The sequence below is a fragment of the Podarcis gaigeae genome (assembly GCF_964106915.1).
Source record: "Podarcis gaigeae genome assembly, chromosome: 5".
Taxonomy (NCBI): domain Eukaryota; kingdom Metazoa; phylum Chordata; class Lepidosauria; order Squamata; family Lacertidae; genus Podarcis; species Podarcis gaigeae.
This window is the reverse complement of record NC_139681.1, coordinates 4,942,615-5,004,413: the sequence shown is the minus strand read 5'-3', so window position 1 is coordinate 5,004,413 and position 61,799 is coordinate 4,942,615. Positions and strand designations below refer to the sequence as shown.

At 43.4% G+C, this 61,799-nt stretch overlaps 1 protein-coding gene across 14 annotated transcripts; it reads right to left on the bottom strand.

The window, feature by feature from the left end:
* Positions 1-19,929: 19,929 nt before the first annotated feature.
* Positions 19,930-61,479, bottom strand: ARFGAP3 (ARF GTPase activating protein 3). 14 transcript variants are annotated; one of them, XM_083738797.1, is made up of 17 exons: positions 61,182-61,479; positions 57,619-57,737; positions 55,419-55,491; positions 54,225-54,356; positions 51,803-51,886; positions 50,878-50,965; positions 50,355-50,414; positions 49,746-49,790; positions 48,231-48,277; positions 46,360-46,499; positions 42,723-42,848; positions 40,173-40,301; positions 38,636-38,773; positions 35,863-35,986; positions 35,212-35,302; positions 22,722-22,843; positions 19,930-21,545 (listed from the first exon to the last, which is right to left on the bottom strand). In XM_083738797.1, exons 1-17 carry the CDS (start codon positions 61,248-61,250, stop codon positions 21,528-21,530), a joined length of 1,605 nt encoding a protein of 534 aa, XP_083594923.1. In that variant the 5' UTR covers positions 61,251-61,479; the 3' UTR covers positions 19,930-21,527. The 14 variants fall into 14 exon arrangements, with proteins under 14 accessions (XP_083594923.1, XP_083594930.1, XP_083594929.1 ...); XM_083738804.1 differs by having other exon boundaries at positions 48,243-48,277; positions 61,182-61,392; XM_083738803.1 differs by having other exon boundaries at positions 50,355-50,411; positions 61,182-61,392.
* Between the last annotated feature and the right edge of the window lie 320 nt (positions 61,480-61,799).

The window sequence follows — 61,799 nt, the reverse complement described above, 5'->3', positions numbered from 1 at the left end:
AATCTAGGAAGGGAGGCTCTGGGGCGAACCAATGGGCCAATTTGTTCTCTGTCATAAGCATGGTTCATAAGAATGGCTCCTCCCTTTTCCCCAAGCCCTTCAGGTGCTGCAACGGTGGGTGTTTGCCTGCTATTCTCAATTTCCACCCCTGGGACACTTGTCTCATTCTCAATCAGCAGAGTCCTTTTAAGTTTGTAGGTTCTTGATGGTGGAACCAGCTGCTCTAATTACTCTGGAAAGAGTTGCTTTATTTGTTGGTGGCTCTTTAACTTCTCCACTAATGTATTCTATCATTGCCTGCCCCAACCCCTTGTTTTAAAAATCCAGTGGTATCTCGATGGGCACAGTTTGAAACAGAAATGAAAATCTAGGAAGCTGTATTGCTTTCAGCACTGCATTCCTCCCAAGCCGTGTAAGCTGAAATTTATCCCTCCCCGATAAATCTTGTCTCGTTGTTTGCAATAAAGGACTCAAAGTTTTTCTTACACATTCTTTCTTTTGGGATAATGACACCTAGATATTTAAAACTACCAAATTTTAAACTGCCAATTTCAGACGACATATATTTTGTAGTCTGCTCTGTTCCTTTGGGGGGAACATGAGTTCTGACTTTGTGTAGTTTATCTCTAAGCCAGCAACTTTCTGGAATTTATTCAAAGACAGAGTTTGGAATTGAGAGTGAAGTGATGTGAGCGAGAGAAAAGGAGCAAGCTGCAGAGTGACTGAGAGCAACATTTGAGAACCATGTTTGGATTCTGTTTGAATCCAAAGCTGTGGCTATGAGAGAAACAAGGCCCTTTTAGGGAACTAGCCTAGTCCCTCTAGTCCACTGACCACACACTACTGCTAAGCACAACACCAAGCTTCATATCAGATCTGATGTCAAAAGGCAGTTCTTCTTTAAATATCCAGTTAATGTCTAGCACTTGCATTCATGAAGAGGCAGACTGAACCCTGAGCTCAAGTTTTCAGTGTGGGAGTGGCTTAGCAGGCTCACAGCAGCCTTTTCCTCCCCCCTTTCTCTTCTCTTTGAAGAAGGAGCCATGTGGAATGGCTCCCAGTTCAAGTGACTAAAATATCCCTAAAATGAGATTTCTATAGCCTGCATCTTTGCCAACCAAAAGACTACATTATCCTTTTTGTAAGGAAACCAAGTACTTTTCTTATGAAGTCATTTGGAACTTTAATTCTTCTTCTTCATTCTACTGCCAATGAATGTAAAAAGTTTGCTGAGTCTGAAACTGAGTAAAATCTTCATTTATTTGCAAAGCCAAGCTTTTGTGACCTAAGCAGGAACATTTGTTTAAAGGTGGATGAGGATAGATGCAAAAGCTAACCATGTTTAAATGTGTTTGGAGCAATTGCCATTGTGCTGAACTCTGCTATTGGAGAGTAGGAATCTTGCTTCCAAACTTGTCTCTAACACTTTTAACATCATATCTAGTTTGACCTTTAGTTCTGGTTCTCCCTCCATTATCTTGACTCTGTTCCTTTTCCTGTGTCAGATCATTACATTTTTGGCTTTCACAACTTCATCTCGTCCTTGTTCATTAAGCACAGGAACGCACTGCTCTGAGATAATTGGAGCCATGTGCTTTGTTTCCTTAATTATGATGTTATCATTTATGAAATACAATTTAAAATGTTGACATCGATGCACTACAATTAGCAGCCTAAGGCTGCAATCCTAAACATACAGACTCCCCAGACAATTTCCAAATGGCTGTGCAGAGGAAAAGTAAATCCCACCAAACTCATTGGTGCTTCCTCCTGAGTAGACATGGATAAGATCACCCTGTAAGTCTGGATAGCCACAAAGAAGACCTGCGATTGCCTATCCCCTAAGAGTCAGTGTTGCTGAGAAGTGCAGAGTTCTTTTCTTCTTCTTTTTAGACAAATCTCTCATGGCCACAGCTTGGTTGTCATAAAAGCTGTCTGGCTGCAGATTTCAAAAGGTTTCGCATGGTACTATTTTTATACTTTCACATCATGGCTATTGATCCAGCAGGCTGTTCTTATGTTCTTTTTGACACAGAGCAGTCATCTGTCACCACTCTAAATCTTTCCACAGTTCTTAAGATTCACAGCATTTCCTTTACAAATGCATGTGGAGCCTGCATGCACCACAATGTCTGATCTCCTTTCTGTTGATTTGCCACTGTTTAGCACGGATAAAAGATCACTGCAACATGCTTCATGTGTCAGCCAAATAAGTGGATGGTTACACAATTATCCATCATACTGTCATGGCCCCAGCCAAGTGACAGGAGGATAAGCAGGCTGAGGGACTCAGCCTCTGGAGAACAGCACCAGACTTCTGAGGCTGAGGCTGGTCAGGATCCTGCAGAACCTGAGGATGATGCCCCAGCCAGTTCCCTCACTGATGCCTTCTCATGCCCCTGATTTGCTGGAGGAGACAAGTCCCTCCAGGACTGCTGCAAGGATTGTGCTAGGCAGGAGGTCATGGAAACATGAAGAAGTTCGTCTGCAGGCCAGGGGTTGCATTCTTTGGCAAGGGGGATGAAGTAGGGGAGGATGGGGTGGAAGAAGAGACTTGTAAGGTCCTTAGTTCACCACTAGCGTTTGTCAGAGCATTTTGCTCACTGGGAGTTGTCCATGGTGCTGCAACCCCTGACCCACATTGCTTTGTGGGCAAGAGAAATTCTACAGAAGAATTTAAACACCAGAGCACCAGGCAAGCCAAAAATACTTTCCACGTGAAAGTAATGATAATAATAGTTTTATTATTTGCACCCCACCCATCTGACTGGGTTATCACAGGCACTCTGAGTGGCTTCCAGCTTATACAAAAACATAATAAAGCATAAATTTGCACAAATACAAGATGGGTGACACCTGGCTTGAGAGCAGTACATGTGAAAAGGATCTAGGAGTCTTGGTTGACCACAAACTTGACATGAGCCAACAGTGTGACGCGGCAGCTAAAAAAGCCAATGCAATTCTGGGCTGCATCAATAGGAGTATAGCATCTAGATCAAGGGAAGTAATAGTGCCACTGTATTCTGCTCTGGTCAGACCTCACCTGGAGTACTGTGTCCAGTTCTGGGCACCACAGTTCAAGAAGGACACTGACAAACTGGAACGGGTCTAGAGGAGGGCAACCAAAATGGTCAAAGGCCTGGAAACGATGCCTTATGAGGAACGGCTAAGGGAGCTGGGCATGTTTAGCCTGGAGAAGAGGAGGTTAAGGGGTGATATGATAGCCATGTTCAAATATATAAAAGGATGTCACATAGAGGAGGGAGAAAGGTTGTTTTCTGCTGCTCCAGAGAAGCGGACATGGAGCAATGGTTCCAAACTACAAGAGAGAAGATTCCACCTAAACATTAGGAAGAACGTCCTGACAGTAAGAGCTGTTCGACAGTGGAATTTGCTGCCAAGGAGTGTGGTGGAGTCTCCTTCTTTGGAGGTCTTTAAGCAGAGGCTTGACAACCATATGTCAGGAGTGCTCTGGTGGTGTTTCCTGCTTGGCAGGGGGTTGGACTCGATGGCCCTTGTGGTCTCTTCCAACTCTATGATTCTATGATTCTATGATTCTATGATTTAATATTTTAAATGCTTCCCTATACAAGGCTGCCTTCAGATGTCTTCTAAAGCTTATATAGTTACTCATCTCCTTGAACAATAATCATTTTAAGTGATCTTGATTGTTTCATATGTGGACCAGTGTCTCTTGTCCGCAATAAACTGCTAGGTTCATTTAGCTAAATGGCGCTGTCTTAGGAGTGTACTATCTGATTGCTTAATGCATCTAGGGTTGGAAAGAAAGAGTCATAGCAGGCCAGAGTGACTGACTAATGTTCTTAATGGTCAGCGATGGGCTCTTTGTGGATGCTGCGTGTTAGAAGATGACTTTGAGAAACAGCCAGTCCCTGAAATATATGGAACTGCTATTGGAAGGTGACTCATTCTCTCCACACCCAACAACAACTAAGGGGAATGGACTAAGCTCTGTCTGGCGGCAGAGAACCACAATTTCGAGAACAGAGAGACACAGAATGTAAGAGAGCGGGGGGGGGAGATGAGTTATGGAAGCACCTTTGAGTCTATTTGGTCTAAAGCAGAGCTCTTGAACTGCTCGACTCTGCCTGTAAATCTGCACACAACACAGATGGCGCAAACACACCCTATGTCTCCAGCAGTGTCCCTGGAACTTCTCACCCTGTGGGAGAGTGGGAAGGATGTAACTGTGTTCCAAAGACAAGCTGGAACAACATGTTAAATGGCCATGTTATCCTGACTCAATGCCCAGGAAGGTCAACGCATAAAATAATGGACCCCAAGAATGACCGCATGGATCTACTTGCACTGGCTTTCTCTGGCCACAGTGTACAATCCTGCTATCTGTGAGTAATGGACCACCTCATACTTCAAAAGCAGCTGTTATTTTTCCCACTTGTGGAACAGAACATTTACAAACACTATGCTTTCAGATCTACTTTTCCTTTTTCTGTCCCATTTATTCTGTATATGGACTTACTTCTTAGATTAGTGATTCTTGATTTAGATTTGCATTTTATGCACTCAATTATGTCTGAGCTGATTTTGATAGATCTAAAATGTGTCAGTGCTCATGGCCATATGCTACGCTTTAGGTGTTGCTACGTCGCAATTCATTGTTCCCTCTATTTATAAATAATACACCCCACATTTAGGTGCAATTTTCACAAGGAGGCTCACAGATATAAAATATTGGTATACAGTGAAAGTGGATTGTCATCAGTTAGGTGATTTTAGCCTAAAGCTTGGATGCTACAAAAGGAACAGTGGCTTTTCTGTTGCGAAATTTATGCTAAATAATTGCTGCTTTTCTCACATCTGAAGTGTTTGACACTTCAAATTGTTAAAATCAGAATTGGTGTATTATTTTCTGAATAATAATCTTCCTTAACTCCACTTGTTACTTTGTTTGTTGCATGGACCTCACTGAGCTCTGGTTACGATGACAACTTTGTGCTTTGCTTATTACCGGTATTTCCTCCTCTTTTTATGGTGTGTTTCTGCTCTTGAAAGTTGTTGATTAACCAACATATGCAATGTCGGCCTGCAACCTGTATTTATGGTACTGTTATCACTAGATCAAAATATCCTCTATGGATTTTTAAAAAATTACAGTGTGAGTGTGGACTTCGACAGGTGGGTGAATTTGCTGCTGAGTCTGGGGGGCAAAGTTAACATCCTTAAAATGAATGCCCTGCCCTGTAAAATTTTAGGGCCAGAGGGTGCAGCTTTTGGCCACGATGGTATGGCTCTCCTTCTTCATTCCATTAAAGGGTTCTTTTATATTGCATTTAAAAAATTACATAGCAACAGTGAAATTGTCTCCACAAAGCTGGGAATATGTCAGTGTCTAGAATCCAGCAATAGTAGTTTATTTGACCGAGCAGAAAAACAAAACTACAGTGCAGAATTCATGGATCTTACTGCCACATGAGAGTCCCGAGGTCAGCTGGCTTGAAAGGGGAATTAGGCAAATACATAGATAAGAGGTCTACACATGGCAGTCAGCCATGATAGCTAAGATAGTGATCCTTGTTCAGAGGCAGTAAACCAGTTAACTGGAGGAACTGTGGTCTTTAGGCAAGGCTTGTAAGCTTCCCAGAGACATTTGGCTGGTCCCTGTGGGAAACTGGGTCCTGCCCTGTATACGTAGGTCACTGGTCTGATCCAGCAGGGTTCGTCTTCTGTGTTTAACAGTCTTGGAGAGAATCTAGAAGCATATTTTCTTTCAGCCCAACATGTGGTTTACATAACACCCCTGGAAAACCTCTCAGCACTTCTAAACATACTTTAAACTTTTCTGAAAATTCCTGCCAGTGTTCTGCCTGGGAAGAAACTTCCAGACTTTGCATCATTTTTTTCTTCAGATCAAGGCCACCAGCCATGACTCATGGCTTGACAAACTCATGCATGTGGCACACCTTGTGGCCACTAATCTTATTGCAGCTCATTGAGGACTCGATAAGCTGCTTGTGTCCGTTCCTCACTGTGCCACATGCATGAGCCCGTCAAGCCACGAGCAATGGCTAGTGGGCAACGTTTGGCTTGTTGAGATCCAATTTGCACAAGGATGCTGTTTTGTAGCCCTATATTACAATGCATCTCTACATTCCACCCATGAAGAGGCAGTGTTGTGCCCACTCATGAGGTGGGTTGGGGGGACTAATCTGGACCCTGAGGTATTTGATAACTACCACCCTGTTGGCAGAAGATGCTTGAGAGGGTGGAAATTGGTTTCAAGCACTCTTGCAGGAAACCAGAAATCTGTATCCATTTCCTTCTGGCTTTGGCCTTGGCCATCCTAACGGATTACATTTATTGGGAGATGGAGAGGACGGCATAGAATCATAGTTGGAAGGGACCCTGAGGGTCATCTATTCCAACCCCTGCAATGCAGGAATCTCCCTTAAACCATCCGTGGCAGATGACCACTCAACCTCTGCTTAAACCTCAAATGAAGGAGAGTCCACTACCTCCTGAGGGAGTCTGCTCCACTGTCAAACAGCTCTTACTGCCAGCAAGTTCTTCCTGATGTTTAGTCAGAATCTTATTTCATTGGTTCAAGTCCTATCCTCCAGCGCAGAAGAAAACAAGCTAGTTCCATCTTTCATGTGACAGCCCATCAGATATCTGAAGATGGTTACCATATCTTCTGTCTCCTCTTTTCCAGGCTAAACACACCCAGCTCTTTCAATTGTTTCTTATAAAGCTTAGTTTCCAGACCCTTGATCATCTTGGTTGCCCTCCTCTGCACACCTTCCAGCCTGTCAACATCCTTCATAAAGCGTGGTACCCAGAATTGGACATAATATTCCAGGTGTGGTCTGACCTAGGCAGAATACAGTATGACTATTACTTCCCTTGATCTGGACACTATATATCTGTTGATGCAGCCTAGAATAGCATTCGCTTTTTTTGCTGCTGCATCACACTGTCGACTCATGCATTACCATCTTACTTTTGCTCAATCTGTCCATAGCTTTTGCTATCATAGAGCATGTTATCTTGCTGGTCCAGCCTGGTGAGTTGGGAGTAACAGGGTCTATGTTAACATAGGTCTGCTGCTACTTACAGAGATGGTTTCAGAGAGCGGTGCTGGGCCACTATACCACATCCCGTTGACAGCTGTTGATTTTGTAGGGCTGGAAAGAAAGGATGGGTCTGTCACGTACTCCAAAATCCATGGCTGGAGAAATCAGATGGAAGAATACACTGATAAAACTGTGCGCAGTTTTTTAGCCAAGGTTTAATTCAAAGACAAAAATAATTTTGTTTCCCTAGCCTCTGTGAAAAACCACATAATGGCTTTATTGGCATACATTCACCAATGGAGATTTGAGAGTGTTTATGTGGTGCCAGACACTTTAGACCACGAGGAGAAGATAAAGTTGAGACCCATTAGTTCTCAAACATCAAAAAATCTGCTGTGCTCCCCAGGGGCGAGACTGTCAATAAATGAAGAATAAAGTAGTTGTGCTATACGGGGAAACAATGAGGGCGGAAATTGCCAGGGAGCAGGCTCTGTGGGCCTTGGGAGATCTCAGATGATTCCAGACAAATGGGTGCCCAGCATTTGCAACAACATCCCAAATCTCCTGTCAGAGCTAGGCTGGGCACCAGAACTGGATCTGGGCCTTGTGTTCTCCACTCCTGAAGTCAGCTGTTGGAGCTAGCATACAACACAGCTGGGCGAAGCGTCTGCCCTGTTTACCAGCAAGGTCAGGAAACCAGGACTTAACTGGGGCTAATGGGAGTGGGAGTCCAACAACCCCCCACCCCGGCTTCAAGGCTCTTTCTAAACCAATTCTGAATGTTGCTTTAAGTACAGAATGGGCAAAGCTCTCTCCATCTGCTGATTCTCTCTCTCCTCAGGGCAGAGGAAATGGTTCCTCAAGGAGACACAAAACACCCAGGACCCATCTAGCAGCTGTTTTATTTTGTTAAAAGGTGTGTTTGTTTTTAAAGAACAGTTCCTTCCTAAAAACACACACATAAAACTGCAGGTCCTTTCACCAAGAAACATTCTTTTCACCAGGAAACCAGCTGGTCCTGTAAAAGGTTTCCCTGTGGAACTTCCTTCTGGTGCTTCAGGGCAAATGTTCTGACACAGGTGAGGAATTGGCCTGGGGTGTGGTTGTTTGTTTGTGATTGGCTGTGGTGATCTTTGTTTTCATGTGTGAGTGGGGTGGGTGGGTGCACTGGTGAACCGCAGAGAACCTGCACAAGCAACGCTGACACCAAACCCCACATATATTAAGTAAAACAGAAACATCGCCACCCAACCCCAACCCCACCCATCTTCCCCCCCCCCTCCACCCCTCTCCCCCTTTTCTTCCTAATGTCTCAACAAATGAAACTGATTTCTAAAAATGTTGCATGGAAAAAATACGAGAGAGATTACACATATTTCTGTAAATCAAGAAAATCTTTAATAAAAATACATTTTTTAAAAAAACCCGCTGGTGAGGAATGAAATGCAGGCTTCTGAGTAACAAGGTCTGGAATAAGCAAGCACATCCACTGCAAACACACATTTATTAGAGTACAATTAAGGGATTCTTTGGTAGGGGAACAAACCTCTCCTGGTGGTCACATACCCAGTGGATGGAGATGCATCTGAATCCTCCGCACCTATTATACCAGATGTCTGGCAGGCTTTGTATTCTTACATTTGATCTGAGGAGTGGTCTTAGTATTTTGGCTCTTTTATCATAGTGGAATTTCTGTTTTTGTTTTCCATCAATCCAGCCTGCTTTCAACTGGTGATGATCTGTTGCTCTTGGCTTCCAGAGGGAATCTTTGGCAGGGATCCTGCAGTTGAGCCTTCTGCTCATTAGCCTTTGAGCAGGCGAGTCTTCCAATTCCATCTGTGTGTTGCAGTAGTTCAGCAACCCAGTATATGGATCTTTTCCGTCTTCCTTGGCCTTAGTCCGGATCTGCTTTGCCATTGGGTTGTGGGTAGTATGACCTGCTGGTAGTATGAGTGAAACCCCACTCCTTTGTAAATCTGCAGAATTCTTCAGAGAACAGTTCATCACAAATGCCATGCCATGAAAGTGTTGCCTTTGCCTAGTTTATGAGATTATTTAATTTTTAAGAAATTCAGTCATTTCAAAGTAGTGGCTGTACTACTGTGTGGCTGTACTACTACTACTAATAATAATAATAATAATTATTTATTATTTATTATTTATTATTTATTATTTATTATTTATTATTTATTATTTATTATTTATTATTTATTATTTATTATTTATTATTTATTATTTATTATTTATACCCTGCCTATCTGGCTGGGTTTCCCCAGCCACTCTGGGTGGCTTCCAACAAAATATTAAAATACAGTAGTCCATCAAACATTAAAAGCTTCCCTAAAGAGGGCTGCCTTCAGATGTCTTCTAAAAGTCTGGTAGTTGTTTTTCTCTTTGACATCTGGTGGGAGGGCGTTCCACAGGGTGGGTGCCACTGCCAAGAAGGCCCTCTTCCTGGTTCCCTGTAACTTGGCTTCTCGAAGTGAGGGAACTGCCAGAAGACCCTCGGTGCTGGACCTCAGTGTCCGGGCAGAACGATGGGGTTGGAGACGCTCCTTCAGATATACTGGAACAAGGCCATTTAGGGCTTTAAAGGTCAGCACCAACACTTTGAATGGTGCTTGGAAACGTACTGGGAGCCAATGTAGGTCTTTCAAGACCGGGGTTATGGCATCTCGGCAGCCGTTCCCAGTTAATAATCAGCCATCAGCAAAGTGATACCTTCTTTCCACTTCTGTAGCCAGAAGTGCTGCCAGGCTCTGCTAGGCCACACCGAATTATCATGGGTTCTTGGCAATTCGGTTTTTGGTGCTTTGCACAAGTGCCACAGTTTTTGACCATCTTCTGTGTTTGTGCATTCATGCCAGGGCAGTAGCAGATGCCCTCTCCTCTTTCGAAGGCAGACCATTTTCTACTGTTAGTTCCATCTCATCATTCCAGAAATCGCTTATGGTTGAGGGAACATGATGCCCGTGGACAGGCCATCCTGCACTTGTGGTTTCTTTTAGTACAGACATTGCCTCATCTCTGTCTGGTTTCTTCCGATTGGTTTGCGGGTGCAAGAGATGCTGTAACACCAGGCACAGCTTTTCTTCTAAGTCTTTCTGCTCTTTGGCATTTTGTCATTCTACACAGTTGTGTGAAAGCAGATCGTCTGGAGGGACGGCTTTCCCAGGCTTGTATGTTACTTTTAAATTGTACCATTGAAAAGTTACGCTTGTGCTCTGTAGCGTTGGTGGAGCAGAGGCTAGAGGTTACCCTAGGATTCTTTTCGGGATTTGTGGTCAGTTTCTGCAGTTACAAAACATCCACAGAAGTACTGATGAAACTCCCAGCAAAAATAGCAATTAGTTCATTTTCCATTTGCCCCTGATTCTCCTGAGGATGTTGATGCTTAGGAAGCATATGCCCCCCCGGGGGGGTCTTCCTGGGGTAGGGCTGTCCCAACTGCTTCTTGTGAGGCATCTACCTGCAGTTTTAATTCTTTATTTTAATCATAATATTTCAGTTTTGTTTCTTGGGCAATGGCTTCTTTCATGTTCGAAAGTGTCATCTTGACACTGTTGTCCCAGCACCATTCACTGCCTTTTTCCTTTTGTTCTGTTAAGGGGACTCTGGTTTTTGTGAGCCTCAGAATGAACTTTGATAGGCATGACACCATCCCAAACACAGCTGCTAGTTCTTTTAGGGATTTTGGCACTCATAGCTGTATTATGACTTCCACTTTGTTTGGATCTGGCTCCCTTTTAAGGAATGTGACCAAATTACCTTATTTGCTCTTGATCATGGCCACTGGGCCCATCACCTCCTGGCAAATAGAAGGGGAAGAAATGGAGGCAGTGAGAGATTTTACTTTCTTGGGCTCCATGATCACTGCAAATGGTGACAGCAGTCACGAAATTAAAAGACGCCTGCTTCCTGGGAGAAAAGCAATGACAAACCTAGACAGCATCTTAAAAAGCAGAGACATCACCTGACCAAGAAAGGTCCGTATAGCAAAACTATGGTTTTCCCAGTAGTGATGCATGGAAGTGAGAGCTGGACCATAAAGAAGGCTGATTGCCAAAGAATTGATGCTTTTGAATTATGGTGCTGGAGGAGACTCTTGAGAGTCCCATGGACCGCAAGGAGTTCAAATGCATCCATTCTTAAGGAAATTAGCCCTGAGTGCTCACTGGAAGGACAGATCCTGAAGCTGAGGCTCCAATACTTTGGCCACCTCATGAGAAGACTCCCTGGAAAAGACCCTGATGTTGGGAAAGTTGGAGGGCACAAGGAGAAGGGGACGACAGAGGACGAGATGGTTGGATAGTGTTCTCGAAGCTACAAACATGAGTTTGACCAAACTGCGGGAGGCAGTGGAAGACAGGAGTGCCTGGCGTGCTCTGGTCCATGGGGTCATGAAGAGTCGGACACGAGTAAACAACTAAACAACAACAACACAGTCTCCAGTTTGCAGTGGTTTAACGGCATGAGTAGTTCTATTATGACCAGAGAGTCCTAAATGGCAACTCAACTCCTGACATTTCTTCATCTTTCATGTTTCTGGATATTCTCCTTTCCTCTCAGTTTTTGCATTAAACAGCTTTTGATTTCAGCTGGTGATAAAGCAGGTAGCCTGTGCTTTATTATTAAGAGTTATTACAATTGTCTGTAACTCTGAAAAGTTAAGCAATGAATGGTAGGGATGAAGGCGGCTCTTAATGTGCACAAAGGCACTGATTTCTGTTCTGCCCCATATTCGTCACATGCAGATCCATTTCTGTTCCACTGCAGTTCAGCTTCTGACAAAAACTACTGATTTCCATTCCAGGCAAATATATGAACACCAGCCATTTCTGCTACTGTTTCCTTCAGATTTCTCTTTTAATCCTGGCAGAGAGCCTCTCGCTTCTCCCTCAAAAAACATATTGCCCTGCTGGCAGCATTAAGATAAATTCAACGGTGTAAATAAGTTTTGATGGATGTAATAATGGAAAATTGATTGGTATAGTTTTTCTAAAACATGCAGGGATATAAGATATGTACCAGTAAAATGAACCATGGAAAGAGGAGAAGGGAAGTCACTGATAACTGAAAATTGTAAGATGTTTATTTGAAATTGTAAAACAGGAAATTTAATAAAAATCATATTAAAAAACAACAAACAACAAAACAAATTAAAAATTTAAAAAATTGTCCAGTAGCACCTTAGAGACCAACTAAGTTTGTTCTGGGCATAAGCTTTCGTGTGCATGGTATCTGAAGAAGTGGGCATGCACATGAAAGCTTATACCCAGAACAAATGTAGTTGGTCTCTAAGGTGCTACTGCTACTGCATTAGACCAACACAGCTACTTTCCTGAATCAACAAACAACAGCACCTTGCCCCAAACACTTCATCAGGACTGTGTGGCTGCATTCAGACATAACATCATGGTCTTATGTTGCATTTTGTGTTTGTGCCACTCATGTATTGATGGTTTGGGTTGATTGGATTGATCTTAACCCAGAGGGCACAGATGATCAGGTGGCACAGAATAACTATCAATAGCCAACAATAATTAACACAGTTTACTTGAAGGATCATCTTACCACATCTGTACCCAACTGACCATTTCCATTGGCAGACCTGGCATTTTTACAAGTGCCACATTATGTTCATTCCACACTTGCAAGAAATTGCTCTTTTTCTGCGGCCGCGGCTTCACTCTCGAACCTGATGCCTATTGACACCAGGAAGGGATCTTCATTGTACCCTTTTCAACATCTGCTTTACACACACACAAAACGTTTAGACAAGCCTACCAAGACATGGAAGGACGCGGATGGCGCTGTGGGTTGAACCACAGAGCCTAGGACTTGCCAATCAGAAGGTCAACAGTTCGAATCCCCGCGACGTTGCTTGGTCCCTGCTGCTGCCAACCTAGCAGTTCGAAAGCATGTCAAAGTGCAAGTAGATAAATAGGTACTGCTATGGCGGGAAGGAGGGGACGCAGGTGGCGCTGTGGGTTAAAGCCTCAGCGCCTAGGACTTGCCGATCGAAAGGTCGGCGGTTCGAATCCCTGCGGCGGGGTGCGTTCCCGCTGCTCGGTCCCAGCGCCTGCCAACCTAGCAGTTCGAAAGCACCTCCGGGTGCAAGTAGATAAATAGGGACCGCTTACCAGCGGGAAGGTAAACGGCGTTTCCGTGTGCGGCTATGGCTCGCCAGATGCAGCTTTGTCACGCTGGCCACGTGACCCGGAAGTGTCTCCGGACAGCGCTGGCCCCTGGCCTCTTGAGTGAGATGGGCGCACAACCCCAGAGTCTGTACGGGCAGGGGTACCTTTACCTTTACCTTATGGCGGGAAGGTAAACAGTGCATGTAGATAAATAGGTACCGCTCCAGCATGAAGGTAAATGGCGTTTCCGTGCGCTGCTCTAGTTCGCCAGAAGCGGCTTAGTCCTGCTGACCACATGACCCGGAAGCTGTACACTGGCTCCCTTGGCCAATAAAGCGAGATGAGCGCCGCAACCCCAGAGTCGGTCACGACTGGACCTAATGGTCTTTACCTTTACCTTTACCAAGACATGCAATTCCACTACATATATTGTTTTTAAAACTTTTTATTTTATCTATATTTTGATCATTTTAGTTTATGCACTTGCTTTTGAAGTTTTGCTGAATTAATCAGTATTTCCTTATGAATATTTTATATCATTTTATGTTATCTGCTTAGAATGTTGTTCTTATTATCCGTCTTGTGAATTGATTTGGGACATCACATGTCCAGGCAGTTTCTCAAAGATGTGATCTTTCAAGCCCACATTCCCAACATCTTCGCACTCCTGTCTCACCAACATGGTTGGCCATGCCCACAGAATGGAAGCTGGCAAGATCCGCAAGGATGTGTTCTGCAGAAAGCCGGCTTCAGGCACCAGGCCACTGGCAGACCAACTCCACTTTACAAAGGTGTCTGCTAACATGCCATGAAGACATCCCTTGAAGACATCTGCAGCGCCTGGAGACAGGTACTCAGGTCATGAGTTCATAGTGGTGTTCAGAGGAAGAATTACAGCTGGGAAGAGCCTAGAGCAGCGGTCAGCCACCTTTTTCAGCCATGGGCCAGTCCACCGTCCCTCAGACCATGTGGTGGGCTGGACTATATTTTGAAGGGGGGAGGGTGAACGAATTCCTATGCCCCACAATTAACCCAGAGATGCATTTGAAATAAAAGGACACATTCTACTCATGTAAAAACACCAGGCAGGCCCCAAAAGCACCCAGAGATGTAGTTTAAATAAAAGGACACCTTCTACTCATGTAAAAACACTCTGATTCCCAGACCGTCTGCGGACCAGATTTAGAAGGCGATTGGGCTGGATCCGGCCTCCAGGCCTTAGGTTGCCTACCCCTGGCCTACAGTGAAGAAACTCCATGGTGCATCTGCAGCAGCACAACCAGACATCTCCATCTGCCCCAGCTGCAACAAAACATGTCTCTCCTGTATCGGTCTCTACAGCCCCAACAGGGGCTGTAACTCTCTAACAGTTTGACTTCACCCCAAAGGTTGCACCCTTCCATTGTCTCCCGAGACAGGCGGCCCATGTCTAATGAACAGCTTTGATTTTGCTTAAATATCTGTGACAACCATTGTTCAGTGTAAGCATTTATCTTATTTCTCTTCAAAACTTGGGTCCTGCCTCTCATTTTCCATTAGTCATTTATATACAATAAAGCAATAAGCCTTTGGACACTACATTAGGCCTCATCAAAATTTCAAAAGATGTAAGAGCGTTGGATAAATTAGCAGCCATTTTATGCTGTTCAAAACTTTGAATTTTACTATTTTTGGATAAATGAAGCTGCACACTGGGTGCTTTTGTGTCTCAAAACGGGTAGAGATTCGAGAAATAAATCTGGATAATTCACTATGGCAGGGTTGGAGGACTTATAGATTCATAGAATCATAGAGTTGGAAGGAACCCTGCGAATCATAATCCATCCCTCTGCAGTGCAGGAATCTTCTTCTTCTTCTTCTTCTTCTTCTTCTTCTTCTTCTTCTTCTTCTTCTTCGGTGATCACTCGTAGCTGAGTAAGATTATCTTCCATAAACACGGTTTTAACAATGAGTCTGTAAGTGACTGTGGAGGCCAATTCTGGACCCACACGTCCTTCCACAGTGGGGACATTTGTTCCCGGCCGGGAGTTGATCATGGTGTGGATTTGCCAAGCGTGCCTTCCTCTTACCACATTTCTCCCTTGCGTCCTGAGTTCAAGTGTCTTCAAAGTCCACGACACCTTTGGTAAAGGCTGTTCTCCAAGGGGAGCACTCGCAGGCCAGTGTTTCTCAGTTGTCAGTGTTTATACTACATTTTTAAAAATTTGCCTTGAGACATTCTTTAAACCTCTTTTGTTGACCACCAGCATTACGCTTTCCATTTTTAAGTTTGGAATAGAGTAGTTGCTTTGGAAGATGATAATCAGGCATCCACACAACATGATCAGTCCAACGAAGTTGATGTTGAAGAATAATTGCTTCAACACTGGTGATCTTTGCTTCATCCAGTACACTGATATTAGTTCGCCTATTTTCCCAAGTGATGTGTAAGATTTTTCGGAGACACCGTTGATGGAATATTTCGAGAAGTTGGAGATGGCGCTTGTAAGGGGTCCATGTTTCACAAGCATACAGTAAGGTTGGTAGTACAATAGCTTTGTAAACAAGCATTTTGGTTTCCCTGCAAATGTCCCGGTCCTCAAACACTCTGCACTTCAATCAGGAGAAAGCCGCACTTGCAGAGCTCAGGCGTTGCTGAATTTCAGCATCAGTGTTGACCCTTGTGGAAAGATAACTGCCTAGGTAGGAGAAGTGATCAACATTTTCTAACATTACACCATTGAGTTAGATTTGTGGTGCTGCAGAGGGGTTATTTTGTACTTGTTGGTGCAGCACTTTGGTTTTTTGGATGTTGAGTGAAGGCCAAGCTTTCTGTAAGCTTCTGCAAAGATATTTAGGATGGTTTGGAGGTCATCCTCCGGGTTCGCATCTCTGCTCCTCCACATGCAGCTGCTGGATGACCTTGGGCTAGTCACACTTCTTTGAAGTCTCTCAGCATCACTCACCTCACAGAGTGTTTGTTGTGGGGGAGGAAGGAAAAGGAGAATGTTAGCCGCTTTAAGGCTCCTTCGGGTAGTGATAAAGTGGGATATCAAATCCAAACTCTTCTTCTACCACTACATTGTCATTGTTCTGGTCCCCTGGGTTTCACTGGACTAGAACTCTCGCCATCCCCAACCATTGGTCATGCTGGTTTTTGCTGATGGGAGTTGGGAATCCAGCAATATCTATTGGGTCACAGACTCCCCAGCCCTGAACTATAAGATTGGATTTCAAAATGTCATCCTTTCCCAACTAACTAGAGGGCACAACAAAACATAGGCCAATGGAAGGGCACCCAGAGAATTCAGCATATGTTAATTACTTGCCCTGTGCTCTAATAATAATCTATCACATTGGGTGTCAACCAGTGCGCTGGGCACCCTGGGGAGACGAGAAACACTTGAGGGGAGCCGGGGGGTCTTTCATTAACTTGCAGCCCATATATTTCTGAAGAACATTCAGGGCAGCTGGCGGGGGCAGAACAAGGCGGAACGGGGGAATCCCCACTTATGCACATCTTGTAACAGAACCTCAGTGGAAGTGGCTCCCCAAAAAAGAATGTGGGTGGTCAAGGGAGCCATGGACTTAAAAAGGTTGGAAACCACTGTTCTATGAGAGCTCATCCTTACTTGAAAAATTTCAAGCATTTTTGTTTAACCTGAGCCATTCTGAGAGCAAGAAGTCTGTACCCATGCGGTCAAAGATCTAGGGAGGAGATCTGTTTTACCAGTACTCACTGCAATTAGAATGGCAGCATATTATACAGCTGTATCTGGCATAGCCGTTCCTCCTTGAAGCAAACTTTGCAGATGTGTTTAATTTTGCTATGGTGGTTTTTATTTCCATTGCCCGGGGCAATACCCTTCATCTGACCATGCGCCCCATTGAACTCAGTAGGACTTACTTCTGAGTAGACACCGTGAAAACCTTTTGAGAAATTATTCAAGAGTGATAGCAAGAAGACTGAGAATGTAAGTACGTTTTTCATTTTTATTATGAAGATCCTGCCCAGCTTGGTGTTAGTCCTTGGTATTAAATCCAACTCCAAACTAAATAGTAGCTAGTGACTGGGACTGGGACAATTTTTGCCTCTATAAAAGACTAAGATTGCAAAGCTATACATTTTTAAATAAAGGAGAAACAGCAAAGAGAACAAGAAGACAACAAAGAAGAAAAAATAGACTGCCTTGGGAATTTTAAAGAAGCTGTGATGTTCCCAGCAGCCGTAATTGCAGCAGTAAGGAGGAAGCAGAGAAAGGGCTGCCCAGGAGGAATGAGGTTTCTCTGCTTGAGAAGGTACTGTTTCTAGACATTTCCAGGACATATGCTGAGCAGACACAGATCCGTTTGCATATCTGTTTGTGCGCCTGCAGACAGACCCTTACCTCTGATTTACCACAAAAATTAGAACGCTCCAGTTGCTGGAAGATTTAAGTGGAGCAGCTATTACTACACCTTTCTCTCGTTAATTTCTATCACGGGTAAGCAAACTAAGGCCCGGGGGCCGGATCCAGACCAAACGCCTTCTAAATCCAGCCTGCAGGCGCTCTGGGAATCAGTGTGTTTTTTACATGAGTAGAATGTGCCCTTTTATTTAAACTGCATCTCTGGGTTATTTGTGGGGCCTGCCTGGTGTTTTTACATGAACAGAATGTGTGCTTTTATTTCAAATGCATCTCCGGGTTATTTGTGGGGCATAGGAATTCATTCATTATTTTTCTTCAAAATATAGTCTGCCCCCCCCCCACAAGGTCTGAGTGACAGTGGACCGGCCCCCTGCTGATAAAGTTTGCTGACCCTTGATTTATATTTATATCCTGTTTCTAAGCCCAGACTGATTCACAAAGTGGTTGAACATTTAGAGACCCCACTAAAGGTTTCGTATAATGGGAACTGTTATCTTGAACCGGCCAGATTGTACAGTTGTTTTTGTTTTGTTTGCTTCAAGAGATGGTTTTGGCAGCAGTTTGATCTGCTTGTCTGGCTATTGTTTTACTCTGGTGACCTATCAAAGGCCAAGGATATGTTCTGCAGTTAATCTCTCTAACCAGAACACAAAATTTGTATTGTCTTCCTCAAGGAATTGTACGTGGCTCTATCCCCCACGGGACGCGGGTGGCGCTGTGGGTAAAACCTCAGCGCCTAGGACTTGCCGATCATATGGTCGGCGGTTCAAATCCCTGCGGCGGGGTGAGCTCCCGTCGTTCGGTCCCAGCTCCTGCCCACCTAGCAGTTTGAAAGCACCCCCAAGTGCAAGTAGATAAATAGGTACCGCTTTATAGTGGGAAGGTAAACGGCGTTTCCGTGTGCTGTGCTGGTGCTGGCTCGCCAGAGCAGCTTCGTCACGCTAGCCACGTGACCCGGAAGTGTCTCCGGACAGCACTGGCCCCTGGCCTCTTAAGCAAGATGGGCGTGCAACCCCAGAGTCGGTCATGACTGGCCCGTACGGGCAGGGGTACCTTTACCTATCCCCCACAGCTTCCCATTTCTAAGATCAACTTTCTCATACATCCTGTATATTTCTAGGAAGCCTTTTGAGAACAACCAACGGCTTTGCTATTATTTCCCAATGCCCGCCTTTTTTGGTTCACCATAAATTATGCAATATGCTCCTAATATTGTTCTCCACTTCTCAGTTCCCCAAGCATTAGATTTCAGAAGCAGCCTTGGTTTTCTTATGAGACCGAAGTGTTGGGAGATTTGCACATGTAGTGTTGATGAGATCCTCCTGAAGCAGCTCTGTGGGTTGGGAGTTTGAGCATGATGTTCAAGTGACTCTGCTCCTCCCTGCAAAACTATCAATAGACAGTATCTTTGAGGCTTTCAAGCAACTGTACCTTGAGATATGGGTCCTTCCACAGATACTTCATACCCAAATACTCCATTTCCCAAGGATCCACAGGGTGAATGTTATCACCTCTGCTTGTGATCATTCTGGCCAGGAATGAGGAATCTGTGGCCCTCTATGTATTCCTGACGACAGGCCCCCCAAAAACCCTGGATGGCCACAGGTTCTCCGCCCCAGCTTTAACCAGTAAAATGGCCACCAGCTTGCTTTTTGCCCTGTGCCAGAAGGAAGCACGGGGGGTGCAGGTCAGGATAGGAAACGTTGGCTGCTTGGATGGAGCTTCCTCCTCTGTCCCTTGCTCAAGGGTTGGGGGAACCAAAAGAGCAGATTTTGGGGACACCTGGTGAGAGGAAAGGAAGACGTTCCATTGCACATACACAGCACACAGAGTGTTGGATGCAACCCTTTCCTTCTGTGAACTTCCATAAATGTATCTTAGGAGCCAAGTCACAACAATTAAGGCTTGGGTCAAAATAAACACACACAAAAATGAGTTAATCACAATCTGCAGGGAACATGAGGTTCTTGACAGGTGGTTCCCTGCAATGAACAATTAACTCCCAGGAGAAGACAGTAAATAATGCATCATGCTGGTTCGTGTCATGCTGAGCTGTTGGAAATGGCTTCCTGTTGATCCTATATTCTGTCATTATGCTTTAAACAAGAAGTCTCCTGGTCCTTCAGGACTAGCCACCTCTATTTTCAGAGTCCATCTGTCGGCTGGTGTGTTTTTGTTTTCATAAAGGCTGAACCCTGAAGAAACGTGACTCTCTCCCTCTCCCTCTCCCTCTCCCTCTCCCTCTCTCACATGCACACACACTTTTCTGCATTCCTGACAGATAGGAATCAAAATTCATGATAATCCACACAACATGAAATTCAATCAGCCAACAGAAAACAAAGCTTTACATGAAAGATTACAATTTATTTCTAAATTTATTGAGCAGCTGTTCAAAGGGCAGCTGTTCAAGGGGGGGGGGAGAATACAGAACTGATACAATGTAGGTTTTTTTGTGATCTTTCAGGCCACCAAGTTTCCAATTCAGTTTATTTTTAGGAATTATGCTTCCAGGCTGTCTAAAACACAGCCACTCTTTATACATTTATGCACATATTCAGCATTTTGTTCTTAAATCCCAAGATGGTGTTAAAATTCTTACGTAAGTTAACAGCACAAAGAAATTTATACAGCCTAAGACGAGACTGTCTGGCCCTGCAAGTTTCATAAGTAGATTATCTCTCTGTATAATATATCTATTTGTGTGCATTTACTTGTACAGATAGAAACACTTTAGTCTTAATTTTATACATCGTATTGATTGTTTAAAAGCACTTGAGGAGCCTAAATTGAAATTCAAAAGAAAACTTAACTGTTATGAATAAACAGACCGTCAACACACAAAAGCGAGGTCCTTTAACACAGGACAGGTTGGCATAGGGAACCTACGGCCCGTCAGATGTTTTGGTCTACAACTCCAATCCTCCCGTTGGCAATGCTGGTTGGGGAACATGAGAGTCTAACAAGTGACAAATCTCTGCTCTAGACACGCCTGTTTACATGGGAAAAAATAATGCTTCAAATACTACTTCACTTTCCAACTAGAACATAGCAATTAGCTTCCATTTTGAGACGTTCATCAGTACTAGTTTTAAACTATCAAGACATCCTGGATACAATCCAACATGCACTCAACCCATTCTTAACTCTGTGTTGAATTGTGGCCTCTTCTATGGGTCTGTTTGGATGATGCACCCAACACCCCCTTCTTATTTTGAAGTGCCGCAAGATCAGCAACATTCCTTAGGATTGTACATCAATCCACTCCTCCTTGCAGCCCTAGAAGGTAATGCCCCAAATCCCTTAGGTCTCCCTCACTTCAGACTTTGGAATGTATGTAGTAGTGTAAATATTTTGGTAGGGAAAATCCCACCTTCAATTACCTGAGGAATTGCTCTGTCCAGATACTACTTTCTACCCACCGACTGGATAGGAAAGGCACCAGTTTCATGGCCACTCCAGTATCGCCATGTGTGGAAGGGGCTAAGCAAAAGAGCTAACTTGAGGTTACAGCCAGTGAGCTATCACAGACAACTTTTTCTGTAAGGTGACAAGCAAATATTATGAAAATAATCTCATTGCTTGTCTATTACTAATTCTGCGTTAAGACATAACTGAATGCTTTGCCTTTCCTGTCTGGCTTCAGAACCAGATTCTCGGCAGTGACGGTGGGGAAGCTATTCATAGCACCAAAAAGCCACAAACAGCAGAAGAGACGGCACTAATAGAATGAAAGCAGAAGTAATAACAAGTCACTAGGTTACATGAAAGGTGACTAGGAACCAGAAGGGACACATGGTAAAAACATACAGGTGTGAAATCAATTAAAACAAAATATTCTACAGCCTTCATTTAAGATTTGCACTATTATCAATGGCAGATGTGGTGTGTGTTTGTTTTTAAAAAGCTCTTCTTCTGTGTATCCAAGTTCAGTTGAATACAAATGGTTAAGAACCGTAACGATCCTAAAAGAGAAGGAAATGAAAAGAAATGAACAGGTGCTCTCCCCTACAAGGAAGCAAAAATACAAGTTGCATGCACTATTATATCTGAAACATCGCAAATCGAAATCTCTACCCATTTATTTTGTAATTTAGTGTTTAACAAATGGCCCATATAATGGATTTTGAAAATTAAGATTCAGCTTGTTTTTAAAGAACTGCTGATTTATGTAGTCTTCCAGTACATTAGCTCCTGATTCTGGTGATAAGCTAGAGAAGCAAGCTTGAGAAGGAAAAGAATGGGACTTCCCAGTTGCTTGCTGTAGAAAAATCTCCCTGTGGACACGGAACTCTGTGCATTTATGGGGTCAACTTACATTCCTACTGGCAGAAGTCTTCTGGACCTTAATAGATCTGAATTGTTAAAGTCTGCATCTATATTTTATTTTTATTTATTTTGTCCACTTGTTTATTAAATTTGCCTACCACCCTTCATCCGTAGATCTCAGGGCAGTTCACAATATAAAAATACAATATAAAAACCACAAAATACATAATAAAATTAAGAACAGCAGCAAACAAATAATCCCCACCTCCCACAATGATTAACAGGGTGCAAAAACTCCCCACCCCTTGTAAAAAAAAAATGCAGTAGTGTAGCAGCTGTACTCTATTCGTGTAACAAGACTTATTGTCAGGGAACTGCCATCAGTTCAGGAGGGAGAGAGGAAGAGCCGAATGGATTATAGAGAGCCCCCAGGGATCGTGGGGAGCAGCTCCTCCTCAGCGGAGGAGAGTAAACACGCATCCAGTGGAGAGGAGCTGCAGGAATCGGAAGTGGCGAGGCGGTCCCAGGATGTAAATAAAATGATGTAAATAAAATATTCATAAGAAAATATATGTCTTATGGACATAAAACATACAACTACAAAAATAAATGGACTGGAATTTACTCCCCCCCCCCTCCATTGTGAAAACACTTAAAATATGGCCAACTGTATGTTCCATGAATAGATCTACACAATTGTTCTACCTAAAGGGATCCAGCCTTGTTATGGAAGTGGCAGAATAAAACCATCAGAGTTTACACAAGAAGCACACTCCAACGTCTCACATACAGGTATGTCTGCTACCGACAGAAAACTATATAAAACCTGCATTTCAAATTTGAAAATGTCCCTTTTGTGTAAGTTTACTAACCTGTATAGAAGTCATGACTCCATTTGCCAGGACAGAAAGCCTTCCAGCCACAGATTTCACCCCTTGTTTAAACTGAGCCATATCAGGAGCAGTGGGCAAGACATGTGAAATATTGTAACTGCCTAAAAATAGAGTGAGAAATAAATTTTGTTAATTTTATTAGACAAATCATTTCAACGTGATTAAAACAACTATCTAAAATCTATGGAACCAAAAGACTAGGGTGCATAACTGTGTTTGTTTAGAAAGAAGGTTTATGGCTATGACAAACATTAAGAGTTGCATGGCAAAACATGCTCCAAAGTGGTTCCAATATTTACAATCTGAACAGGACTCAAAGTTCAGAAACATTGTTCTAAGTTTGTCCGTTACCCCTTCTTCTTAAAATTTTTTGGAGATGCCCGGTAACCTGGAAAGGACGCTCAGCAAAAATGTGTAAGCATGTTGGTGAACTCATCTATCTATCTTTAATGTACCAAAATACCAAAAAGGAGTTTGGGTTTACTATCAATGACTTCTGTAGTTTTACCATTAGATGGTAAAAAGCTGGTTTTGCACAGCAATGTTAATATTTTGGGCAAATTCCTGAGCTTCATTTTCAGAAACAAAGATGCTATTTCAAAAGTTACTCAAGAGAAAGTACAATTCTGAACCTGAACATTGCACATAAAAATAATGTAGCAGGAAGGCCCCACTTTGATTTATAGGAAAATAAATTCCAGTGAGACTGGGGCAAAGAGCAGAGGATTTTTTATTTTATTTTTTGCATCCGTCTGTCTCAAGAGACCATGGAGGGTCCTCCCCATGTGAATTTAAGTGGCTGCACTGGCAGGACTGAAGTGACCTCCCTGGGGCCCAAGTCTGGAGGTCCAGGGCTGCCTGGCTGATGTGGTCCAAGGGAAAGCACAGCAATACAATGTGGCACCAGCCTGGCTGCAGGAATTGCTGGGGAAGGTTTACTCCTTAGCCATTTCTTCTCCATTCGAAGATGCTCTGTAGTTTAGGATCAGAGTTTTCCTTCTAGAGGAACTACCTTGCCTCTCACTTCCCGCCTTCTTGACAGCTGTACCCACTGTTGGTCTCATCCGCTCCATCTGTCTTCACATGCAGAGGAAGTCCCTAACTCACTGAGGGTTTGAGACCCATCAGCTCCCCTCACCTGCTTTAGCTGGCGAGTCAGAACCGTCTCCTGGGTTGTGGCTGCTCTTGCCTGCTGACAGCTTCTAAGAGCCACAGGAGAGAGCCGAGTGCAGGGTGGGGACCAAAGTTGGACAAGCTACTGCAGAAGGGGCACAACATGACCTTAACCAGAGGTACTACCCCTCCTCGAACACTCCACACACCCATTTTCCAGCAAAATGAAGAGGGGGATTGAAGGCAAAGGGGGCTAGAGTTTCTCAGTCACACTGATAGTCACATGGCCACATGACAGCAGTAAGTGTGGTCAAAGTATATACATGCTCACCCACATGCATACACAGAGGCACATAGCAGGCGCTCTCTCACGCACATGATCAATATTTCTAGCCATCCCCATTCCAGCTATTAGATGGGTGAAAATCCTGCCTTTTCTTGCAGATGGACAGCTTTAGCTCCGATCTTAGCACTGCAGTGCTTATAGCTACGCTAAAAGATAAATTATTCTTCTGCCTGCTCTTTTGAGAGAACCTTTGAAGTGGAATTCAAGACCCCCCCTAAAAGTAGAAGAACTTTATCTCCTGATCTAGGGATAAAGCACCTCATCTGCTCTATAGAAATCCCGAATGCGGTGGAGGCCGTTGGTGGGCCTCTTCCTGTGTGACTCAACAATGCAGATGCGGCCAGTGAATTAGTTTCCCCCTTTGATCTACAGTGAGAGTTGCGTTCTACACAGTTGAATAATGAATAAATCTTTAGGCTTAAACTCAAATGCTAGTACCTAAATAGCAGAAAAAATCAGAGATGCCTCCACTTGATAAATTGTGTAGGAAAACCTGGTACACTTTCATAACATTAAAGATGTCAGCAATTTCAAATATCTAAACCTGACGTGATCATGTTTTGTGTAGAAGGTACTGGGAAATTTCGTAAGGAACATATACAGTTGAAAATTCTGTTAACTGTAAAACACTATTGTGATGGGATAGTGAGCTGCTTGTGCGTAAAAGCTTGATCCCTCTGGGGTTTGGCTGGTCATCCAAACCGAGGCACTAACGGAGCCCCCAAAGCATGACTCCGTCAGTCGCTGGTAGGATCTGACAGTGGGCGTCTACGGAATTTATGCCAACATAAAAGCTGTTTGACTGACATGCGCCTTCGTGACTCTCTGCGTGACAGTTTCCGGCGAAGGGTGGGAGTTCCTAACGGGGGTCTTGTTACCTCTTCGCTATTCTCACTAGAAGTATCCCAGAGCCTCCCCTCCGCTGTGACTCCTGCACTCCCCCTGCTGGTTCCTTCCTCTGCTGCAGATTCTCTCCTATTCTCCTGGAGCCTGTCCACCACCTGTCCCTCCGATGGCAGTTCCCTGACATCCACCTCCCCCCCAGGGCCCCCTTCACCCCCTCCCGCCTCCTCTCCCACTGGCGGTGAGGGCGGAAAGCCCTGAAGGAACTCTCCTCGTCGTCCGAGGATTCAAACACTTCTAGCCACGGCGTACCGTCTCTCTCCCCGTCTTCCTCTTCTTCGTCGGAGTCGGCTTCCTCACCCACCCCTGACTCTGGGAACCCTTCAAACTCTCCTTCCTCATCGGTGGTCCCAAAATGTTCCCTTCTAAATCGTGCCACGGGTTGCGGTTTTCTTGGGAAACGCTGATGAAATGTTTCTATTAAGACCTCGTCATTGACTACCTCTGCTGGTACCCAAGTGTTTTCCGACTCTACTTCCCCCTCCCATTCTACCAGATATTCCACCTGATTCCCCTTCCACCTGGAATCAATGATTCCTGCCACGTTCATGTCGCGCTCTCTCTCTTCTATCACGGGCGTTTGGGTGGCCTCTCTCTCACGCTCCCCCCACTCACGTCCCTCTCGGTACAGCGACAGTAATGACCTGTGAAATACTGGGTGTAATTTCATGTGACTGGGCAGCCTGAGTTTGAATGCTACTGGGTTGACCTGCTGTATGACCTCAAAGGGTCCCAATCTTTTGGGTCTCAATTTCTTACTCCCGCCCTTGAACGGTAGTCCTTGGGTGGATAACCACACCCGGTCTCCCACCCTTATAGTTTCACCTTCCCTCCTATTTCTGTCTGCTTGCTTCTTATATTCTTCCTTGGCTTTCTCTAAATTAAGTTGAAGCTGACGATGGATTGCTTCCATCTCTTCAAAAAAATATTCCGCCGCCGGCACGCTCCACCTCTCCCCTCCCTCTCCTGGGAATGCCCGGGGGTGACACCCATAATTTGCCAGAAAGGGACTCATCCCTGTGGACACGTTCTCCGCGTTGTTGTAGGCAAATTCTGCTAGAGGTAACTTATCCACCCAATCATTTTCTCTGTCTTTTACATAACACCTCAGGTATTGTTGTAAAATCCCGTTTGCCCTTTCCGCTTGCCCATTTGTTTCTGGGTGCCGGGCAGTTGAGAAATTGAGTTCTACGTGCAGTAAGCTCATAAGTTTCCTCCAGAACCTGGAAGTAAATTGTTTCCCTCTGTCGCTCAAAACCCTCAAGGGGGCGCCATGCAACCTAAAAATATGTTCTACAAACAACTTGGCGGTTTCCTCCGCTGTGACCGCATGTGAACAAGCTATAAAATGACACATCTTGGTTAATAGATCTACCACCACGACAGCTGTTTTGCCTTTGGATTTTGGCAGGTCCGTCATAAAATCTATGGATACTGCCTCCCATGGCCTTTCTGGCGTGGGTAAGGGTTGTAATAGCCCCGCTGGCGCCACCCTCTCTCCTTTCGCTCGCTGGCACCTGTCGCAACCCCTGACATATTCCCGTACGTCCTCCCTCACCTTGGGCCACCAAAACTCCCTGGTAACCAACCACATGGTTTTGTGCTGTCCAAAATGTCCCGCTGTGGGGCTGTCATGCAACTGCTTGAGTACTCTGCCCCTCAGTTCCCCATCGGGTATGTACAGTGCCCCTTTGTAATACAACGCCCCGTTCTTTTCTTCAAACCCCCCCTGTGTTCTCCTCTGTCCTCCTGAGCTCTCTGAGTTTCTCTTGGGCGTATTCATCGTTCTCAGTACCCTCTATCAGTTCCCTCTGCCCCACCAATGCCGCCCCACACACCCAGCGGTCTTCAGGGATTACATGCCTTGCCTCAGGCGCTCCCTCCCCCTCTAAGTACTCAGGTTTCCTGGAAAGAGCGTCCGCCCTCACGTTCTCGGAGCCGGGCACGTAACGAATCTCAAAGTGGAATTTGGAGAACTCCTGGGCCCATCGCACTTGTCTCTGGTTCAGCACTCGGGCTGTTCTCCAGTATTCCAGATTTTTGTGGTCAGTTCGGACTTGAACCTTGTGCTGCGCCCCAATCAGCAAGTGCCGCCATTTCCGGAATGCTTCATGAATGGCGAGCAGTTCTCGGTCGTATACTGTGTAGTTCCTCTCGGATTTGTTCAACTTCCGCGAGAAGAATGCACACGGTCTCCATTCAGACGTATCTTTTCCCGGCTGGAGAAGAACGGCCCCCACCGCTCGGTCTGACGCGTCAGTCTCCACTCTCATTGGTTGTTGTAGATCCACGTGCAAAAGTTGCTCTTCCGACGCAAACGCCTGCTTTAAACGTTCAAACGCCCGCTGCGCTTCTTCCGTCCAAACAAATTTCTTTTTGCTACTAAGACAATCCGTGATGGGCGCTGTTAAGTGGGCAAAGTTTTTGATGAACTTCCTATAGAAGTTTCCGAAGCCCAGGAACCTTTGCACGTCCTTCTTGGTCTTTGGTGTTTTCCATTCCAGTACCGCTTGAACCTTGCTGGGATCCATGGCCAATCCCTTGTCAGACAACCGGTACCCCAGGAATTCCACCTCCCTGGTATGAAACTGACACTTCTTCAGTTTCACCCACAGCCGGTTTTCTCGCAGCTTGCTCAGTACCTCTCTTACATCTCGCACATGCTGCTCCTCATTCTCTGAGTACACCAGGACGTCATCTAAGAACGCTACGCAGTTCTTGTAGAGCAGTGGCCCCAGGACGTGATTCATGAATGATTGAAAGCAGGCGGAGCCCGCTTGTAATCCGAAAGGCATAACCCAGTACTCAAAAGCCCCCAAGGGGGTGAACATAGTGGTCTTCCACTCATCCCCCTTTCTCACACGTATCAAGTTATATGCCCCCCTAAGGTCCAGCTTGGTAAAAATTTTCCCTTTTCTCACCCGTGTTAGAATGTCATCAATTCTAGGCATAGGGAAAGTCACTGGTTCTGACACTGCATTTAGGGCCCTGAAATCACATACAAGCCTGGGCTTGCCCGTGTTTTTTTTGTCCACAAAGAACACTGGGCTGCCCCCCACCGCTCGTGACTCTCTGATGAAACCTCGCTTGAGGTTCTTGTCAATGAACTCCCTTAACTCCTGCATCTCACTGTCTGACATTGCATACAGCTTGCCCACTGGCAATTGTGCTCCTGGGAGTAAGTTAATTTGACAGTCAAAGGGTCTGTGCGGGGGCAGTTTATCTGCTTCTTTTTCACTGAATACGTCAATCAAGTCAGCGTATTGTGGTGGCACCCTCCCCTTGTCCATCACTTCCATCCCTGCTAGAGTGGCCCTGGCCCCTGCCTGAGCCTCTCCCTCCTTGCAGTGTTCTAGGCAATGTGCTGATCCAAAGGAAACCACTCTCTGATGCCAGCCTACTAGCGGATCGTGTAGCGCCAGCCAGCTCATACCCAAGATAATAGGAGCTCCCCCCAAGGTGGCTACGTTAAACGCTATCAGTTCTGTGTGTCTTGCCACCCTCATTATCATTGGTACAGTCTGTTGGCTCACTTCTCCTCCCAACAGCTCCCTCCCATCAATCGTGGTAACCTGCAAAGGCTTACTTAATGGGATAGTCTGTATCTGGTGTTCAGCTGCAAACTCCTTACTCATGAAATTACATGAGCTACCTGAATCCAATAGCGCTTTTATCTTCGGTGGGTGTCCGTTTGCCAGTTCCAGCAACACCTCTATCACAAGCGCTGGTCTTGGAGGTTCCGGCGTGGGCACATTCACTACTCCCTGGCCTGGCTGCTGTGCTCTGATGTTGGCAACCAGGCGTTGGCTTTTACTTGCTCCGTGATTTCTTCTTCCTCCTTCCCCCCAACAGTTCCCACCATCCCTTGCCATTCCTTCCTTTGCGGACAGACTCTGGCAAAGTGACCTGGCTGTTGGCAGAGATAGCATCTCTTGCCGCTCTTTCCCTCCTTCTTCCGCCCTTCACTGGTGTTTGAAACTGTGCGCGCGCGCGCTGTTCCAAGTTCCATCGGCTCTGCTGGCGGGAAAGGCTGCTCCGGAATCTCTGGAATGCGGAAGTCCTTCCAACGTTCCCCCTTTCCTTCCCGCTTTTCCATAGCTCTAGCCTCCTGGCGTGCTCCTATGGACAGCGCTGATTTAGTCAGCTGATCCATAGACTCCGCCCTAGGCGCCCGGGAAAGTTCATCTTTCACTGCCAGAGAGAGACCTTCTTCAAACAGCATTTGAATAGGTTCACTAGCAAGGTCCCACCCTAGTCTATGAATCAGCATGGTGAACTCAGTCCAGTACTCACGTACAGATCGGCTCCCCTGTTTACACGCCATTAACTGTCTGCGCACCACCCCCTGCTCGATCTTGCTGGAAAACATCAAGTCCATAGCGCGAAAAAACTTCATTGTGTCCTTTAAGATTTCATTATTGGCTGCCATCAGGGGCCGAACCCAGTCCTTCGCCCCTCCCTCTAGATGGCCAATCACGTACGCCACTCTAGAGTTCTCATCGGGGAAGTCATCAAACAGTAGATTGAGAGCATATTGCATCTCTGTCCTAAAGGCTTGATAGTTCCTGGGATCCCCCCCAAATTTCTGCACCAATCCAGGCACCCGTCTGGCAAGTGGGGTGGTTTTCCCTTTATCCGCATCTTGAGCCCTCCTCTCCTCGAGCCTCGCCGTTTGCAGCGCCAGCTGGACCTCCAACGCCCTGTACCTTTCTTCCAGGCTTGGACCTGCTCCAGCTCCAGCTCCTGCTCCTCCGGTTCCGGCTGGTTCGCTCATGATGCCCTCTGCTTGCACAAGCTGCTTTCAAAGACTGTCAGATTGCTGTGATGGGATAGTGAGCTGCTTGTGCGTAAAAGCTTGATCCCTCTGGGGTTTGGCTGGTCATCCAAACCGAGGCACTAACGGAGCCCCCAAAGCATGACTCCGTCAGTCGCTGGTAGAATCTGACAGTGGGCGTCTACGGAATTTACGCCAACATAAAAGCTGTTTGACGGACATGCGCCTTTGTGACTCTCTGCGTGACAGTTTCCGGCGAAGGGTGGGAGTTCCTAACGGGGGTCTTGTTACCTCTTCGCTATTCTCACTAGAAGTATCCCAGAGCCTCCCCTCCGCTGTGACTCCTGCACTCCCCCTGCTGGTTCCTTCCTCTGCTGCAGATTCTCTCCTATTCTCCTGGAGCCTGTCCACCACCTGTCCCTCCGATGGCAGTTCCCTGACAACTATGGATCAATCACTGTTTGTAAAGTTGTCTAGGTTTCATTATATTGTGTTTTTAAAATTATTCGTTTTCTCTTGTAGTGAACTGCTACAAGACAGCAGTTAAGCTCCTTGCTCAGTTTCAGCACGTAGTGTGTGTCATGTTACCAGCCTCTAATGGCTCTCCAGTATTAAATAGCAGGCACTTTAGATTATCCAGTTGCAAGCTTCCTGCTGCAGATATGCACAAAGAGAATTAGACCCTATCAACCTACTATAATCAAGTTTCATGACAATCATTGGTATCTAAAAGGATTTATATAGGACCGTGGACCAGAACACAGTGCATACAAAGGTCTTGCTTGTAGCTTTTTTAGCTGTAAATCCAAAGAAGACCCTTTTTGAAAGGCACAACAAAGTCCTTTAGCTGTAAGAGCCACTGTGGTGATAATCTGATAGAAAGTTTTCATTAAATATTAACTTTTTAATATCCTTTTTGGTGTGCTTTGATAGGAATACCTTTCAATACATAAAACACAAACTCTGTGAGAAACAGAGAGAACTGGGGTGGAGGCAGTGGCAGAGCTTCATGCTCCGGCACTGGGGGACGGAGAGCAGGCGGGGGGCATGGCTGACGTGCGTCCTGGAGTGGGGCGCGCCACCCGCAGGGCGCCCAGCATGGGGGGGGCAGCCGCAATGGCACCCTGCTGGGATCACGCTGCCGGGGGCTGTGCACTCCCCCCACACACACTCCTCTTCCTCCACCAGTGGGTGGAGGGGGGAAATATAGATCTGGGGGGAATCAGGCTCCAGCCCATAGTAACATGAGGTTCTAAACTTCAACCCCATAAGTATCAATTACAGTACTAGTCACTGGTGGCATCTGGACATGATGATACAAAACTATTTAATGGGAATGATCCTAGGTGAATCTTACACTCAGGTGCTCCTACTCTCCCCTCACTTCTTCCAGTGTAGCTGTGAGGAGATTGGCAGAGCTTTCACTTCCATTTTTTATTAAGGGCAGTTTAGAATTGCACCTGAACCCAGAAGTGTGGTTAAACTTGACTATGGTTGTTGGAAGAAGTGAGGTTCATCATCCATGGGTTGAAATTGACTTGTTTCAAATGAAATGATTACCTTTCAGACGAAAGCATATACAAACACCCATTACAGTGGTACCTCGGGTTACATACGCTTCAGGTTACAGACTCCACTAACCCAGAAATATTACCGCCGCTTAAGAACTTTGCTTCAGGTTGAGAACAGAAATCGCGCAACAGCAGTGCGGTGGAAGTGGGAGGCCCCATTAGCTAAAGTGGTGCTTCAGGTTAAGAACAGTTTCAGGTTAAGAACGGACCTCCGGAACGAATTAAGTTCTTAACCACAGGTACCACTGTATATATTATTTCCAGCCAGAATCTGAACTGTTCCCTTCACACATAAGGCAAGCAGTAAAACAGACACAATTATTTCTGAGGCCAGCTTGATACATTTCGGTATTTTACTACGGACCAATTAACACAGCCCCAAATGCAGCCTGAAAGAGCCCTGTGGGATTAAAACAAGGTCCGCTGTTCCAGTCTGACAGTGGACAACAAGATATCCCTGGGAAGTCTCCAAGCAGGACCTGAGTGTAACAGCCCTCTCCTCACCTGCAAAGGGATTTCTTTGACTGACCATGCAAGTAGATGTAAAACACAGTACAGCTAGGATCTCCCCAATACATGGAAACTGGATAAAGAATTACAGGCAGGGCATTCCGAGTTAAAAAGGAAGGCCTCCATAGTATTAAATCCCACCCAAGAACTTGCTGGTTTTAATTTCATGTATTCCACACAACCCATTTGTTTAGATAGTAGTGAACTATATTGACTTCAAGAAACAAGTGCCGTTAACAGTAGCAGGGGCTACTGTTAGGTGAGAAAGCAGGGGCACCTGCTCAGAACAGGAGCAAAAAAAAAAGGTCTCAAAATATATAAACATGTGCCCAATAATAAATGTTGGAAATGTAATGAGACTGAAGGTACCTTCTATCACCTTTGGTGGACTTGCCCGAGGATTAAGGCCTTCTGGGAAATGATCTATAATGAAATTAATAAGGTGCTTAAATGTACTTTTCATAAGAAACCAGAGGCATTTCTCCTGGGCATAGTCGGCCAATTGGTGCCTAAGAAGGACAGGACGTTTTTTATGTATGCCACCACAGCAGCAAGGATTCTCTTAGCAAAGTATTGGAAGACACAAGAACTACCCACACTGGAAGAATGGCAGACGAAGGTGATTGACTATATGGGACTTGCGGAGATGACCGGCAGGATCCGTGACCAAGAAAAAGAGACGGTGGAAGAAGATTGGAAGAAATTTAAAGTGTATCTTAAGAACTGTTGTAAAATTGAAGAGTGCTAAAATGTCAAGGGAAAAGAAAATATTGAATTATAGCTACAATTGATTAAGTATGAGAAGAAGCTAAAAAAGAAAATAGGTAATTAGACAATTGGTGTGAGTTGTTGAAAAAATCTCAAAATAGGGATGCAGAAAAGGGGAGGTAAGGGGAAGTCTGCGAAGTAAGGTTTATGAAAATGAGGTTTGAAATTATATATGTTTATGTTTTGTTTGTTTATGTATTGTGTCTTGTTTTGTTTTTAAATCTGTGTTGAAAAAACCAATAAAAAATTATTTTATTTTTATATATATATATAAATGCTTTATATATATATATATATGCTTTCGTAGATTTTCACGGGTACAGGAATGCAGGTTTTGGTGTCCTCGGGTGTCTTCCCGTGTAAAAGTTGGGGTGTCTAGGCGACGTTTCGACGAGGTCTCACTCGTCATCTTCAGGCTGGTGCTTTCGGCTTCTTGTTACTGGAACAGAGCGGGATCTCAATGTTTGAGTTCCTATAAATACTGTAGAGGGGGTGTGGTGTCTAGCCTCCAATGTTCTGGGCAGAGAGGAAGTTCCCAGGCTAGTGTGCCTTTTCTTCTTTTGTTCCTTAATTACTTGAGAGATACCTTGAGTGATTTCTTGAGTGATATCCTGAGTACCACTTAGGTGGGTCATTAGGTGTGGATTAGTTGCTAAAGTCTTTGTGTCTTGACCTCTTGAACTTTGTGAAGAGTTTTCCTGAGAAGATGGCTGTATTGCACTTAGTTGTGCTTTGGCTTGGCTTCGTGTATAGGGGCGAGCTGTGGTTTTGTGGCTTGTGTCAGCCAGATCTGTGTAGGGATTGCAGGGGGGTGCAGCATCCGGAGGTGCCACCATGGATTGGCTACTGGATGGTGTCAGTAATTCATCTGTGGAGAGGGTCTGGGTTTGGGTCTGGTGTGGTTGATTGGTGTTGGCGTTCTGTGTGCCTCTGGATCTGGTGTCAGTTTTTGTGGAGAGGGCTAATTTCCAGATGTCTGGCAAGCGGGATGTGTCGTCACGCTTGTTCATGTTGTGAGGGTGTTTCTCTATCTCGATGGCTTCCATGATTATTCTCTTGTGGTGATGTTCCGTGTTAAAGAGCAATTTGGAATCTGCAAAATTAATTTCGTGTCCTGTTTCTTTCATGTGTTGGAAAAGAGAGGAAGTTTTTTCTTCTTTTTTGACGGCATTCTTGTGTTCTGCGATACGTGCATTTATTCGTCTGTTTGTTTGTCCAATGTACGTGGCTGGGCAGACTTTGCAGGGTATTTCATAGATCCCTTGGTTTTCCAACTGGATTTTATCCTTGGGGTTTCTGAGGATATTGGCTATTTTTTGGTTGGTGCAAAAGGCTGTTTTGATATTGTGTTTATGGAGGATTTTGCTAATTTTATCTGTAGTGCCCTTGATATAAGGAAGGAGGGCCATGCCATTGTTTTCTTCTGTGTCTTGGTTTTTGGGGGGTGTTTCCTTTTGGATTAGCTTCGTAATCCTGTTTTGCTGGTATCCATTGGCAATTAACAAATTCCAAATTGCTCTTTAACACGGAACATCACCACAAGAGAATAATCATGGAAGCCATCGAGATAGAGAAACACCCTCACAACATGAACAAGCGTGACGACACATCCCGCTTGCCAGACATCTGGAAATTAGCCCTCTCCACAAAAACTGACACCAGATCCAGAGGCACACAGAACGCCAACACCAATCAACCACACCAGACCCAAACCCAGACCCTCTCCACAGATGAATTACTGACACCATCCAGTAGCCAATCCATGGTGGCACCTCCGGATGCTGCACCCCCCTGCAATCCCTACACAGATCTGGCTGACACAAGCCACAAAACCACAGCTCGCCCCTATACACGAAGCCAAGCCAAAGCACAACTAAGTGCAATACAGCCATCTTCTCAGGAAAACTCTTCACAAAGTTCAAGAGGTCAAGACACAAAGACTTTAGCAACTAATCCACACCTAATGACCCACCTAAGTGGTACTCAGGATATCACTCAAGAAATCACTCAAGGTATCTCTCAAGTAATTAAGGAACAAAAGAAGAAAAGGCACACTAGCCTGGGAACTTCCTCTCTGCCCAGAACATTGGAAGCTAGACACCACACCCCCTCTACAGTATTTATAGGAACTCAAACATTGAGATCCCGCTCTGTTCCAGTAACAAGAAGCCGAAAGCACCAGCCTGAAGATGACGAGTGAGACCTCGTCGAAACGTCGCCTAGACACCCCAACTTTTACACGGGAAGACACCCGAGGACACCAAAACCATATATATATATATATATATATATATATATATATATATATAAAACAGGCCAATATTAGGATTGCTCTTGAAGTGTATTCGACCAAGGACTTATTTTCCAGGATGTATGAGGATAGCAGTATGTTCCATAACTAAACCAACACTGACAGTATGCTGATCAACAGGACACTGTACACAATTCAAAACAGCAAAAATGTTCATCATTTTCCTTTCCTACCTGATGGTTGTTTCTTCTGTTCTTCAAACAAATCGGCTGAACTTATAGCAGAGTTTCCTGAAAGTCTCTCTAACCGAACTCTAGCTTCATACTACAAAAGAGTTAAGAAGATTTCAACAATGATAATAAACTTACACATGCTTCACATCTAGGCGAGATTATTTCAGCTGTTGCTATGAAGCTGAATATCCTGGTAAAGCCAGTATTTTATTAACTCCAGTTCTTAATTCATTTCCTAGTTGCAAGTATTAAACATCACATCCCAAAACACGTTTCATGTTATCATGAATTGTAAATAAATAAATCATTTTTCTCCACATAGCTTATCAAATATGTTTGAAGTCATTGATTTTTCTCCTCCAAATATGCAAAGCCACTCAAAGTATAGGTTACTAGGAGAAAAATGGCTCATATGCTATTGAGTTGACATCCAAACAGATGCAATTTTCTAAACTGGTTTGAAAGTTTGATTTTATTTATTATTATTATTATTTTGAGGGAGGAGAACACCATCACTCTGATTTCTCTCAAATCGCAATTATTTCCACAAGAAAAATTTGCTTCTAGCAATGTGATATTTCCAAATGCCCCACAAACTGGTTATCAATTGCATAAAGGTTTTGCAATTAGTGCAATTTAATTTGCACTTACGTCAGCATGGTCTTGCTTTCCAAAGTACATATCCGATGAAATAGCTTTTACGTTGCCAAATTTCTTCTGGGCCTCATCTGTGCTTGCAGGAGGTTCAAACTCGGCTTTACGACGAGACGAAGGCCTAAAAGAACATTGTTCCATATGGTTATATCTGAGAGGATCCAGCAAGTAGAATTAACTTTCTAAAAGAACCCTTAATATATAGTTTTAGCTATATCATTAGAGCAGCAATTTTAACTGCATCTGCAGTGGGGGTTGGATCTCAAAACAAAACCCTACATATAAACACATCCACGTACACTGGTAAATAAGGTAGAAAGTTTATAACCAGATTAAGATTAAGTAGAACTTTCAGAAACCTATTGCTAAAAGTTAATTGAAAAGCTTAATACATAAATAGCAATAATGAAGTCAAGCAGAAGTATGCAATATCGTTTTGCTGGAGAATTTTGGCATGGCAATGGTGGTAATTCCATAAACTGTACATTATGATGCTGGAAAACTAGATCTGGTCTTCACATCGCTTCTTGGCATGCCAGAGTGTAGTCAACACTGACATGTCAGGTCAGAGCACCTAGGGGCAAGCACCATCCACTTTCATTTTATAATACATGGCAAATATTTACTGAATGCATGAATTGTTCAGACCCTGGCACAAAAATACCCAATACCCATTCAATAAATATGGCAAGACTTTTTAGAATAATCAAATGAAACTTTATTATCCAGCATGACACAAATTTCTTTGTTGTTTACTGTTGGAACAATTTTTTTCTCAAATGTATCTAACATAATTTGAAAATAAATAAAAACTTCATTTTAAAAACTGTACAGTGTCACCTAGTTTATTTCAACTGGTTAGTTTTTATAAATATTTAATTTATTATAATCCAGGTGGAAAAGGATGCACATAAAAGACATGAATTATCCCAGCTATATTAGCAACCCAATCATTTTATGTACACAATCATTAATTTAAAAAATTCTATTTTCACAAGAAGTTTGCTGGGTTCCTTGTGCATCACTTTTATCTATGAACACCAAAAATTTAAGGATCACACTTCCCTGATGTTCCTCTTTCTTCCATTATATATTGATAGCAATAAACAGAGAGGATTGAAAATGCACTGCTTAACTGCAACTTTAACCACCATTAAGACACAGACTGATAGATTTGGAAAACCTCTCTTCACATACAGAAACCACAGCAAAGCCCATGATCCCTAGAGTATTAAGCAAGAATCCTTACTCTAGAACTTAACATTCTACCTTTTAAAACCTAAGACATGATGGTTGCTGTTTATATTTTTTACAAAATCCCCTCCTGTTCTGGATTTTATATACAATTTTGCTGGCTATTTCTTTATGAGAATACTTTTAGAGGTTTTCACCTATTTAACTGCTTTGTCAATGAATTTCTCATGAGCTCATAACACGTAGAGAGACCAAAGGAAAAAGGAGTAGCAAATGCTAATCAGTAATATTGCTATATTATATATTAATGCAGCCTGTGCACAGAAAGAAAGGTTTTAACATAGCCACAAGCAGATCACTGTACTCCATATTCAGTATTTGCCTACTCACAGAATTTCCCACCTGAATATCTTAGATACAAGTGAATATCTTAGACTACCTGTTTTGCCTCTGTGGTTAAATGACAGGAGAATTTTATTTGGTTTGCATTTTTAAATAAACTGACCTAATTCACAACTCCTAGATTAATACATGGACCAGAACATAATTATCCTTCAGATTTAGAATTTCTCCAAATTTGACATGTAATTCTTGTCTGGAAAATGTAGAATAATGGAAGGGACCATGAGTGTCATTTAGTCCAACCCCCGGCAAGGCAGGAATCTCTTTGCCCAGCGTGGAGTTCAAACCCACAACCCTGAGATTAAGAGTCTCTCGCTTTACCGACTGAGCTTTCCCAGATGTAAAATGCATTTTTTAAAACTCAAGTTTTAGAATAAATTAGAAAAGCATATGGTGAGAGAAAATACAACTGTATTTTTAAAATATGAATTTAAATATGACTTTTTCATATCCATTTTTAAAAAATGAGCAGATTGTTGCAAAAACAGGATGGAACAAACATTTAAACACATGCCAAATAGACAGAGGCTGGAAGCAAACTGATCTGATCATCCCTAGTCGAGGCTTCTGGTTCCGGTCTGCCTTAATGGAGGCAGCGCCCACGGCAGCAGGAGATCGTTGGCGAGGAAAAAACAATGATGATTGAGGGTAATTATCCTTGCAAGTTACCCCCAGGGACAGGGAGGAACAGGCTTCACTCAAAGTTTGTACCTGTCTCTCGCTCCGGCATGGGATGCTGGAGGCAGGGAAGCGCTGAGTGCAAAAGCACTTGGCTGCTGGTAATCCACCTACACTGCCATTAAGAAGCAGAGGTTCTCCTGTTAATCAGAGCTTAATTTGGACTTTATTATCTATGGACTGAACTGATTAATGCTAAAAGGACTTGGAATTTAATTTAACTGGAAGTATAATTGCGCATTTATCTTGAGCTGAACGGAGGGATGAAAGGAATGTGTGAACTTGCCAAGGAACTGATAAGGTTCATCAAATCTGGCATGGGGGGGGGCACCTAAATTATATAATTCGGTATTTGAATGATCAGTATTAGTAATTGTATTATACTTTGGTATTGTTATAACAAGGCCATTATTAGACTGTAATTGAAAATTAGTAAGATTATTATCAGATCATCCCTAGTTGAAGGTTTATTCACATGAAGGTTTTCTTTAGGTACCTCTCTAAGTAGCTTGAAGTTTTCGAAGACAGAATCATATCTAAGTCTCTGTTGCTGCTCTCTTTCTTCCAGAAGGAATCAGAATTGTCGTCCCAGTTAGAAAAAGTGCTACTTCTCAATTCGGAGGAATCAAAGTACCTGGGTGGAGAAAGAGAATGTTATTGGACTACTGCTCTGGAGGCTCCCCCTGGCCTTCGGGGCAGCAAGAGCTGAGTCTTTAGCTGAAAAGCGCCCTTGGGAAGGTGATGCTTTCCTCTAGTTCCAATCTAATGGCAATGCATTTTGTTACTTAGAAGGCATTAGGTGATTTCCCAGCACCAGCGCTTCAGGAAACATAAGCGGCTATGAAGTGTGGGAAAGTGGAATTCTACCAGCGGTCATTTTGATTCAAGCCACTAACCTGTTCACATGACCAATTAATGCCGTAATAAATCAGGATAGGAATGAGCATCAAGCCTTCTCATGCTGCCGCCTTGCTCCTTCTTGGCTCCTTCTTTCATGCAGGTGCTTCATGTTTAGCCATAGCTTCACATTACCAGCCAACCTGGTTGCGCCCCAGGACAGTGATGCCTCTAGTCATGCCTGACAAAGGAATTCTCCCCCCAAGGAGGCGAGTATGGTGGCTACATTATTAGGTTTCTGGAGCCAAGTTAAGGCACACTGACTTATCCAGGCCTTTGGTGAAATTTAACTGGACTGTCCAAGGTCCTAGGGCTTGTGTGAACAGCTGTTTCATAGCTTTACTGTGTGTGATAGTTTTCAAAAATGTTACTTGGTTTGTTGTAGGTTTTATAATTTTGTGGATTTTGTTAATGTTTTCAAGCCACCTTAGGATCTATTTTAATGGCTGGTTTAGGAGTTCCATAAATAAATAATGTGAATGCCAGATTAATGCATACCAAATTAGTCAGGATTCAGAAGCTAAGTTTAAACCAGGCTTCCTCAAACTCAACCCTCCAGATGTTTTTGGCCTACAACTCCCATGATTCCTAGTGAGCAGGACCAGTGGTCAGGGATGATGGGAGTTGTAGTCTCAAAACATCTGGAGGGCCAAGGTTGAGGAAGCCTGGTTTAAACCATAGTTCAATTGCTGCTTCCTGGTTTCTCTCCCTATATTCGAAAAGGATGCTGCACTTAAGTGCCACAAGCTCATAAACACCTTGGCTTATTAATACCAGAATTTGGTCATGTGAACACAACCAACACCTGCAGAAATGTTAAAAAATAATAAGGAAGGTATTTATGGATATGAGTATCTCATAGATAAACAGGATTTCAAATCCTCCAAAACTATATGAAAGTCAACATGAAAATAAGGTGTTTCATCATCTTCCCTCATATCCCCAACTACAATTCAGTTCATGACCTTCACTCTTATGATTTTCTAAATTATTAGTACATTGCATCTGCTGAAACTGCTTTGAAGAGTTTGAACTGGAAATACAAAACATTTTGCCACTGCCTAAATGTTTTCATCTTAATCCAACCAAGTAACATTTCTACCATCCCATCCCCAAAGAAAAAGAGAAAGTGTTACCTTGAACTAGGGGATGAGAAATATGAGTCGGCGTCATCATGATTATTGTACTTTTTCCTTGGTTTTGCAAGTATAGGTGTTTCTTGTTCTATGATCTGCATATCTGAAATTACGGAATGGGAAATGCCACTGGGATGGGAAAGAAGATACGACTGTGTTAGCATTAGACGGACAAAGAAAAATTCAGTTAAAAGGACAAAGCCCATCAGCTGAATTGGATTCTCAGTAGGCATCTAATTATAATAGGCCAAGGCTCGATGTAACAATCAAGCTTAATACGACATTTTAAAGTAGCTTTAAGGGAAAAAATCTTTCTGCAATCTCATGCTGCTCTAGAGCACTGGGTCTCAAACTGATGCCAGACATCCTAGGGAGGCCAGGACATTCACTAGAAATGCTGAAGCTTCTCCCTCACTTATTCCAATGAGTAACTTTATTGGAACATAAAGACAGCTTTGTATTGAAGGGCCTAGAACATGGGTAGGCAAACTAAGGCCCAGGGGTGGGATCCGGCCCAATCGCCTTCTAAATTTGGCCCACAGACGGTCCGGAAATCCACATGTTTTTACATGAGTAGAATGTGTCCTTTTATTTAAAATGCATCTCTGGGTTATTTGTGGGGCATAGGAATTCGTTCATTATTATTTTTTCAAAATATAGTCCGCCCCCCCCCCAAGATCTGAGGGACAGTGGACCGGACCCCTGCTGAAAAAGTTTGCTGACCCCTGGCCTAGAACATTGAGCAAATGCAGCAGAGATTAATTATGGGATCAGCTTTCATGGATTAATCCTGCTGTTTATATGGATGTCTGTCACTTCACAAGCTTAATTCCAGTGCCTTCCGCAAGCCATGTCAGTTAGTCTGCTGCAGAAAAGGCAACACGACAGTATTGTGGTGCTAAACATACCCACAGGCCTTTACAGCATGGACAACAGCCCACTTCATTTGATGGTGTCCTTCATGGATCTGACAAAGCAGACTAGCAGTATACGTGCCAATGTTTATACCACAACAAATCATTAGCCAAGGTATTACAAAGCACTGGATACCCCCCTGGAATTAAAAATTTGTAGCAGTCTTCCCCCTACGCTATTCCCCTGTTTTTCATTCATTTTGACTCTGGGCAGAGAAAGGTTTGAGGCTTGACAACTATGTTTTGCCTTGAGAAAATTCTTGGCGGAATAGCCAAGTACTGAGTGTGGTAGTGCTGAGTGGAAGTACAGATTATGTAATTCATAATATTTATACAAGCCTTGCTCTCTTGATATAGGCATTTAAAATTATGCATAATAATAAAAACTACATATACTAAAATCTGATAGAACTCAGTACAGTGGTGCCCCGCAAGACGAACGCCTCGCAAGACGGAAAACCCACTAGACGAAAGGGTTTTCCGTTTTGGAGGCGCTTCGCAAAACGAATTTCCCTATGGGCTTGCTTCGCAAGACGAAAATGTCTTGCGAGTTCCTGCAGGTTTTTTTCCCTTTTCCCCCCTTTTGCTAAGCCACTTAACAGCTGATCGCTAAAAGCCGCTAAACCGCTAATAGCGCTAATCCGCTAAGCTGTCAGTGGGCTTGCTTCACAAGACGAAAAAACCGCTATACGAAGAGCCTCACGGAATGGATTAATTTCGTCTTGCGAGGCACCACTATACACTGAGAGGATATTAGTAAGGAAAACCTTCATGGTTTCCTCAGCCTCCAAGTAACTTTTGCCCCTTCCCCTTCATTATTCCCATTAAAGCCCTTATAAGGATCACAAGCCCAAAGGCAACCTCACAAAGGGAAACTGTAAACACAGAGATCAAGAACCAAAGAACAAATGAAAGATCACAGTAATATTTTAACAAAACAAATGGCTTACAAATTGTGATTTGAGGAAAAGGAACCATGATCCCAGCATGAGCCTTATGCTAAGCCAGGAACCATAATTCACTGTTCCTTTTCACCCAGGATAGGAGTAAAGTGGGAGCAATTTCTGTGTTCATGGTAAGCTATTAACTATGGCTCCTTGTGGACACACTCCTCCAAGTGCTTAACAAATGAGGAGGAGCAGGGAGTCAACTTGAGTGGACACGACAGAAGTCAGACTTCGTCTTTTTGTATGCTCTATACTACCTTGCTGTACAGTTGTGCCTTGCAAGACGAAATTAATCCGTTCCGCGAGTCTCTTCGTCTTGCGGTTTTTTCATCTTGCGAAGCACAGCTATTAGCGGCTTAGCGGCTATTAACGGCTTAGTGGCTTTAAGAAAAAGAAGAAAAAACTCGCAAGAACTCGCAAGACGTTTCGTCTTGCGAAGCAAGCCCATAGGGAAATTCGTCTAGCAAAGCGACGCAAAAACCGAAAAACCCTTTCATCTTGCACGTTTTTCGTTTTGCGAGGCATTCGTATTGCGGGGCACCACTGTATTTTTATGAAATTGTCTATACATATCTAAATAAGTAAACATTTAGTAATGTAGTTATAATTTATTTTGTTTTAGGCACCCTGCTCTGCGATGGCAATGAAGGAGCAATATATATTTTATTAAAGAAAACAACAATACATACCTTCTATTGCTGTTAAATCCCATGCCAAGTCTTTCTACCTCAGTTTTCTTTTTACCAGCCATATTTATTTTTTCATCTTTCATCTGAATTTCAAGATCTTTGTAGGCCAGTCGTAATGATGACACCCTAAAAACAGAGCAGAGTCAACGTATGTCGAATGGAAACCTGAATCTCCACCCACCACACAGTAATAGCAGGTGACCAAAAGTGCCCCCTAAGGTATGAGATGCCCTTCAAATGCATGTGCTGGGACTGCATGCAACTTTCATATGAGGATTGTGTGGGGAAAACACAAAACGGAGCCAAAACCTTTTCTAACCTTTCCTAACAGAAAAGACTTTTTCACAGAAGAACATATACAGTCAAACATGTCAGAAGTATAGCACTGCTCTAAGACAGGGGACCTTCCAAAATGATCGTTGGAGCTGCAGTACAGTCAGGCAAAAGGAGTCAAAAAGCTTACAGCAAGGCACAATGCCATTGGCTGGGCAAGAACAGTGGAGTTTGAGTCTGAACACCTAAGGAAATGACCCTCCGGTAAAAAGGACAGGGCAACGTGATCAGAAGAGCGGGCATTTGCTGAAGCTTTTCAGTGTATCCAAAAGCATGGATTATTGCCTACCAGAGACAGTCAAATGCAGGCCTCCACTTATGCATGTTAGGCTCACGCATGTGTATACACACAGCGCCAGGAAATAGTTAAATAAATCAATTCAAACTGCGAAAACAGCAAAAACGGCTCCCAAAGAGCGGGAAAATCCCAAGCTTGCAATCCCAGGAGCCTTTGCACAGACCTTTGAGGCCTACGGAGAGTTGGATTTTGAGAAAGGAGGTTTGGAGGGAATGACTGTGGTGGAGTTTGGTGGATTTTTTGTGGGTTTCTGAATATTTAGAGGGTGTTTACAGGCTTTTTAATGGTGTTCCCACTATACGCAATTTCATGTATATATACGCAGTACCCAGGAACCTAAATTCAAAATGAATCTTCACCACTCTGCAAATTCAATGCAAATCACAACACAAAAGGGGGTGGAGGAGATAATTAACTCAAAAATCTTATTGATGGATATATGTTTAACTGCCTGTTATACATCTAGCTTTCCACCCGAAGAAGTACAAGAGGCATTCCCCTCCCGGAATGGGGATTTCCAGCCTACATTTTCCCTCTGTTGTCCCTGTGCTCCCCTTCGATTTCATTGGTACATTCAATTGATCTCCTGCAATAATACAACCCAGAAACCAATGAAAATTTACAAGACATAACAATGACCACCAGGTAGTATCTTAGATTGTCAGATACATATTTAAAAATACTTTGCAAGGGAATAAAAGTTAAGAGGAAAAAATAAGGAAATGAAATTGAAATGATTATAACAGCTAGATGAATGAACACATATTAACAGGATTACATTCACTGGAGTTTTTGCAATACAGCTTCTGATCCTGAAGCCATGCAAGTAAGTTGCAAAAGCTTTCGCTCAGCCAACGTGCACTTGACTTTCCAATTACAAAACAAAAAACACACTTACTTTTATCTCTCTCTGTCAGCATTAACAAAATCAAGAAGGTAAGAACAATATGCGTCTTCAAAACAAGGTGCAATTTTTGTGTGTGTGACCCATGAATAATCTCCTAAAGGGTCATGACATGACAGCATAGATATTCATAAAAGTTTTAACTAAGATGTGTTGAAATGCCAAAATGTTTGCAGGTATATTTTAAAAGGACAAGCTGGGTGCATTGTATTTGAATGTGCTATTCTCCCCAAACACCTTAAATGACTGGGGCGGGTGCAAGGAAAGTATTCAGGGATATATTGCATTAAAGTAAACTATGTAGCCTAGGGGCGGTATCCAACTAATAGTTCCATCTGAATAAGGATTTCTCCTTGCAACTTCCTGCATGCCCCTTACTTTGTTCAGGGGATTTCCACAAGCTCATCCTGGAATATAAAGATCGCTGGTTTGAGAGAGCCATAATAATTGCTTGAAACTCCTAAAAACGCATTTATGCTGCCATCTGGTGGCCAACTGAAAAGTAGCTGGGCATTTTAACAGGAGGCTTTCACTTCAAGCAAGTCATTTCTTTTCAATCTGCTTTGTGTTTGACATCGTCTAAATATCCCTAAATTGCACAATTCAGCCTAGGATTTGTCGGAATCTTATGGACATTCCTTGCTACTTAAAAAGGTAAAGGACCCCTGACAGTTAAGTCCAATCACGAATGACTCTGGGGTTGCGGCACTCATATCGCTTTACTGGCTGAGGGAGCTGGTGTTTGTCCGCAGACAGTTTTTCCAAGTCATGTGGCCAGCATGACTAAGCCGCTTCTGGCGAACCAGAGCAGCGCACGGAAACACCGTTTACCTTCCCTCCGGAGTGGTACCTATTTATCTACTTGCACTTTGACGTGCTTTCGAACTGCTAGGTTGACAGGAGCAGGGACCGAGCAACGGGAGCTCACCCCTTCGCGGGGATTCGAACCGCCGACCTTCCGATCAGCAAGTCCTAGGCTCTGTGGTTTAGACCACAGCACCACCTGCGCCCCATCCTTGGTACTTAGGAATAAAATAAATAAATAAATAAAATCCAACTTTAAATTTGCCAAGAACAAAAATGCTGCACCCATTTGCCTGGAAATTCGCAAGCTTTTTCCACTGACAAGATGCATGCAAATTTCATCCTTAAGCTCGTCAATGGAAGCCCCTGGGTCTCCCAACAACCCCTGAAATACACCTGGTTGGGACTCATGGGGCGAGGGGTAGTGTTTCAGTCGCTATGCCCAGGCTTTGGAATATCCTCCCAAAGGAGGCCCTATCTCTCCCATGCCATTTGGCTACATTGTAAAGTTCTTTCTTTCCAGGAAGGATTTTGGTTAAGCATTTCACATTTGTCAGAAGCTGTTATAATCATTTTCTTGGGTACTTTTAATTACCGTTTTAATCTCATCTGCTTTTTAGCATTTTATTTCTCTAGCCACTTATTAAAATGTGTTTTTTTTTTAGTATTTTGTGTTTTAAAAGTGACTAGTCTTGAAGGCAGTATAAAATGTTTTGAAATAAAAGGAAGGGGATTGCCTAAGGGGGAGGTACTCCACATTTTGCACTAAATGCATTATTGGAATGCCACGTGATACCATCCCCTGCTGTCTGGGGCTGATGGGAGTTTGAGTCCAAGGATATCTGGAAAGCATCATAAGTCTGAGAACATCCTGTTATCATAGCTTGCTCAAACTGCTTTTCATCTCCATCAGCTACGCTTCAGATTAAAGGAAAACAGGTGCTTCTTAAAGCATAACAGGTGCTGTCTAAAGCATGGGTAGGCAAACGAAGGCCTGGGGGCCGGATCTGGCCCAATCACCTTCTCAATCCAGCCCGCGAACGATCCAAGAATCAGCATGTTTTTAGATGAGTAGAATGTGTCCTTTTATTTAAAATGCATCTCTGGGTTATTTGTGGGGCGTAGGAATTCATTCACAAGGCCTGAGGGACAGTGGACCAGCCCCCTGCTGAAAAAGTTTGCTGACCCCCTGGTCTAAAGCATTCCCTGCATCAAGAACCATTCAGTACAACTGCAAAAATCCAGCTTACGTATTTGCTAAGCAAACATATTATACATGCAACGTGAGTTACACTTACAGAGGCTCTTCCTTCTCAGTTCTTTTGCCAGCATGCATATCTTCTTTCATTTTATCTACGGCTTGGGCTTGCTTTTCAATTTCGTTAAAGCTCTTGCTGCTCATCTTCTGGGCCCCCAAACCACCTTTCTTGGCTCCAAGCTTTAATGAGAAAGAAATAAGTCATTTTACAGTCTGAAATGTCAGTGAATAGAAGGAGGGGAGAGGGAGAGGACCACGAAAGTAAAGTAAACAAAGGCATCTGTTTGTACAGGTAGGTAAAGAAACTACATGTGCATTTGTTCCCTCACATTGTAAACAAGAAAAAAGTTCCAACAATGGCAAGGGGCGGCTGAATCAAGACCCAGTTTGCACCTCACAGACAAACCAAACCCCAATTTCTCCTGCACTTCCTGGTTTGTGGTAATCTCAGGTTTTGACACCTAAAGGTATTTTGCCTTCAAACCACAACATGAAAGAAGATTCTGGGATTTAGAAGCACACTATAGTTAACAGTCGACATGTCTCCCTTGTTCAGTTGCCACCATGGCAAAAACTAGTTTGCTCTGAACCAGGAACAGAGGTGAGCTTGCCATCCCATAGCACACTCCTGATGGCCAGGCCATGATTTTTCAACAATATGCAGCACTATGAAATGTTAGCACAATGCTTACCAATTGTGGCAAATACTACTCCTTGTACACTCATGGTCAGATTACATAAAATACAGTGGACCCTCTGGATACGAATTTAATTCGTTCCGGGATCTGTGCGCACCCCAAAAAATCTGTATCCAGAGGCGCCGCTTCTGCGCATGTGCGAGCGGCGAAACCCAGAAAAATACTTCCAGGTTTGCCACTTTCGCAACCTGAAGTTTACATTACTCGAGAGTAAAGTAACCCAAGGGTCTACTGTACAGATAGAACAAATGTACTCTGTTACCAAGATACAAAAGTCATCTAAGGTGCTATATAACTGCAGAAATACCTCCTGCAAATGGATCACTCCTTTATTCCAATGCAATGCTTCAGCATACATATTCCTACATGAGCCTGAGTGTGAATCCTCAGCTGGGTCTCTATATGTATAGCCTTTAAGTAAACAAACAAAGCTGGAAGCCCGTTAAATCTGCTCTTTAAAAGGGGACTAGAGAGCTGGATCCGGCCTCTCTTCCATGCCAAATACAGTGGTACCTCGGGTTACATACGCTTCAGGTTACAGACTCCGCTAACCCAGAAATAGTACCTCGGGTTAAGAACTTTGCTTCAGGATGAGAACAGAAATTGTGCTCCAGCGGCGTGGCAGCAGCAGGAGGCCCCATTAGCTGAAGTGGTGTTTCAGGTTAAGAACAGTCTCAGGTTAAGAAAGGACCTCCAGAACAAATTAAGTGCAGTGGTGCCCCGCAAGACGAATGCCTCGCAAGACGAAAAACTCGCTAGACGAAAGGGTTTTCCGTTTTTTGAGGCGCCTCGCAAGACAAATTTCCCTATGGGCTTGCTTCGCAAGACGAAAACGTCTTGCGAGTTTGCTTCCTTTTTCTTAAAGCCATTAATACCTGGGGAATCCGCGCTCCGCAAGACGAAAAAATCGCAAGACGAAGCAACTCACGGAACGAATTAATTTCGTCTTGCGAGGCAACACTGTACTTAACCCAAGGTACCACTGTAGCTAATGAAAAGGATAATCGGCTTTTGAGAAGAGGACTACATGCATGCAGTACTTCTTTTGGGCAGGAGTCCCAATATTTATTATGGATTTTAAAATTTATTTTGGTGTTTTATAGCTTTTACCTAAAGACAAATGGCAGTGTACAAAACTGCAACATAGATCCTATGGAGAAAGCTAATTTACAACACCATTAACAGAAGAAAACATGGTCACCGAATCACTCACCCCCTTTCTTACTTGATTTGGCTTCTTCTTTATCATTGAGCTGGCCTCTGGAAAGTTCAACACATATTTTGTTATGATCTGTATTTTTTGAGCATGCAAATAGTCTTAACAAGAATCTACACAAAAGCATAATGTATCAGCAAGCTTCCTCCTTTATTTTCCTTAACTGAAATACAGCAGTTTCATTAATAAGGAAATTAGCAGTACAGTGTAGTATGAAATGTCTTATTTTCAACATTAAAATATTAGCTACAGTATAAACAAATACATTTCTGTGAACTACCAAATTCACAAAGGGCGAAGGATATAGCAATTCAGAGAAGTTGTCCAATTGACAAGCATACCTCCTTGATATTTAACCAAAGTTGTCAGATTTTACACACTTTTACACACACACACACACACACGGTACAGAAGTATGAACAAACTATATGCCCTGGGGCAGAATGGGGAGGGAATCAAGACACTAGGCACAAATTAGGAAACCAGTTAATAACTTATATGCCATCTCCAAAAAATAGCTTAGGGAAAGTGTGCTTTTAAAGAACAAAGTACCTAAAGAACAAAATCTTCCTCTCTCTAATGCATTTAGATTCCACCCTTCAACTCAAAGTTTCAGAATAGAATTTCGGGTCATAAATCTAAACCAGCAGACATTAAACCAGTTGATACACCTTAAGAGCAATCCTCGGGAAGAGTGATCTACTCAGCACTAAGAGGACGACTGGACCCTTCCCCACACCAATAGTTTTTCTTATGCTCTTATTAAAAGGAAATGAGACAAAAGCATGAGGTGACTAGTCATGAAGGTTGCATACTACCTCCAGAATCAGTGATGGCATGTTGCTAGGGAACAAGAGGAGACTGTCCTCATATTCTGCTTGTGGGGATTCCAAGAGGCTTCTGACTGGCACTGTGAGAAAAAGGATTCTGAACTGCATAGGCCTTTGGCCCCATCCAGCAAATCTTTTCTTATATTCCCAGAGCTGAAATTGTCAATTATCTGTTTGTTGAATAAAAGAAGATCCACATTCACAGAAATAAGGATGCAGACCACTCCTATATGTGAGGATCTCCAGACTGATGCCAGCTTAATACCTCAAATACTGAAGTATTAAATGGTCAAGAGGCTATTCAAGATGTTTAAGAAATGTATGGGAATATCAGCGATCCAGAAATATAGTTGGGGGAAATTAAAAGCATCTAAGACTGTTTAAATTGTTAGAGGTTGGAAGGTGTTTGTAGAATTTGTACTGTTAAAACAGAAAGGGGTCAAACCATCGCAAGACGTGTTGAAATTTTGGGAGGCTGGATAGTTACAATGGAATGGTCTCAGTGGTGGGGTGCATATTTTTATTCTTATTTATTTATTCTTATTACTTTCTCAAAATAAAATGAATTTGCTTAAATTGGTATAAGAAGCTAAGAAAACTGTTATAATGCTCTATTCCACGGAAGTCCTAAATGTGGAAACTCAAGCAGTCAAACAGGATATTTAAAAAGATCCACGGTCACCTTTGCTATGTGTGGTGCCTGAAGCATTTACATTCTCCGAGTTGGCTAAAATAAGAGATAAAAACAAACACACGTCACTAACTAAAAAGATCAATGTTTTAAATAAACAACAGAATTTATAGTACATGGCAACTGCTGGACCCTAAAGGCCAAACTATTGCAGGGCAGGGAGGGGGTTAAGATACTGTCTTCGAAGGACTGCACTATTCCAGACTACAGCTGGGGAAAATTACAGGTCTAAACTCCCCTATGTTACAGATGCCAAGACTTATAACAAGCTAGCCTGTTTTTGCCAGATGTGTTGGTTTTCTATATGAAAGGATTCATCATGGAGGAGCATTCAAATATGCAGTCCCCCACATACATTCTGACCTGTGACAGGCTCAGGAGGCCTTTATCACATTACATTTCTCAGAAGAGAAATAAGCATCATGAATGGAGCAAAAGGGCACATTTAGATGCACTTCAATACGGCCCATACCTAGATACTGTGCTGGCTCTGGTGCCAGTCACTAAAGGCTCAGTGCAAAATTTGCACTGCTTTTCCCAACCAAACTCACTTCAAACATGTACACATCAAAACACACAGGACTGTTTTGGACTGATTACCTAATGAAGCTTGTGGCGAGACACTAAGGCAATCAACACTTGGTCCATGTTCAGGATCTTCTAGATATATAAAAACATGAAGTACAAATAGTCCATTTTAGAATATTCAAAAATACCTTACTAGAGAGATTTCCCCCCACAGACACACACTTATGTCCCTCATCCCAAACTTCCACTCTCTGTGAACTTTTTTCACCGGAAAAATAAATTAATCACAGTATTAAGAAGTTGGAGCTGCAAATGGATTACAACGTGAAAGTGGCAACAGATTTTTGTAACTATGCTGCATTTCTATCATGTTTGAAGTTGTGCTTCAGATGCAGTGACAATAGAACTGGCTATTCATAAAGCAGCAGAAGCCATTCCCCTTTTGCAGAAGTTCGTTAAACACAGGTGCCTGCTTTTTAGCATCTATCATTATTGCAGGTGCAGCAATATTATAAAAGGGCCACACAAGAATAAGCAGTAGCCAAGAATGCTAAACTTTAGTCTAAAAACTCTCTCTCTCCTCTTCAAATGGTACCTTCTTTGCTTTCTGAATCATTTTCTAGAGAAGTCTGTTTTAGAGTACTTGTCTCCTGATGTGATAACTCCCATTCTGTGTTGATAACCTGCAGAAAAGGAAAAATTAGTTACTACTCTCTATCTGGAATAAGCCCAAAGTAACCCCAAAAGTGAAGTAGCTAATACACTGGTTAATCTCAATGTTTATGCCGTCATGAAAATTATAGACACACGTATAAGACATCTAAAATTTCACACCTACATTTTTTCAGTAAGAAAAATTATGAATCATCTACGGGACAAAAGTAAAGGATCCAAATAGTTCTGCCATAACTTGTCACTAGAGTATTTTCACTAATAGTTACAGAATTAGATAAGACAACTGCCAATTCCGTAAATTCAACAACCCTACAAACATTATTTAAAATCAATGTAAACTTGATTACAAAGTGTTGTATTTTGTATAAACAGTAACTGATAGCAATCATTGTCCCAAAACTGATAAAAAGTGATGCACTTTCAGATTTAACATTACATGGCAGGTCACATATTACTCAATCAGTCCGAAGCGGGGGATGCTGGATGCACATCTGGTCACCAGTGCAGAGTGGGAGAGCAAGGACTAAACTGCCACCAACCACTATGATCAACTGTAGGAAGTGCAATGTTGTGTTGGCATAAACTAGTGACGTCATCTATTCTGCTGCTGAACAGAGGCAGCTCATGCCAACCCAGGGACAACACTGCATTGCCTTTATCTGTGACTAGTCCCCACCCTCCCACTCTTGGTTGTGGCGGCCAGGAAGAGCATGGATCCATGGCCCTCTCAAGACAATAGATGGGACGTTTACTGCACATCCATGCATGGGCCAGAACAGATACTGAAACTTTGCTACTTGAGAAATACCAGAGACTTAAGAAGCAAAATTCAACTTATTCTATACCCGAGGAGTAACGTGAGATTCAAAGAAGTCTTCCTCTTTTTCTTGTGGTGATAGAGGAGGGGCTCCACTGCCATCTATCCACAACTAGAACAAACACAGCATGTCATCTCAAGATGTTCCCTCAAAAATGTATGTTTTAGGCATAATCGACAGCATGTACAGACAGTTTCATAAAGGCATCACACGGGACTAGTCTTTGAAGCGAAGGCAAACATACAGAAGTGCAAGACCTATTGGAAATGTTGCAACGGATACAGTTAATGTAAGCATTCAAAAATCTGATGGCTCCTAAGCTCCAGACAATTTACACTGGCATTCATATGCTCCAATGAAAATTCAGCAGTTCTCAAATTCTTTCAGCATCACCATGCCCTCTGACAGAAAATTTGGGTCGTCAGCTTGAAACTGACACAAGGCTACCCAAAAATAAGGTCACACATATTCTAGACACTTGGGATTTCCCTAGGTATAGAGAAATGTACTTTCATAAATCAAAATAAAACAATTCAAGAAAGAACACAGTTCTATAGACTTCCAAGAGCCACAGAAAATCAATACTAGAGTAGACCATTGTATTGCCCAGATAGGAAACTTCCAGGTTTATATTCAAAGCCAAAGACAGGCATACCTCTTTGTATGCCTTGGGGGGTGGGAAAACATACTGCTGCTACCCAATCATAGCTAAGCTAAAATGCTCAATTTCTCTACTGTTTCCTATAGGCAGCTGCAGTCCTTTTCACATATTCATCATATGAAGGGAGCTCCATTCTGCAGAACAAAGTGTAGACTTCCATAAAGTCACACGGATGTGAAGATAAATATTACATTTAATGGCCTCATATAAAATACAGTTAATAGAAGTAACTAAGGTCAGCAAAACAGAAAAAAATATTTCAAACCTATGTAAGTTGTCATTAATTTTAAATATGATCAGTGCATCAGATTAACATAAGAGTGATTAGATCAGGACTATAAATACATTATAATTGCATAATAAATTCCACATACCCGTTGATATCCAGTCAGATTATTTTATTGTTTTTTTAAGCAAGTGCAAACACAAACAGCCAGGAACAGGGTTTTTATTGTAGTCTCTGTGGAACGCTCCCCAGGCCCCACTCTTTAGCAGCCATGCTCCACACCTACCATATGTCTCCTTGAATAATGTCTCTTCATTTCCTTGGGTGGAGGTGGGGGGGGATTTGCAGGGTGTTTATGTCAACCTCTGGCTTGCAGGGCTGGAACACAGCCTACTGTACAAAGGTCAGACTGACATTTATTGCCCACTTTTCTACGCAGCCTCCAAAAATTTGACCAAGAAGGAATGAGGGCCCTTGGACAGAGAAAGATTTCATACCTCTGCAGTAAAGATTAGGTAGCTACTTTTTCAAGGGCTGCAAGACTTACAGTCAGTGTTAGAAACTCAGATCTATAAGCTAGATGCCAAACGGCTCCTTAAACCAGGTGACAGTCATTTCAGGGCTGGGTGGCTTCAAAGTCATATTTTTCCATACAAATTTTGGTTCCTGAAATTCATTCTGATTGTGTGTGAAAACAGTCCAGACCCAAGGATCCCCAGGAATGCAGCTCCAGATGGTGGAGACACCATGTGCCATCCTGCCGCCTGGGCATCTTCACTTGGTCACAAGTGGCCAATAGCCAGATGCAATGCGCCTGGTGAATTTTGAACACTGCTTAGGGTGCAATTCAATGTTGCTTGAATTGACTTCCACTTGTGCAACAGAACTTCATCTTCCTCTCATTCTCATTCCAACCCTCCAGAGAAGATTTATTTTGACTTTTATAAAATATGTTTCACAGTTCATACGAAATCAGTGAACCTCTTGGTCACACTTTATGTTGGTGAACATATTAAACCTCCTCTGATTGCACAGGTAATGTATTAATTATATAGGTACTGTACCCCAACATAAACACTTCTGCAACTTTGGTGAAACTGTATGATGAACAAGATTGTAGTTGGTGCAGTAAGGCAACATGCCAAGTGATGGCAGGCTGATATTTGGGGCCAAAAATATTTCATTTCAGTGAAAATATGGTAGTGGGATCCCCCCCCCCCCCCGATTTTCTGTAATAATCTGTTCAGGAATGCAAAGCACACTGGAAATACAATTTAAGTGATTAGTATTAATCAGGGCTTTTTTTTCTAGAAAAAGAGGTGCCAGAACTATGCCTAAAAGCTACAGAGGTGACAGAATGCACCAATGATATTAATTGATACAGCATCTTCCATCTTTCCTCATTACTGCAACATTCTTAAAGAGCTAAGCAAATGTCTGAACACTATGTAATTGGTTGCATATCAGCTTTATAAACATTAGATTTCCTGGAAATACAACAGTGGTCTAACAAGAAAGTAAAAACAAGAATCAATGAATGAGGTAGAGTGCAGATCACTTACATCAGTACCATACTTCCGTGTTGCCTGAGCTGCAAGCGACTTAATTTTTTCCCTGTAAAGTTGAGCAGCACGACTGCTATACTTAGCATTGGTGTCAGTTGTAGTGCAACCATGTTGGTGGAAAAATGCAGACTACAAAAAAAAGAGTACATTAAAGAAAGACAATGTGTGTATTTTTAAAAGCATTTGAGGGTGGGTTTATTACTTAAAGTTAAAGCAAATGTATTTTATGTTTGGGTTATGCGAAGTTAGGGTGGGTGAACATTATCAAGAATCCTTGTATGTATACAATGAGATGAAAATTGTAGCATTTTTCTATAGCATTTACGTATTTTCCATCTGAGTGTAAATTCAAATATCAAATATCCAAACATCAAATCAAATCAAAATTTATTGGTCAACCAGGTTATAGCCAAAAAAGAAAAGAAAAGAAATGAGATTTTAGCAAGAAAACAAAGTTAATGAGAACAACATGCTAAAATACAAGTAATAAAACATATATAATACATACACGCTTGGAGTAAATATCAGGAGCATGAGAAAATCAAGTAGCCATTAGCAGGATTGCATGCACTCAAGCATTATTTTAAAAAGTGTACACAGGAAATCCAAATTCTATAACCTGTATAAATTGTGCAAAATTAAAGTTTCTGATTCTGCAGTTGATTCTGCTGCTGATAATGTATTCTGGTTTTTCTAGAACACAGAAGCCCTAACCCCATATCAATGAGAAAACAACCCCAGATTTCAGCAGGCATTGTTCATACATTTTCAAGCATATGTTTGCATCCATAAGGAATAGAAACTTGCTTGTAAACAAAGAAAGAAGGCAGGATTCTCAGAAGCAGAATTTTGTGTTCAGTACAGTATTGCTTGCTGTTCTGGGAACACTTTGTGGTTAAATAAATGGGGTAGAATTATATACATAAATCAGGGGTGACTAATCTGTGGTTCTCCAGATGCTGCTGAACCACTGACTGGGACTGGTGGGAATTTAGCCCAGTAACATCTGAAAGGCTACAGGTTAACCACTCAGGTTTAAATTAAAAAGTGCAGCTTTTGCACCCACAAAAATGAGAGAGAGAGAGAGAGAGAGAGAGAGAGAGAGAGAGAGAGAGAGAGAAAGCTTCTGCAAAATATGAATGATATGAAACCGTTCAGGGAGTAAAAACTCAACTTCACAAGTAAACTTACAGCATTAGCATTTCCTCCAACTTGCATACATCTCAGCTGAAACCATGACCAGTTAGAATCTAATTCTGTAGACCTACCAAAATTTTAAAAAAGAAAAAAATTGAGAACTTTTCTAACCTTTATTTCCCAACAAAATCTTGAAGCAAAACTTTTTTGTTGCTGTTAAATAAATCATGACACTGTGTAATATGCTGTATTTACCTATTTTTTAGACCTGCTAAGGAACAGATGATTGTTATTATGTGCTCACATATAAAACCACAGAATACAGTGGTGCCCCGCAAGACGAACGCCTCGGAAGACGGAAAACCCGCTAGATTTTCCGCTAGGTTTTCCGTTTTGGAGATGCTTCGCAAAACGAATTTCCCTATGGGCTTCCTTCGCAAGACGAAAGCCCATAGGGAAATCTCCGGGACAGCCGGGAAGCGCAGCGCGTCTTCCCCACTGTCCTCGGACCTCCTCCAAAGGCTGGCGGTGGGGCGGAGAGACCTTCTCCCCGCGCCAGGCTTTGGAAGGCTCCTCCGAAGGCTGGCGATGGGGCGGAGAGCCCTCCTCCCCCCGCCAGGCTTCGGAAGGCTCCTCTGAAGGCTGGCGGCAGGAGGAGGTCTCTCCGCCCCACCAGCAGCCTTCGGAAGGCTGTCCTGAAGACTTGCGGTGGGTGGAGGGTTTTCCTTCCCACCGCCAACATTCAGAATGCTGTTCTGAATGTTGGCGGTGGGGAGAAAAAACCCTCCTCCAACCACAAGCCCCGGGAACAGAGAAGCGCTGTTCGCCTTCCCCTCTGTTCCCGTACCTGTGCTGAAGGCTTGCGGTGGGGAGAAAAGCCCTTCTCCGCACCGCTAGCTTGGCAAGCGGTCTCCATAGGAACGCATTAATTGATTTTTAATGCATTCCTATGGGAAACCGTGCTTCGCAAGACGAAAAAACTTGCGGAACGAATTAATTTCGTCTTGCGAGGCACCACTGTACAAAGAGGGTGCACTTTCTTATTCCCATGGCTGTATATGCTTCGGAGGATATTCAGAAGAATTACTTTTTAAAAAAAAATTGAGTCTTTAAAGCCAAAATACAAAATTGCCAATTATGTGGCACAGTCATCTAAAAAGGGAAACTTCCATTTATACTTCTTGGCATTCTAGCTCCTGTAAACAGAACCAACCAATCTTTAGGAAAGCTGTTCCAATATTCACTATTCAAAGTATGAAGCTCAACCACCAACATGACACAGGGGATTGGTTGGTAAAGTAAATAAAGATTGTGATATTCAGTATCAGATATATGACTCATAAATGTTAAGTTCTAAAATGTAAACACATGATTGCAGTTTTCTAATGCACAACCCTCAGACGGCAACATTCACAGTAAAGTTGAAGGCAATCAAATCTTTGTTTATATTTAAACAGACTTCAATTTAATAAAAATATAAACGTTTCATCTCAATGGTAAAATGGAAAAATCCAATAATTTCAACAGAAGTATGTTTATATAATTTAGACCCCACTGTTTCAGACTATCCAAGAAACCATTTAAAACAGTTAACACAATATCACCATAGAATTGTAGAGTTGGAAGGGCCCCCCAAGGCTCATCTAGTCCGATCCCAGAAAGTGGTGCCCCATCCTATTTGAAACTATAGTGGACTCTGCTTAGCTTTGCAACTGTTCTAGCAGTTTCATTGTTGCACCACTAAAGGTAAAGGTAAAAGCAGTAAGAAAACAAGTCAGCACAACAAAAGCCAGGTTAAACCGTATCCAGAATTTCAAGTCTGATCCAAAAGGCAACTGTCTTGATATTGAAAGAGCAATTTTCAGATCTTAACCACTCCCTTGGAACCACACCAAAGAAATTCTCCTGTATCTACTATTGATGCCAAAGTAGCATTCTGAGGGTGGGATTCAATGCTTTCCCTCTGTCAACAGAAGGCCCTCCAGAGTAGATTTATGGTGGCGCTAGAGGCAGCAGCGGAGGGAAGACATTGCTGAAAATCTGAAAATTGCCTCCCTCCCCTGTTTTGATGACAGGTGCCTTCTGTCAGCAGAAGGGCCGTGTTGGATACCATCCTTATAAAAGAGGCACACAAGATGAACAATCCTTTTACTTACAAATATGGGAGAAAGTCAGACAAATGGGAGAAAGTCAGACAAATGCAGTAACACAGAAAAAGCATCCTCAAGCCAAAAACAGCATGCAAATTCCTTACCGAATGAAAGTCAAGTGAACCCCAAGTGATCGATGAGTCCCTGAGCAGTCAATACACAGGAAAACACCATACGTTATGCTTGCCCAGCTTGGGTTTTTCGCTCCACAGTCGAAGCATATCTAGAAAACAATACAAAAAGTGTATAGCATATAGTGACAAGTAAGCATCTGAACCACAGTGTGAGACCTGCAGAATAAATAGCTCTAAATTACTCCAGCAAATGAGCTGAAGTAAGGCAAAAAGTTGGTTGCCTTGATGTAACTTCTAGTGTACCCGCAGTCTTTGAAATTAACTGGGCAGCAGGCACATTTTGGACCTATCAGCCACTTTGACCAAGTGAAGGTTCCTGGGTGCCAGGGTGGTGCCTGACATATCTACCACCTGGAGGTGCATGCCTGGGGATCCTTGGATCTTGCCTGTTTTCACACACTAATACTCCATCCTGTAGAATTCTATCAGTTATATTTTATCTGCACAATCTGAATAAATTTCAGGAACCAAAATACTTTTTCTGTTCAGCCTGAGCAGGAGCAGTGGACAACATTACAGTTGTTGTCTTCAATTACCCCACCCCACTGCCCAGCTCACAGTTGTGAAGAATATTCTCATGTTATGAATGGTCTGTGTCACCATTAAGAAAAATAGGTAGGGATAGGCCAATATATATGAGGACTGTCCTTGAATCAAGTGACTCGTCTTCAGGTTCTCAATGCTCTTAACCTAGCTCAAGGTTTCCATCTTAATTAGCCAGATGTTTAACTGATACACAGGTAGTGTATCAGTTAAACTACTGAGCCTCTTGGGCTTGCTGACCATAAGGTTGGCAGTTCGAATCTGTGTGACAGGGTGAGCTCCTGTTGTTTTGTCCCAGCTCCTGCCAGTCTAGCAGTTTGAAAGCATACCAGTGCATGCAGATAAGTATGTACTACTGCAGCAGGACGTTAAAGTGTTTCCATGCGCTCTGGCACTCATCATGGTGCTCCATAAGCTGGAAACAGTTTAGTCATCTTCACCACATGACCCAGAAAGCTGCCTGCAGACGAACGCTGGCTCCCTCAGCCCGAAAGCGGAGTTGAGCGCCGCACCCCATAGTTGAATTGGACTTGACTAAAACCTTCTAGGGATCCTTTACCTTTACCTACCTTAACTAATAATCAATCACAGTCAGTCTATCATTTGAAAAATGAGACTTTAGAGCCGTCTTGCCCAAAAATGGCAATTAGACATTCCGTTTTGACAACTGTAATCTTGGTTTAAGGAGCCACTTGGCACCTAGTTTATATATATGAGTTTCTAACACTGTACCTGCAGGTGGAAGACCGTCACCTAGCTGCTTTGGACTATATGGTCTATCTCTTTATTAGGTCACCTATCAGAACACTGTACAAAAGAAGCCCAACATGTCTAGGGCTGCAATTCTATGCACACTTAACTGGGAGTTAAGCATCTAGAACACAGTAGGCATTCTCCAAATTACTATACATAGAATTGATATCCACTCTGCTTTATACAAACAAAAAACATTCACTAGGATAACTGTCACCATCTGACACCTCCTAACATGTGCACATGAACAGACCCATTAACAAACATTAATATGATCCAGAACAATATACAACCTAGTTTTTAAACTGTAAGACTTCAGAGCACCTACCAAGGTACGAGAAGAACATGTTACTTTTATCCATTTGGCAGCCTCTGAATTCCAAATCCTCCTTGTTATGATCATGTCCACACACAGCTACCTCAAAACCACTTGATTAAAGTAACAGTGGCCTTATAATCCAACATTTGAACTTTGTGAACCTGAAGATCATATCTACATATCACTAAAGAGCTATAACAGAGCAGTAATTATTTTCAGCTAGCCCACTTGCCAGCAACCAATTTGCCTGAACCTGTTTGCCCTGCAGCATTTCTATTTCATCATCTTATAAGATGATTTCATCATCCACGTAGCTTAATCTGTTATAACTCAGAACAACTTCAGAATTACTGCTTGAAATGAACATGCTGTTTTACACATACTTCCACAAACCATCAGAACTCAAGATAAAGTAACTTGACTTTGGGCACCGTAACCGATCATTATAAAATTATACAGTCATGTCAGAGTGTGCAGGAATGAGCAAACAAAATTACATGAAGAAAATACGCAGAAATAACTGCCTGTTGGAAAAGCCCACATTACAGTGCTCCTCCTATTCTGAAAGGTCACTGACTCACTCTTCACAAAGAAGAAAATGGAAACAACAGAATCAACTACAGCCCTAGTTCTTAAGCCACCTCATCAGTTTTCACTCCCTTCCATGCTGTGCTTTAAAGGAATATTGCCAACAGTGACAAGGCAGACAGAATCTTGACCATGAATTTCAGCAAAGAAAAAGGAGTGAAGAGTTCTGGGCAGGAAGCAAGAGACAAACAATTCTACAACTTTCCGAACACATTCGAAGGCTGTCCTGTATCAGGACGTTTTTCATGTTTGATTTACAGATAGGTAGCCGTGTTGGTCTGCCATAGTCAAAACAAAATAAAAAAATTCCTTCCAGTAGCACCTTAAAGACCAACTAAGTTAGTTCTAGATATGAGCTATGTGCATGCACACGAAAGCTCATACCTAGAACTAACTTAGTTGGTCTTTAAGGTGCTACTGGAAGGAATTTTTTAATTTTGTTTTGACCCTCCAAAAGGCGAGGGATGAATCACAACGTCACCTCCACAATACATGGATGGATATAAATCAGGAAGGGCACATCTACCTACACAGCTGTCCCTATGTTTCCCAGTTTCCCTATACTTGATCCAAGTAAATCAATGTTTCCTTTTTTCTTTTGCGTTTGGCCTTGGGCAGCAGAAAAAAGAAAGCTGAAAGCAACTCACCCAAAAGTCTGTCTGCAAAAAGAATGCAGCAAAACCCTTAAAGATTTCAGCCCCTTCCTCAAGTCCCTAGAAATGAAGTCCTTTGCAAGAGGGAGACCTGGGTTCCAATCCCCACATCATCCATGAAGCTCACTGGGTGATCTGATCTTGGGCAAAGCCTGACCGTCCTCACAGGGTTGTTGTGACGATGAAATGGGGGGAGCGGGAGGGGGAGGACCATGTGCACCACTTTTGAGCTCTTTGGAAGATCAAGGCAATAAATAAACAAATGCAAAAAAATAAGAGAGCAACGAATCTGGCCACGTCTACGCGAAAGCAAGCCCCGCCTAATCGGACGGAGCTTGCTCCCTACGTACCTCGGGGTGTTAGGATAATGCGGATTATGCGATTTCGGGGAGGGAGATCGGAAAGCGGGGGGGGGGGCGATGGCCACAGAAGGTGCGAAACCACGACGAGGATCACGATCTCCGTGGGATCTGGTTCTCCTCGCGCGCGTCGTGCTTTTGCCCGGCCTCTCCGCGCTGCGAAACGGCGGCTCCAGGGCAGCAGGCAAAAGTAAACAACCAGACGGGGACCACGAAGCTCCCGGAGCCGCGGGCCGGGCCGGGAGGCGGCGGAGGAGGCGCGACGCGTCAGCGGAGAGAAGAAGAAGCCCGCCTCCCTCCTTCGCCCCGCTTGCTTACCTTGTTGGTGGGGACGGAGCGGAGCCTCCGGAAAACGGCGCCGATGTCTTGCTTGCTGGGCTCGCACATCCTCCCTCTCGGCAGGCGACGGAGAAGACGACGACCAAGAAGCCGCCTCAAGAAGCGACGCCTCAAGCGCCACGGAGGGAGGGGAGGAGGAGGGAGGCCAACCCGCGCGCGCCTCGCACGCTCCCGCCAACGGGGCGGGGCCTCCACGCGGCGCGCGCAGGCCCACGTCGTGCCACGCACGCACGCTCCGCGGAGCAGCGTCGCGGGGAACGGCTGATTTGTTGGGCGCGGATTGGAAAGGCCGGGATGCGGGGCGGGGCTTCCTTCGCGCCAGCCGGTTGGGCGCTTTGGCGTTGCCTAGGCGACCGGGAGGGCGGGGTTCCTTTCCCCTCGAGCCAAGGCGGCAAGCCGCGGAGAGGGTTAATGCGAGGGGTGGGGGGTGGGGGAAAGGATATAAAGGAGACACGCGAATAAGGGCGACACGGATATATGTACGTGTGAACGCTCAACAAGTGAACGGAAAGGGACCAATGCCCGTTTCCTTTTTCTCACATTTCATTGATGGTCCTCAAAGGAGATGCAAAAAGTTTATACTCAATACAAAGTATC

What these genes read in the sequence shown, in the direction of transcription:
- ARFGAP3 (XM_083738797.1), bottom strand. Translation starts at nt 61,250, where the DNA reads ATGTGCGAGCCCAGCAAGCAAGACATCGGCGCCGTTTTCCGGAGGCTC. An exon ending in TTGGAGGAAATGCTAATGCT is followed by an intron (nt 54,357 to 55,418) that starts GTAAGTTTACTT and finishes TTTTTTTTGTAG; the next exon opens with TCTGCATTTTTCCACCAACA. An exon ending in GGATTTAACAGCAATAGAAG is followed by an intron (nt 40,302 to 42,722) that starts GTATGTATTGTT and finishes TTCCCATCCCAG; the next exon opens with TGGCATTTCCCATTCCGTAA.